At 33.7% G+C, this 69,877-nt stretch overlaps 9 protein-coding genes across 15 annotated transcripts; 6 read left to right on the top strand and 3 right to left on the bottom strand.

Moving 5' to 3' along the window:
- Positions 1-5,760: 5,760 nt before the first annotated feature.
- On the top strand, positions 5,761-7,160 carry LOC130946585 (uncharacterized). Its single transcript, XM_057875378.1, has 2 exons — positions 5,761-6,044; positions 6,883-7,160. The coding sequence occupies exons 1-2, from the start codon at positions 5,818-5,820 to the stop codon at positions 6,971-6,973; spliced, it is 318 nt and encodes a 105-aa protein (XP_057731361.1). The 5' UTR covers positions 5,761-5,817; the 3' UTR covers positions 6,974-7,160.
- A 17,168-nt stretch (positions 7,161-24,328) lies between these two features.
- On the top strand, positions 24,329-29,814 carry LOC130945189 (DEAD-box ATP-dependent RNA helicase 8-like). The gene is made up of 10 exons (XM_057873899.1): positions 24,329-25,067; positions 26,137-26,197; positions 26,788-27,022; positions 27,309-27,547; positions 27,749-28,000; positions 28,090-28,270; positions 28,641-28,729; positions 28,816-28,889; positions 28,972-29,097; positions 29,456-29,814. Exons 1-9 carry the CDS (start codon positions 24,727-24,729, stop codon positions 29,048-29,050), a joined length of 1,551 nt encoding a protein of 516 aa, XP_057729882.1. The 5' UTR covers positions 24,329-24,726; the 3' UTR covers positions 29,051-29,097; positions 29,456-29,814.
- Positions 29,815-32,800: 2,986 nt separating this feature from the next.
- LOC130944857 (remorin-like) lies at positions 32,801-36,251 on the bottom strand. Its single transcript, XM_057873422.1, has 5 exons — positions 35,897-36,251; positions 34,461-34,502; positions 33,940-34,027; positions 33,731-33,812; positions 32,801-33,342 (listed from the first exon to the last, which is right to left on the bottom strand). Exons 1-5 carry the CDS (start codon positions 36,066-36,068, stop codon positions 33,148-33,150), a joined length of 579 nt encoding a protein of 192 aa, XP_057729405.1. The 5' UTR covers positions 36,069-36,251; the 3' UTR covers positions 32,801-33,147.
- A 2,003-nt stretch (positions 36,252-38,254) lies between these two features.
- Positions 38,255-41,211, top strand: LOC130946451 (tRNA-specific adenosine deaminase TAD1). Of its 2 annotated transcripts, none has more exons than XM_057875208.1 (10): positions 38,255-38,425; positions 38,534-38,654; positions 39,104-39,291; positions 39,390-39,470; positions 39,646-39,759; positions 40,005-40,174; positions 40,257-40,333; positions 40,422-40,541; positions 40,609-40,696; positions 40,978-41,211. In XM_057875208.1, the coding sequence occupies exons 1-10, from the start codon at positions 38,275-38,277 to the stop codon at positions 41,092-41,094; spliced, it is 1,227 nt and encodes a 408-aa protein (XP_057731191.1). In that variant the 5' UTR covers positions 38,255-38,274; the 3' UTR covers positions 41,095-41,211. The 2 variants fall into 2 exon arrangements, with proteins under 2 accessions (XP_057731191.1, XP_057731190.1); XM_057875207.1 differs by having other exon boundaries at positions 38,257-38,425; positions 38,525-38,654.
- A 3,736-nt stretch (positions 41,212-44,947) lies between these two features.
- LOC130945998 (uncharacterized) lies at positions 44,948-48,415 on the top strand. Of its 2 annotated transcripts, none has more exons than XM_057874682.1 (5): positions 44,948-45,361; positions 46,135-46,685; positions 46,767-47,024; positions 47,615-47,825; positions 47,909-48,415. In XM_057874682.1, the coding sequence occupies exons 1-5, from the start codon at positions 45,167-45,169 to the stop codon at positions 48,260-48,262; spliced, it is 1,569 nt and encodes a 522-aa protein (XP_057730665.1). In that variant the 5' UTR covers positions 44,948-45,166; the 3' UTR covers positions 48,263-48,415. The 2 variants fall into 2 exon arrangements, with proteins under 2 accessions (XP_057730665.1, XP_057730664.1); XM_057874681.1 differs by having other exon boundaries at positions 46,102-46,685.
- Positions 48,416-48,741: 326 nt separating this feature from the next.
- LOC130943373 (peroxisome biogenesis protein 19-2-like) lies at positions 48,742-53,344 on the bottom strand. Its single transcript, XM_057871217.1, has 5 exons — positions 53,118-53,344; positions 52,982-53,033; positions 52,608-52,893; positions 50,316-50,632; positions 48,742-49,121 (listed from the first exon to the last, which is right to left on the bottom strand). Exons 1-5 carry the CDS (start codon positions 53,164-53,166, stop codon positions 49,076-49,078), a joined length of 750 nt encoding a protein of 249 aa, XP_057727200.1. The 5' UTR covers positions 53,167-53,344; the 3' UTR covers positions 48,742-49,075.
- A 1,816-nt stretch (positions 53,345-55,160) lies between these two features.
- LOC130944706 (uncharacterized) lies at positions 55,161-59,023 on the top strand. Of its 5 annotated transcripts, none has more exons than XM_057873173.1 (12): positions 55,161-55,258; positions 55,700-55,766; positions 55,869-56,070; positions 56,274-56,348; positions 56,436-56,537; positions 56,741-56,781; positions 56,859-56,972; positions 57,054-57,359; positions 57,426-57,545; positions 57,623-57,933; positions 58,195-58,234; positions 58,315-59,023. In XM_057873173.1, the coding sequence occupies exons 2-12, from the start codon at positions 55,722-55,724 to the stop codon at positions 58,840-58,842; spliced, it is 1,884 nt and encodes a 627-aa protein (XP_057729156.1). In that variant the 5' UTR covers positions 55,161-55,258; positions 55,700-55,721; the 3' UTR covers positions 58,843-59,023. The 5 variants fall into 5 exon arrangements, with proteins under 5 accessions (XP_057729156.1, XP_057729157.1, XP_057729158.1 ...); XM_057873174.1 differs by lacking the exon at positions 55,161-55,258 and adding an exon at positions 55,301-55,469; XM_057873175.1 differs by lacking the exon at positions 55,161-55,258 and having other exon boundaries at positions 55,359-55,766; positions 57,441-57,545.
- Positions 59,024-59,737: 714 nt separating this feature from the next.
- LOC130946269 (LIM domain-containing protein PLIM2b-like) lies at positions 59,738-61,155 on the top strand. Its single transcript, XM_057874944.1, has 5 exons — positions 59,738-59,990; positions 60,061-60,160; positions 60,344-60,369; positions 60,464-60,553; positions 60,636-61,155. The coding sequence occupies exons 1-5, from the start codon at positions 59,856-59,858 to the stop codon at positions 60,972-60,974; spliced, it is 690 nt and encodes a 229-aa protein (XP_057730927.1). The 5' UTR covers positions 59,738-59,855; the 3' UTR covers positions 60,975-61,155.
- A 4,850-nt stretch (positions 61,156-66,005) lies between these two features.
- LOC130944387 (uncharacterized) lies at positions 66,006-67,064 on the bottom strand. The gene is made up of 2 exons (XM_057872698.1): positions 66,498-67,064; positions 66,006-66,305 (listed from the first exon to the last, which is right to left on the bottom strand). The coding sequence occupies exons 1-2, from the start codon at positions 67,062-67,064 to the stop codon at positions 66,006-66,008; spliced, it is 867 nt and encodes a 288-aa protein (XP_057728681.1).
- Between the last annotated feature and the right edge of the window lie 2,813 nt (positions 67,065-69,877).

Raw genomic sequence — 69,877 nt, 5'->3', positions numbered from 1 at the left:
GGTAGCGTTTGGTGGAGAGACAGATACTGAAAGACTGAGATTGAGAGACAGAGACTAAGAGACAGAAACTGAAATAAGTTTTAGTATTCTGTTTGGTGCCAAGTGAGAGACAAAAATTGAAACAAGAATAAAACTCTAATTTAATTTGTACAAAGAATAAAATTAGAATTAATTAATTAAAATAAAAGTATTTTAAGTATAAAATGTTATTAAAGTTTTAGTCTCTGTTTTTAAAAATATCAGTCCCCTGTGTCCTTATATTTTGGAGGCACTGAAATACTGAAATTTTGAAGACACAGACAGAAATTTTAGTACTAGTCTCTCATTTTGTATAGAATAATAGGCTTCTATTTTCTGAAACTAGTTCCATATATCTTGTATGGAATAATAGGCTTCTATTTTCTGATGCAGTAATGCTATTTTCTTCGGAAAAGCAAAAAAAAAAAAAAAAAGAAACAAAGGAAAAAACATTAAAAAATAATGAAAATTAACCCAAAAAAAAACAAGAATAACAAATGGGAGGTGGACTTGGTGTTGTAGGCAGAGAGTATAGAAATCGCCGGCACTTCCAACAGTATTGGTGAGAGAGATGTCTGTGTGTGTGATTGTTGGAGGTGGATAGGTTAATGTGAGAGAGAAGATGAAGGTTTTTATAGGTTTTAATTAGGTTTACTTAATCAATTTTAAATTTTTTAAATATTGAATTTAAAAAATTTTAAATTAATAATTAATATAAATTAATGTGATTTTATTTAGTTTTTGGCTGATAACCTCTTGGTTACATATACTTTTCCTAATTAATTATATACACATACATACATGCATGTAGCTTTGTAAGTAAATTAAACCATATAGCTTTTTTGTTTTATGGATATCATGCTTAGCTTCTCCTTTAATTTATTTATGTTCGTATAAGAAAGTATATGAAGACCACTTCTTACTTCTTAAGAATATAATTACAAATGACAACTAAATATAAGGGAGATATATAGAAGGAAATTGAAGTAAAAGATTAAGCTACAAAAAAAAAAAAAGCATATCATCATCAAAATATCAAACTATATATATGCACAAAATTTTATTAACATGAAGATAATTAGGAAAATAATTGAGAGAAATAACAAATAAATAAAACTTACAAAGTCAATCCAATAATGGATGATGAAAGTGGAGCTTGCAGCAAGAACAAATAGGAAGAAGATGGACAAAAAACTTGATCTTGAACCCAATCTTTTCGCTTTGCTAAATGATCCTTGACGATTATAAGTTGCCATGGACATATGGCTATACACTTGTGTGTGTTGATTATTGTTAAGCTCACACATTTATATGTTCTAACTACATACCCCAAGATTTGGATCTTGATGTTGTTTTATTTAATATAATCAAGGTTCAAAGTTTTCTTCCAATATAATAATAAATAGATCATCAGATAGCCAGATAGGTCTGAAAGTTGACACAGAAGGAATATACATCAATTTAATAACATTTTATAAAACTTTAAAGTTGATTTTATACATACAGGACTGTAATATTTTATTTTCTGTATGTATATTATAGTTTTAAAATGCAAACAAGCTAAGACTATAAATTTATATATTTAATTTGTTGATGTATAAATAATGTTCTTAAATTTGATAAATTCTCGTTTGATTATTATTAGGATAATATATAATATGATTCAATTGATAAAATTAATCGCAGATAAGAAGTTTTTGATTAAGTAAGTCAACAAGAGTTACACATTGTACTGTGTAAATAGATCTCTCTTGTGTATATAGTAATAGAGTTTGTCACTTTGTTAGGTAGATAATGGTTTTTATGAACAATGTGAATATAAACTCTAAAATTGATCCAATAAGGGAAAGTACATTACACCCTTAAATTATCTACTTAAATTATATATTATTCACATTGTTTAGTATTTTATTGTACAATAATAATAATAATCAAAACCTTTATATAGCGTTAAGTTCCCAAAAGAAACCAATCGAATTAGTTAATATGTTCCTCACCTCATGAAATAACTTTTACGTTTGAGTTAGGTCATTTAATATTGTAAATTTGTAATATTGTAATATAGTATTAGAGTTTATCTAATTTAATATGGTTGAGTTATTTATTTATAAATTTTTATGCTGTGGATTATTATTTTTAATCGTAAAAGAAGCGTATTACAAGTCTCACATTTTTAACGATAATGTCTTTAGAAAATTTATAAATATAAAATATTTTTTATTTTATGAACTAAGTTTTGAAATTAAGTTAGACCCGATATTCTTAATTTTAATAGTTTGTAGTAGAATGAAGGTGCTAAATAGTAGTGATATACACGAGACCATATATTATCATTGCCAACAATTTGAAAAAAAAAAAAAAAGAAGAAAAGGTTTTCAGGTTGAGATGTTTTATAATCATGGGAAAATGGTGGTGTTTTGGTTTTGTTTACAGAAAGTAAAAAATGACTAATTTAGTGCGGATTTAAATTTCATTTAAATATTTATCGTTAATTAATATATAAGTTTCTATATGCATAATGTGAGGTTTTTTTTTAATGACAAAAAAATGCCTTTTCCTTCAATTTCACTATTATCGTTTGTTAACGTTAGATTTAAAATAATTAAAATAAAGAAACAAAAACTAAAATAACACGTTTATATATATGAACTAAAATATGTTTTACACAAAAGAAGCAGGTATATATGCATGTTTGGTGCTTCGCGGTCACACCTCCACACATATGGACTTTGATTTGGAGGATTACTAATGTATATAATAATATAATTGATTAGGCACTTTAGTTAAGTATAATCAAAGTTAAAGCCACACAAAATTTAATTAGATGTATGTGATCCGGTTTAGTGCAATGAAATAAGGTATCCTACAAACTCATCATTTCTGTTTTTGTGTATTTTTTATATTTCTTCACTAACATTATACTATAATCTAGCCTAAATGCCCAATAATTTAGGTAGGTCTTAGACTAAGAAGTATACTAGTTAAGACGTGTGTTTAAGCTTCCTCGCCCAAGTTGACCATAAAAAAAAAAAAGCTTCCTCACCCAAGTACTTACATATAATCAGTTTCGTAATATTAGAGAGGTAAACAAAAAAAATCGCTCCGGATAAAAATATTTAAAATGTATTTTTTAAAGATATTTTTTAATAATTAAAATTTATTATATATAATCGATTAAATTGTGTTTTTTTTTTTGTCAAAATTAAATTAGACATATTGATTTGGCTCAAAAATCGATAAATCAAACCTTAAATCGATCTTAATTAATATTTTTTTTTATAGAAAATGACTACAATAATCATATTATAGAAAATTATTAAAATATTTTTATTTTATATATATATATATATATATATAAATTTTAAAAATCCTAAATCTTAACTCTATGACGATAGAGAGAAAAGAGAAGGATTAAGATTTAGAGTTCTCAAAATTTATATATAATAATAATAATAATAATAATAATAATAATAATAATAATAATAATAATATTTTAGTTATTTTTTATAATTGGAATATTGTAGTTATTTTTTATAAAAAAATATTACTTTAGTTCAAGGTATAATTTACCGATTTTTTTGCTAAATCGGTTTATCTAATCTAATTTTGATAAAAATAACATAGTTTAATTAATTATATGTATTCAATTTTAATCACTAAGACTGCGTTTGTTTTCAGAGACAGGACACTGAGACAGGAATACGGAGACACAAAATCATATTTGATAGATGAAACATGGACAGAGATATTGTGTTCAGAGACATTGAATTAATGTATTTTGTGTTTATCCCAATAGGAATGACACAGAGACACTAATAAGGGACACAACTTATTTTTTCTTTTTTCTTTTATTATTTTTGTCAATTTTTTATAATTATATTTTTTATTATTATATTTTTCTTCTCAAATTGTTTGAATGAAAAAAATAGAATAAATTGGATTTTCATAATTTGTTTTAGTTTATTACCAAACAGAATACAAGAATACAAAAATTTGTGTCTCTATCATTTGTGTCTTGTTTTCAATATCTTGTCTTGTCATATTCTAAAAACAAATCCAATCTAAAAAACATCTTTAAAAATAGACGTTTTAGACGTCTTTATTTAAATAATTCTCCAAAAAAGTCAAAATTTATCTTATTTAATATTCATTAATTACTACAATAATTAATAAAAATTAAATAAAATAAATTATATAACTAATTTTGGCTAAATTTTTGTTGTTACCAATCATTTCTGTTATCCGTTATTAAAGTAGCTCTCATATTGATAGAATTGAATTCGAATCCTAATAATTTTCAAGCGTACGTGCTATTTGCCAACTTTATTTGGTAAAAAATCATACAGGTGATCTCATAATATCTTATTGATTTTGTTATTTTTTTTTTTAATGAAGAACACAAAATTTGACCATGCATATGCAAGATTATTTTCGCATCTCCCTTTACTTAGGATTTAAGCATGTACTCGATCAACTTGATATTATTTTATTGAGGGTTGATCTTTAAATTCCTAATTAAGCGGCAGGGTATGTAATTAAAACCTAGATTAGGCAACATGAGAATTCTTGATAATGAGCTGTTTTCTTTAGTCTTTACGTAAAGCAATCCTAGCATGTATGACAAATTAAAGAGGAACAGCCTCTGAAATAAATTTTTCATTTGTTTCTTAAGAGTTGAGACGAAAGTGGAAAAAATGCATTCAAGAACATGGGAAACACGTTAATCCTTAGTATTCTGCATACTCATATAGTGATAAACTAATAATATGAATACTATGCATGTATTTTATGATTAAAGTCAAGTGATCATTTTGATATAGAAAGATTTTAATCCGACAGAATAGTTTTTGAATTAAAAAAATCATTTATAAATTTTTTTTATATTGTATTATTAGATATGAAATTTCCCATGATAAATTAAATTATGTGTTAAATACTGTTATGATCATTTACAAAATGTGATTGATATTTTGTATTTTTATAATTAAAATAATATATTTTACAAAATGTGACGTTTTGTGTTTTAATAATTAAAAAAATATTTTTATTACAAAATTGACGTTTTGTTTTTTATAATTAATTTTTTATTATAAAATATCAGTGATATTTTATTCTTTTATAAATTGTGTATAAAATATTAAAATGATCAAATATTTTTGTATTTCACGCTAAAATTATTTATATATAAAAATTTTAGCCCCATAGCCTCTCATAAATCACAAAATTTTGTCAAATTTTACAATTTTATTATAAAGTTTCAATGTGAAGGTATAATTTAGTATTGAATTATTATCACATAATTAAATAATTTGACTCTAGACAGTGTAAATGTTAATTTTTTTTTTTTGTCATGAAATGTTAAATTTAATAAATCATAATAAATATTTTTTTAATTATGTTACGTGTACACTAAAATCAACTACCAAAGTTCATCATCAATATAAAATACATGCTAAAATATAAATACACATTAAAAATAAATTAAATCACACATATATTTATACACAAAATATATTTGTAGTTGATTTTAGTGTACAAATAGTATTTTTTATTTTTTTAGCCGTGATAATATATAAATAAAATATTCCAAAGTAGGTTTTTGACTTATTTGAAGGACATGATTTTTGTGGTTTGGACAGTAAATGAAATAAATCTACTGATAGTAGGCCAGTTGACCGGCCCACTCTTGTAAATTAAACTTTTTTGGGGGACCAAACTGAAATTAACGCATAGTTATTCTTATTCAGTTATTCCATCAACCACCCGCTTTTCCCACCGTACTCTTTTATACTCTCTCTCATGGCTGGTACCAGCGGTGGTGGTTTGAAGCTGTTGGTAGGGTCGGCCATCAGGCAAAGAGTCATGGAAGCCCGGGCCCGGATCTTCGGCCACCAGCTAAACCCAATGGGCCAGAAATCGGCCCACAAGATCCTCCGTCAGAAGCTCTTCGGTGAGAAGGTAGCGCAATGGTACCCTTACGACATAAAAAAGGACGACGCTCTCGTCATGGCTCGTCAAGAGCAGGAGTAAGCACCTTCTCTCTCTCCAATTCACTATCAATCACACTTTGCTCTGTGCGTTATAGCTCAATTTTCATAGTGCCCGCTATGTGTTTGTGATTTTGTCTCTGTGAAAGTTTTCTTTGTATTTTTCGTTTTTGGGGTTTGATGCTGATTTTTCAGCGTGTGAAAATTAATGGGGTGTTCTTATTTTTATTAATGAAATGAATTGTGTTATAAAAGTTAATTTTTTTTATACTCTTTAGTCGAAGTTGCTACTTAACATCCATGTATCTCTATATATCAGTGTCAATATTAGATGGATCAACCATTTTTGTACCTTGTTTTATTCATTTGAGGTTATTTAAGTATGGTGAATGAGCTCTATTAATTTTGGATGTTGAGTGCAATAGTGATGGACAACTATTTCTGCATAATATTTATACTGCCTCAGCTGCTTAACATTCAAAACGAAAATTGATAATGTGAATAAATGAATAAAATTTAATGTCACCATTTGAATGTTTGAGATTTTAATCCCTCAAAGAAAAAATGTTATCTTTTCAATTTTGTCACATTTTTCATATATTTGTGCTATTCCTATTATAGTATATAGCCTGAGCTTCATGACACACTTTAGTTTAATCTAGCGAGGTTTAGGGGCTTCCCCTTTGAAGTTGGCTTTGTTGGTTTGCACCAGGTGCACTGTTGTGATGCAAATTTATGAATGTCTAGTAATTTAATGACTATATCAATGACATTGATTCAAAGATGTACCATAAAGTGGTAGTGCTAGATAAAAAAGAACAAATTAATTTGCACTCACTCTAGCAATTTAATGACTTGGTTATCTTGTTCTTTGTAGGCGCTTATCGAAACTTGAAATGTTGAAGCGGCGCGGCAAAGGACCACCCAAGAAGGGCCAAGGCAGGCGTGCTGCCAAACGCAACAAATAAACTGCACTTTACTTATTAGTGATTACTGTTTCAGTGTTTTGAGTTAAGAGACACCTACTTTTTTGTGTCTAAACTTTAGATTTGATTTCTTAAAATTATAGAACTTATCTTTTTGTACTCAATGTAAATCGTTAGAAAGTGGAAGCCATTAAGCCTAATAATTTGGTTTATTGCATATTTGTTCTTTTTGTGCTAATTAACGATCCACATTTTGATTCAGCTTATCTATCTTGGATGTTGGAACCTGGAATGCAATAGTGCTAAAAGCTACCCTTATGTTGAATCACATAATTTATAAACTAGAATTCGCACTAAATTTATAGTTCAAAGACCAAGTGATATAAACAATTAAACAAACATAAATAAAATAGTTTAAACTCACACAACTCTTTCCAATCCATGATGCATTAAGGCTGGTCCAAATTTGCTTATGACAGAAAGGATAGAGTTGTGTAAAAATTTGATAAATAAAAAGTCTTTTTTACTAATTCTTTTGTGCAGGTATTGCAGGCGGAAATAATTTTGGAGGATATAACAAGTTACACCTTTACTAAGACAATTTGAAAAGGTCTAGTTCCACTAAGAGCTGAACTGTTTGTCTGGTTGGTATTGACTGGCAGAGTCAATACAAAGGAGAGGATGAGTTAGTTTGGGGTTATTAACAAAAAAGATGCTGGATGCGTGTTATGTAACAGAGGTGTTGAATATGGTCACTACTTGTTTTTTTGTTGTGATTTTTCTTGACAAGTTTGGTGTGCTTGATTATCTTTTGTTGGAAAGCAATGGTTGTTTCCGAAGACGTTGAATGAACATTTTATAAGTTGGACTGAGATATCAATTAGCAAAGAAGAGCGCAAGAGATGGATTTATGCGATCATTTAGAACATTTGACTTGAAAGGAAGATCAAAGGGGTCGACGAGATTATCCATCTGTCTTTTATGAACTATACAAAGGGGTTAGGTGTGGATTTTTTTTGTTGTTGATGGCAATGCTGAAAATGACAACGAAATAACTATTAGAGTTCTTCGTGTTGGGTGGTTTTTTCCTTTATTTGTATTATGTTGGTCGTGTATGTTGCCATCTTACTCTCAATTTGTTGTGTTGAAATTTTTTTTTAAAAGTTAACAGACCTCAAATGAGTTCAATGTAAAATAAATAAATAAATAAATAAATAAACTTAAATTAGTTCCTATCAATTCTTTTTGTAGGAGGACAAAACAGTTTGTAGTGGAGGACAAAACCAAGGCATAAACAAAACTTATTATCATTTGGAGTTGTTTGTGTTTAGCAAAAATCTAAAAATAGAAAATACAAAAATATTAATATATACAAAACTTCATGCGAATGTATTTATAGAAATGGACAAAATTTATTTTAAGATAACTATATTTTGTTTGCTTTTGTGTTTGTTTTTTAAGATATATTTGTGTTTTAGCATCTTATATTTCTATCATAATACAAATTAAATAATAAAAAATATCACACACAAATTACACAAAGACCTCCTCCAAGTTTAAACATGGCTAATTTTTTTGGATATAACACCTACTTGTATGTAACGCAGCATTATGAACGTTAGGAGTATTTTACACTGTTGTGATGGCGGTTAATTAACGGAGAAGAAATCAGATGCTCTGATTTCGTTGAAGAGAGAGAGGAGTATAAATCGGACTGTCCGATTTATGCTGGCAAATATTTTTTTGTTAAGAAATCGGACCCACTAATTTTATGCATGCAAAATTTTTTTGGCCCAACGTATCTCTAATTGGACTGTCTGATAGGTGCTCCAAAAATTTGAAACGGTCAAAAAGGCGGTCGGACAGTCTAATTTCAACGTTTATATATAACAATGGTCTCACCGAGCTCTCCACTTCATCTTCTTCTTCTCACAATTTTCAAATCGTCTGAAGCTCCTCTCTCCTCCTTCTCTTCTTCTTATGTGTTTCCAAAAAATTAACACCAAAGTTTAGGGTATGCAATGTGAATCATCATGGATGATAAAGTTATGTTAAAAGTATATTATCATGGACAAATTTTATTACAAACATATGAAGGAGTGAAATTTGTGTGTGAAAATCTATTAGATATTATTCCATTCACATCATCATTTGAAGAAATAAAATGTGTGATTTGTGAGAAGATGAATTCTCAAATATCTAGGAGAGTATCGTGTATTTTGTACAGATATCCCATATCTGTATTTGTAGAATGTCTCTATAATTACCTGGATGTGAGAAACCTGGCATAGGAGCCATAAATCCAAGTAGTTGGCTAAACAGACCTTGATCCCCTGATTCTTGCTACGGGACACTCCAATACTGTTGATGTAATGGGACTGGTGATGTAAAATAATCCGCAGAATGCGTGTCAGGAATATATGGTGTGAAATGCTCAAGCTCTTACTGTGCTTGTGTGTGTGACGGTGGCTGTGGCGGTGGCGGTGGTTAATCTTGTTAATTCTTATGATTATGCACAAAATTGCCCTCCCGATTCTCTTGCAATATGAGATTTGACAAATGTAAGTGGTCGCCATATGTACCTCGGTACCAATGCAGCAATGCATGTAAATTTTCAAAGGATGATGTGAGGGTATCAGGTGCTCAATAAGATCATGATTATACTGATTCGTCCAATGCATCACCCAAAACGAGTGAGTTTCAGACCAATCTTGATTCTTGGGTCCTCTCAGAATCCCGTTGTGTGCTCCACCTAGATCCCGCTCTTGATGAGTAACACCATGAGTTAAACCAAATTGTCTCCTCAGTATATCGGATGAATGTCACTCAACGCATTTAAAAGATATAAGCAGTACCATGGCACTCCATATAACTGATCGCTGACGGATGTCAAAAGGAATCACGTTCGGATCAATGCGCCCAATCGCATAAGCCTCCCAAACAAACTGTACACATTGCAAGTAAAGGAGGATTACACACTAAATAATAATACGGCTAAATAAAAACAGATACTTGTTTATTAATACATACATGTCCTTCTTGCAGATCTTCCAATGCTCTTCTAAAGTGAGTAAGACTATGAAATCTGTAAGGCCGATTAGCACGCTCCCAATTACGCCACCTGACATCAGACAATTCGTTAATTAACTTTTATCAATCTAATTTAAAATACAACGTGCTACACTTTATCAAAGCATATAGTAATTAAATTTACCTATTTGCAACTGGAAAGAGTCGAGAATTGCTAGGAATCGATGTAAGAAATGGTAGACGGATCCAAGCCCAAGTAAGCAAAAGTGTCAGTGGATCGTCAATCTCCGTGCAGTCGACAAGAGTTGCACTACAAAACGCTCTATACAGGTGTATCAGGCATGTCGATCCCCAACTAAATTGTATGATCCCAGCAAACTTAAGGAGCAACGGTTGAAACTTTCAGTGCACTGTTGCCCCCAAACTTATCTCCAACTATAATGGTCCCAAATTATTACATTATGTGGCACTTTACGTAACTCTGAATGTGAATATCATCAGCTAACACTACACAATCTTTTAGTCCTCGAAACCACATCAACTTTTTGAAGCTTCCTCTACAGTCTGTCTTCCTAGGTGCAACACCAAACTGATCTAAGCATTCAGCCTCTAAGGCCTCATAACTACTGAATATCGGTTCTATAACTGGCAGACTATTCGTCGGAAGATCAAGAATTATCGCCACGTCCTCTAATGTCACAACACATTCACCAACTGAAAAATGAAATGTGTGAGTCTCATGACACCATCTCTCGGTCAGAACATTAACCAATGCAGACTGATATTGGACAACTCCAATATGAAAAACGTGATAAAAGCCAATTTTCTGTAAATACCCTTCCACAATTTGATTGTACGTATCTGGCGGCATTAAGTGGTCATATTGCAACATCTATAAACCTTACAAAATGTAGCCATAGATCATATTAAACAAATATAATCATATTTAATTAACAAATTAAATTTAATAGAATCAAATTTTTATTATCACATAACCAATAAAACATAATCATGTTAACATCTATATTATTAACTACTCAAAATATACTAAATCTATTTTACAAAAAATTCATATTCACATTTTTTACATTCTAATAATTATCAATAAATCTTAATCGAATCTTAAATATAAATCTAGTTATTTTTAGATACATTAAAACTACATATTCTAATGTCTAAAATAAAATTATTTTATAATAATAATTCTTATTCCTTATTTTCTATTTATATAGTACAACAACAACAATAATAATAATAATACATTAATTAAGTCACTTTCAACAATTATTATATTAAAACAATTTTAACATTTACACTTCCAACATAACAAACAAACATTCTCAAGTAACTATTCTATTATATTTTAACAACACACAATAATAAATCATTAATCTTTTATTAAATATCTATATTATACTCATAATAAAAATAATTAATTAAATAATTTTATTCTACAATAAATTTATTAATAACAATAAATAATAATAATTTTTATTATCATACATAGGTCTTAATAAAAATTATTACTGCAATGAATTTATTCATAACAATTTATAATAATTAATTTATTATCACACCTATAATTTTAATAAAAATTATTATTACAATAAATTTATTAATAAAAATTGATAATAATTATTTTATTATCATACCTAAATCCTAAAAAAATTATTACTACAATTTGTTAATAACAATTAATACTAATTAATTTATTTATTATCACACCTATAATCTTAATAAAAATTATTACTATATTAATAACAATTTTCCAAGGTCAACTCACAAGGGAGATTAAGAGTTGACTGGGATATAGAACCCTTGTGTGTTGTGTGCAAGAGGGAATATAAAAATTATTAGTTACCTCAGATCTATATCAACTTTGCTACTATGATTAAAACTCAATTTTCCAAGGTCATTAAGGTTTTTCGACGTGATAATGCTATGGAATATTGTGATTCCAAACTCTTAACCTTTCTTGCAGAACATGGTACTTTGTCTGAGTTTTCTTGTCCTGGTACTTCTCAACAAAATAGTAGAGCTGAAGACAAACACCGTCACATTCCTGACTCCGTCCGTGCAATGCTTCTTTCTTCTTCGTGTCCTGAGCGTACTTGGGGTAAAGCTGTTCTTATTGCTGTTCATGTTATCAATAGACTCTCTTCTTTTGTTCTTGGTAATGTTACTCCAGTTGAGCGTCTTTATCATACCTCCCCAGATTATAGTTCTCTTCGAGTTTTCGGTTGTGTATGTTTTGTTCTTCTTCAGCCTCATGAACATAGTAAACTTGAACCTCAGGCTCGTATGTGTTGTTTCCTTGGTTATGGCACTGAACACAAGGGTTATCGTTGTTGGGATATCTCTCTAAACGTATTCGTATATCTCGTCATGTTGTCTTCTGGGAGCATCACATGTTTTCTCGATTCTCATCTGAAGTTAGAATTTTTGCTAGTAAAGAATTTTATAAAAATATAGTCGCATTGTAAGTATAGATTCTAAACCAACAGAAAATTCCTTCGTACAAACATTTGGTTGTCACAAGTAACAAACCCCTAAATAAATTGATAACCAAATTATTCAAACCTCGGGTCGTCTTCTCAAGGAATTGCAGGGAGGTATGATTTATTATTGGTTATGGAAAAACAGTGTCTGGGTTTGAAAAAGGTTTTAAGCAAGAAAAATAGATTGCACGAATTAATAAATTAATAACTAATAAAACTCTTGACAAGGTATGAAAACTGGAAGTCCTATCCCAGTTATCCTTATCAATTGTGATGAGAATTGGATTTTTCTCCCACTAAGTTAACCTCTAACTATGAAGGTAAGTCAAGTGGATGGAATAAGTTTGGTTCCTCAGGTCCTAGTCTTTCCTCGGAAAAGGCTAGAGTTATTGGAACTCGAGTTAATTCTTGAAGAATTCCAATTTTCAGTCAACAATGAGTTTGACAACTCAAGAGTTATCAATTAATCAACCAAGGCCAAAAGAGAAGAAAATCTACTCGAATGAAAATAATTTGGATAAAGCCAAAGCATCCATAACATATAAGTCTGAAATACCTCAATTTATATTAAATAAAGAAAATCCTAACATGAATGGCTCATAAGCCAAATAGGCAACATAAGTAATACAAGCATTAAAGTATCTGAAAATAAAAGAGAAATATAAAGTAAAAGGAATATTGAACCTGATGAAGAGTTGAAATCCTAAATCCTTTAAGAGGAATCATAATCCTAAATCCTAAGAGAGATGAGAGAACCTCTCTCTCTAATCTGTGTTTTCTGGGCCAAGAACTAGGTCAAAAACAGCCTAGAAGTCACTCCCAGCGCTTTCTAGTCCGTACAGGTCACGGCAAAGTGACGCGGAGGCGTCGTCCACGCATTTGCGTGGATTGAAGTTTGTAGATGCGACGCGGATGCGTCATCCACGCGTTCGCGTCGCTTAACTTCGAGGAAGCTATAGCAAATTATATATCTTTGCGAAGCCCCGAATGTTAGCTTTCCAACGCAACTAAAACCGCATCATTTGGACCTCTATAGCTCAAGTTATGACGGTTTGAGTGCGAAGAGGTCAGGCTGGACAGCTTAGCAGTTTCTTCAACTTCTTGTATTCCTTCCACTTTTGCATGCTTCCTTTCCATCCTCTGAGTCATTCATGCCCTGTAATCCCTGAAATCACTTAACACACATATCAAGGCATCGAATGATAACAAGAGAGGATTTAAATAAAAGAAAATCAAAGACAAAGAAGCATATTTTCAATCATAGCACAAAATCAGGAAGGTGAATGTAAAACCATGCAAATCATATGAATAAGTGGGCAAAGGCTTGATAAAAACCACTCAATTGAGCACAAGATAAACCATAAAATAGTGGTTTATCAACTTCCCCACACTTAAACATTAGCATGTCCTCATGCTAAGCTCAAGAGAAGCTATAAAGGAGTGAAGACAGAATGGTAAGATGTATGAAATGCAACCTATCTATATGAATGCAACTACATGCAAAGATGTTTCTTCCTACTTGGTTAAAAGTAAATAAGTTCTCCAAGACAAAAATAATTCAAATTCCACTAATTCAAATTATACAGTGAAAACAAGTAAACTTGTAAGAAGATAGCTCATGAAAGAAGGGAACATAGAATCAAGCATTGACACTCACTGCTAGTGTATGTCTCACTCTAGTCTCTCTAGTGTATAGGGTAATCACTCTATTCTTCTCTAATCATACTTTCTAAACTTTGTTCTTCATCTAACCAATCAACAAATATTTAATGTACCAATGCAAACATCATGAGGTCTTTTCAAGGTTGTAATGGGGCTAAGGTAAAGGTGAGGATATATGTATAAGGCTAAGTGAGCTAACAAAGTGAATCCTTGATTAGTCTAAGATCTCACCTAACATACACATTTTATATAATTTAAAATGCTTTACCTAGCTACCCAATTTTTTTCCACTTTTGTATTACACGCTCATGTATCAAACTTGTTTTTGAGTTTTTGTCCTATGTGCATTGATTCTTTTTATTTTGCATTTGGGGTAATATATTTTTTTTGTATCCCCTTATTTAATTACTTAATAAATTTATTTTATTTTATTTTATTTTTATTTTTTTATTTTCTTATCAATGCACATGGTAATTTAATTATTTTGATTTCACATGAGCATGCTTCCCAAATTTTCAAATAACTTATTCAATTCAATTCCCTATTTTTTTTATCATCCCATGTTCCCATAAAATTCCCCACACTTAAATTATACACAATATCTATCTTAAGCTAACCAAGAATTCAACTTGGGATTTTTATTTTGTTTTTCTGCTTAAGGCTAGTAATGTGGTTATAAAACAAGAGGGGAGTAAAAAGCTCAAGGTGGCTAACAAGGGTGACATAAAAGGGTAGGCTTTATTTGGGATAAGTGAGTTAATAATCAAATATGGCCTCAATCATATGCAAGCATGTACATACACTAAATAATGGACATATAGAATGGAACAAAGGAACGATTGCAATCATAGAGAAGAAAACACACAAGAATAAAAAATTTATGGTTAAATAATGTAACCATGTAAATAAGCTCAAATCTCACAGGTTGTGTGTTCTTTGGCTCAAAAACCATGTTCTAAATACAACTTCAAACAAATTTAACACATAGAAAATTTTAATTTTTAATTTGAATTAGTGAAATATTATAAAATAAAGTCTTGAAAAGAAATTTATTACTTCAACCAAGTGGTGGTAAAATATGCACAAAATCTAACTATAATGCAATCAAACATGCAAATGCAAGAACTAACTACAGAGAAGTTTAAACATTGGTATTGAGTCAGAAAATAACTAACCCATGGAGATCGGTATCGACCTCCCCACACTTAAAGATTGCATCGTCCTCGGTGCATGCTAAGATGTATAAGTGGACGGGCTGCTCCAACTGATGCCTTTCGCTATAGATTGTGCAGATTGACTTGTTTGTCTCCCCATTTAGAAGCTTTCCTTTTCCCTTCCTCGGTGGCCATCCTGAAAGAAGAGGAAAAGAAGGAAAGTAACCCAGAAGTAAAGATAAGAACATAAATGAAATATGGGTGTTAATGCCAAATAATAAAGGTCTCAATTACATGGTAGCTACAACATGCAAGGGAGAAAATAGTGGAAGCAAATGGCATATTAAGAGTGTAAAAATTGCAACAATGGGAAAGAGAGTGGGTAAAGAGAGATAATATAAATTCATGTCAATGCAAAAGTAATACAGGTATAAAAGATAGGCATTGATTTAATTAATATTACCTAACAAGAATAAAACAAGTCACTAAGCACCAAGATAATACCAGAAAAGATACAATAGTTGAATAAGAAAATTTAACACCAATGGAAAAGAAAAAGAAAGTAAGAAAGGAGGAAAAAAGAAGAAAAGATAGAAGAAATTATGATTAGAAAAGAAAAGATAAGATAATTGGCGCTGGTCTGGATAAGCTGTGCGTCGCATATGACGCGGACGCGTGGTGCACGCGATCGCGTGGTGTGTGTTAAGTTCAGGTGACGCGGACGTGTGGGTCACGCGATCGCGTGACCTGATATGTGCTTTTGGCGCGAGTGCAGCCTCGAGCACGCACAACTCTCTGTTTTATATGCATATTGCCAAAATTTAGGGTGACGCGGTCGTGTGGGAAACGCGATCGCGTGGATGGCCTAATTTTGAAAATGGCGCGGACGCGTGGGGCACGCGTACGCGTGGTAGGGCTTGTGCTTCTAGCACGAGTCCAGCCCAATTATAGCTCAACTTTCGGCCATATACCCTTTTTACGTCGATTTGGAGGAACGCGTTTGTGTGGGTGACTCGAACGCGTGGGAGGCATTTTTTCCACATGACACGGACGCGTCAGTGACGCGGTCGTGTCGGTCAAATTGTGCCAAAGGCACGCCTCCAGCCATGCTCTCGCGTGACTCTCTGTTCACTTTTCTTTTCTTCCAAACGCACATATGACGCGGACGCGTCAGCGACGCTTACGCGTCGCGTGCGTTTTTTTTAATGCAAGATGCAAAATATAGTATGCAGATGCAGATGCAAATGTTATGAACAATTTCAGGTTCAATAAGAGAAAATATAACTAAAAAAAAAACTGAATTGAAAAAGGAACGATCATACCATGGTGGGTTGTCTCCCACCCAACACTTTTAGTTAAAGTTCTTAAGTTGGACATTTGGTGAGCTCCCTATTATGGCGGCTTGTACTTGTATTGATCCAGGAATCCCCACCAATGTTTGTACGTCCAATATCCTCCGGGATCCCAAACCTTGCTTGTGCACCCGTCTTCAAGTTGATTATCATGATTCCATCCGGGTGGCTCAGCTTTAGAATTCTCAATGAAGTGTCCAAACAACTTCCTAGACCCATTCAATTGAGCTCTACACCAACCCTTGCGTTTAAACTCAAAGCTTCCAACCATAATGAACCTTGCAGGATAATTCTTACCACTGACTATCTTCCTCTTACTCTGAATGCCACAAAAAGCTCTAAGTTGACCATCCGTCTCCAGTAGCCCATATTCAAGTGGAATTGGAAAGCTAAGGGATATGAATTTGACCCACTTGAATGTTGTGAAGGATGATGGCAACTTAGGGGGAGGGGTTTCTAATGAACTTGCAAGCTCTACTCCTTTGTGTTCTTCTTTGACAACTACCACCTCTTTGCAAGCTTCTTCAATATCAACCTCTTCCTCTTTGTAGATTTCTTCCAATTCAATTTCTTCTTCATTGTTCACCAAGGGCATGGGAGGTTGTGCTTTTTCTTCTATAAACTCCATATCAAGTCCAATGGAAGATGATTCAAATGTAGATAAGAATTCATCAATGATTGAATCCATCTCTTGATCATCCCTTTCAAAGTCTTCAACCATGAGATGTCTTGGAGGTTGTACACTCTCCTCAACATCAATTTTAAACGTCTTTGAAGAAGGCTTTATGACTTGAATTTGCAATGGAGGCTCAACATCTCCTAAGTCTTCGACCACTTCTTATTCTTCAATGATTTCGGCTTCCTTCACTTGTTCCAGTACAAAGTCACGCTCCTTATTGTCCACTGAAGTTTCTAGTGTCTCCTTCATGCTACGTTCTTCATTAGATTCTCCACATGAGGCCATGGGGGTTCCTTGAGCGTCTGAACGTTTGGAAGGTAATTGATTTATTGCCTGCTCCAGTTGATGAAGGGTTGCATGAAATTGATCTACTGTTTCCTTGAGGCGAGCCTGTGAGTCTTGGGTCGATGGATATGGACATGGTGCATATGGAGGTGGTGGTCCTTGGGAGTAATTGGGGTAAAATTGGAGTGGTTCTATATATGGTTCATATGGCTCATAAGGTGGTTGGTATGGTGGATATGGGTTAGAGTCATATGAGGGTGTTTGGTGGTAAGGGGCTTATGAGTATGGTGGTCCAAAGTTATGTTGAGGAGGGGGTTCATAGGCGTATGGTGGTGGCTGTTGATAATCGAAAGATTGCTCACCATAGCCATTGCCTTGATATGCATCACAAAATAGTTGTTAATAGTCCATTGGAGGTGGTTGTTGCCATGAGGGTTGATCAAATCCTTGTGGCCCCTCCCATCTTTGATTGTTCCATCCTTGATGCAAGTTGTCATTACAATCTCCTCTTCCTGCAACATAATTGTAACCAGACTCATAGCCAAAGGGGTGAGAGTTCATAGTAGTGAGAGAAAATAAAAACAAAAACTAACAAAAAAATATTTTGAAACAGATTTTATTTTTTTTTTGAAAAAAATAAGATAAGAAATTTTTGAAAAAAATAAGATAAGATATATTTTTTTTAAAATATTTACAATAACCAATAATAAGGCACACGTTTGCAATTCCCTGGCAACGGCGCCATTTTGACGTTAGGATTTTTGCTAGTAAAAAATTTTATAAAAATATAGTCGCGTTGTAAGTATAGATTCTAAACCAACAGAAAATCCCTTCGTACAAACATTTGGTTGTCACAAGTAACAAACCCCTAAATAAATTGATAACCGAAGTATTCAAACTTCGGGTCGTCTTCTCAAGGAATTGCAGGGAGGTATGATTTTTTATTGGTTATGGAAAAACAGTGTTTGAGTTTGAAAAAGGTTTTAAGCAAGAGAAATAGATTGCAAAAATTAATAAATTAATAACTAATAAAACTCTTGGCAAGGTATGAAAACTGGAAGTCCTATCCCAGTTATCCTTATCAATTGTGATGAGAATTGGATTTTTCTCCCACTAAGTTAACCTCTAACTATGAAGGTAAGTCAAGTGGATGGAATAAGTTTGGTTCCTTAGGTCCTAGTCTTTCCTCGGAAAAAGGATAGAGTTATTGGAACTCGAGTTAATTCTTGAAGAATTCCAATTTTCAGTCAACAATGAGTTTGACAACTCAAGAGTTACCAATTAATCAACCAAGGCCAAAAGAGAAGAAAATATACTCGAATGAAAATAATTTGGATAAAGTCAAAGCATCCATAACATATACGTCTGAAATATCTCAATTTATATTAAATAAAGAAAATCTTAACATGAATGGCTCATAAGCCAAATAGGCAACATAAGTAATACAAGCATTAAAGTATTTGAAAATAAAAGAGAAATATAAAGTAAAAGAAATATTGAACCTGATGAAGAGTTGAAATCCTAAATCCTTTAAGAGGAATCCTAATCCTAAATCCTAAGAGAGAGGAGAGAACCCCTCTCTCTAAAAACTACATCTAAAATTATGAAAAGTGTGTTATGAGTGTATGATCTGATTCTGCTCCACTCCCAGCCTCTAATCTGTGTTTTCTGGGCCGAGAACTAGGTCAAAAACAGCCCAGAAGTCACTTCCAGTGCTTTCTGGTCCGTACAGGTCGCGGCAAAGTGACGCGGAGGCGTCGTCCACGCGTTTGCGTGGATTGAAGTTCGCAGATACGACGCAGACGCGTTATCCACGCATTCGCGTCGCTTAACTTCGGGGCAGCTATAGCAAATTATATATCATTGCGAAGCCCCGGATGTTATCTTTCTAATGCAATTGAAACTGCATCATTTGGACCTCTGTAGCTCAAGTTATGACCGTTTGAGTGCAAAGAGGTCAGGCTGGACAGCTTAGCAGTTTCTTCAACTTCTTGTATTCCTTCCACTTTTACATGCTTCCTTTCCATCCTCTGAGCCATTCATGCCCTGTAATCCCTGAAATCACTTAACACACATATCAAGGCATCGAATGATAACAAGAGAGGATTTAAATAAAAGAAAATAAAAGGCAAAGAAGCATGTTTTCAATCATAGCACAAAATCAGGAAGGAGAATGTAAAACCATGCAAATCATATGAATAAGTGGGCAAAGGCTTGATAAAAACCACTCAATTGAGCACAAGATAAACCATAAAATAGTGGTTTATCATCATCCTTTGAGTCCATTCTTACTACTCAGTCACCTTTGTTTACTAACCACAATGTTGATTTTTTCTAGTGATGATTCTACAGATTCTACCTCGAGTGACCCTCCACAGCCTCCTGTTCTTCCGCCTTCTCCATCTCCCGATGATTCTAGACCGGACGATGATCCTGCTCCTATCGTCATGCCTCCTCCTCCCGCTCGTTCTTCTAGAGTAAGGAATCCACCTCCTCATCTTCTTGATTATCATTGCTTTTCTACTATTCTTCATCAACATGAACCTAAGTCATTCAAAGAAGCCTCCACAAAGCCAAATTGGCAATAAGCAATGCATGAAGAAATACAGGCACTTGAAAAAGCAAACACTTGGGATTTGGTTGATCCTCCTTCTGATCAGGAAGTTGTGAGCAATAGATGGGTATACAAGATCAAGACTCACTCTGATGGCTCTATTGACCGTTATAAGACCCGCTTGGTTGCTCAAGGTTGTACGCAAGAACATGGTATTGATTATGAAGAGACTTTTGCTTCTGTCGCTCGTCTTACGTCTGTTAGAGCTCTTCTTGCCATTGCCGCGGTTAAAAAATGGTTTCTCAATCAGATGGATGTGAAGAATGCATTTCTTAATGGGGATTTGAAAAAGAAAGTCTATATGAAACCACCTCCGAGATATCCTTGTCCTTCTAGTAAGGTTTGTCTCCTTCACAAGGCACTTTATGGACTTAAGCAAGCTCCTTGTGAATGGCTTGACAAGTTCAGCACTACCATATGCAGTCTTGGTTTTACTTCTAGCCCTCATGAGAATGCCCTCTTCATTCGTAAAAGCGAACATGGAGTTATTCTTCTACTTTTGTATGTTGATGACATGATCATTACTAAAGATGATGTTGATGGTATCTCTGATCTCAAGGCCCCACATCACCGTACCTTTGAGATTTAAGATATTGGTTCTCTCAGCTATTTTCTCGGTCTCGAGGTCATCTCCATCGATGATGGCATCTATCTCTCTCAGGCTAAGTATGCTTCAGATCTTCTTGCTTGTGCTGGGATTACAGATAGTCGCACTGAGTCTACTCCTCTTGAGCCTAATGTTCGATTTACCCCTATGGATGGCACTGTTTTGGATAATCCGACTCTCTATCGACAGTTAGTTGGAGGTCTCGTCTACTTTACTGTCACCCCACCAGACATCGCCTATCCGGTTCATGTACTTAGCTAGTTCTTGTCAGCTTCCCGTACTACTCACTATGCGGCAGTTCTTCGCTACATCAAAGGCTCTCTATTTCATGGCCTTTATTTTTCTGCCCATTCCTCTTTGTCTCTTCAGGCTTACTCCGATGCTGATTGGGCTGGTGATCCCACTGATCGTCGTTCTACTACTGGTTACTGTTTGTTTCTTGGCGACGCTCTCATTTCTTGGCGTGCTAAGAAGCAAATGTTCACTGCTTGCTCAAGCACAGAAGCTGAATACCGTGGCCTCGCTGACACCACTGCTGAGGTTATCTCGGTTCGTTGGTTCCTCGAAGATATGAGTGCTCCTCAATCGTCTCCTACTGATGTTTCTTGTGATAACCGCAGTGCTATTCAGATTGCACATAATGATGTATTTCATGAACGCACCAAACACAGTGAAATTGATTGTCTCTTTGTTTCGCAACGTATCCTTATTGATGTTGTTCGTCTCATTGCTGTTGGAACACTGGATCAGACTGCTGATATCTTCACGAAAGCTCATCACCCGACTCATTTTCGGACTTTGTTATCCAAACTCAAGCTGGTATCCTTAGCTCCCACTTGAGTTTTGGGGGGGGGGGATGTTAGAGAATCATTAGAATCAATTTAGATCAATTAGTATCGTTTATATTTATATAGCATATCTGTATATTAATTGTAGGATTCTATGTCTTTATTACTTTGATTTATTTAGCACCTATAAATACCCATTGTATATTGTGCTTTTGATTAGACTGAAATATACACAAAACACTTTCTTTAGTTTGATCTCTTGTTTCTAACAAAGATAATCAGTAATGTGGAATACCAGACGATTGATGTCTTTTATTCTCCTTCTCCTTAACATTGTTAAAGGCTGATGGTCCATTTTTTTTTGGCTCAAAAGTTTGATCTCATTAACAAGGAAAAAAGACAGATAGGTCCCTGACTTTTCAAACTTTTGACAAATACATTCCTGACAAAATTTAAATACAAAAAAGTCCCTGACTTTAACAAACGGAGGACAATTTAGTCCTTCCGTCTATTTGTCTCTCATACACCTAACGAAACTGGCTGACATGGCTGAAACGGTGTACAGGTGTCCGTTACGGTGCCACGTTGGAAGGGGAAAAAAGTTCGAAGGACAAATAAGTTCTTGACGTCATTTTACAAATAAAGTTTGAAGGACAAATAGGTCCTTGAGAATTTTTTTTTTCATTATACTTCTATTATGCTTCTATTATGAGAATTTAGTTTATAAAATTAGGCTAATTTTTTTTTTTTTGTATGAAAAAAATATTGGTGTTTTTGTTGAAAATGGGAGAATGTGGTGTAATTATAGATGGGTGAATTTTTTTTGTGGGAAGTCAACATGTGGGGGGCGTGGTGCAACACGTGGGGGGCGTGGTGAACACGTGGCATCATTCTGACCAGCACGTGGGGGGCGTGTTGAACACGTGGCAGCATCTTAGCTAACACGTAGGGGCGTGTTGAATAATTTCCACAATACTGTAATACACTTCAAATGACAATATTAAACCAAAACACCAATTTTCTTTTCATATTAAAAATAATTTCTGATAAAATTATACTTGTATTTTGAAATCTAGTTAACTTGTTTTATTCTACAATTTAAATTATTTGTATTAAAATTGTAGAAATTGGGCTTGTTATGTTTCTACTCTTTTTCTTAAATTGCATTAGTTTAGTTTTAGTGCATTTGTGTATTATATTAGAATTTGTTAAATTGCATTAGTTCAGTTTTCATCATACCAGTGGCATTAGTTAGCATTAGTTCATTTATGCATCAAGTTAGCATTAGTTCATTTGTGCATCATTCATGTATTAAGTTAGCATTAGTGCATTTGTGTATTATATTAGAACTAGTATTTTTATGCATAACAACATTACGAGAATATTTTTTTTAAATTATAGTTCACTTTGTTCTAACAGTATAAATTATGCATGACACAAAAGATTTATAAAATCAAACTACTTTTACAAAAAAGTCGTAAGTTGACAAAAGTTTTTGACTAAGAAGACCAAGATATCTGCAGATAAAAAATTAAATAATAAGATTTTTAGTTATTATTTTTATATGAAAAAGTCTAATTTTTTATTAGTAATTAATTTTAACATTCGTTATCTAAAATTTAAAATAATTTAATGTGTATAATTTTACATTTAAAATATTTTAATTGTAAAAAAATATCGAATGACATATTTTGATTTGTCAAATTACTAATATAAAATATAATTATATATAGAGTAAAAATAATAGAGAGAAATATAAAAATGGAAAGAGGTAGATGAGAGAATTTAGGAAATGAGTTTATTAATTTTGAAAAAAAAATTCTCAAGGACCTATTTGTCCTTCGAACTTTATTTGTAAAATGACGTCAATGACTTATTTGTCCTTCGAACTTTTTTCTCCTTCCAACGTGGCACCGTAACGGACACCTGGACACCGTTTCAGCCACGTCAGCCAGTTCCGTTAGGTGTGTGAGAGGCAAATAGACGGAAGGACTAAATTGTCCTCCATTTGTTAAAGTGAGGTACTTTTTTGTATTTAAATTTTGTCAGAGATGTATTTGTCAAAAGTTTGAAAAGTTAAGGACCAATTTGTCTTTTTCCTCATTAACAATGGAGAGTGAAATCAGTGGAAGTTGAGGGTGGGGTTGAAAACTTGGGGTGAGTGAGGGAAAGATAGAACGAAAGTGAAATGGATGAGAAAACTTGGGGGTGCATTCATATTTAATTCGTGGCTAGAAGTGCACAAATCAGACAATCTGATTTGTGTACATGCGGTGCTTCTAATCAGACTGTCTGATTATTCTACTTCAAATCAGACTGTCCGATTTATTGATCACAACCATCATATATATCTGTGTAATTTCTTACACTTCTATAATCCAATTAGTTATACACTATGTTTATTTCAATATCAAAATTTAAAAAATATTCAAACATAGTGGTAGACTCAATAATAACTTAAATTATTTTGTACTTTCATATATATTTTTATATCGGTGACATATTAGTAGTGAATTTTTTATATCCATATAATATAATCCTAAAAACAATGTGAAGAACAAAAGTGTCTTACTAAAAACTTAAAAGACTAATATCCTAAATTATTCTTAAAAATTTGTAATTATCAACTTTAGTATTGAGAATACGATGTCGTACGCCCTAGAAGAAGAACCATTTTAGGCTTAGCCTCTATTTTCCTTCCCATTCACTCTTCCGTTCACCCAAACAACAACAAAAACGAAAACATCAAAATCCAAAGCGGCAACACACAGAGAGGGGGAGAGAGAAAAAAAAAAAAACAGAAGAAGCCACTCTCTCATTTTCCTTTTATTCTATTTCTTCCTTTTCAAAAACCCTCCTCAATTAGATAGATCTTTGTATAAATTTCCATCCGCAGAAAACATTTCACCCCAAAACCCTACCCATTTTTTTCTACTCATTGTAGCAACCCTGTATCATACCCTCAGAAATTCTCTCTCTTTTCTTAGGGTTTTTACATTTTAGCATTTTTCACTCATAATTTTCATAGGAATTTTTGTACATTGTATCGCTTCTATTAGATTAGAATTTAGAGCAGATTGTTAGGTTTACCCTTTTTGTTTTACTTTTTCAATTTTCGGAATTGGGATGAACAACAACAACAATTACTACAACAGAGCGAGGTACCCACCACCTGGGATCGGTGGCGGTGGTCTTGGACGAGGAGGAGGAGGAGGAGGCCCTGGTTTCAATCAAAACTCACCGTTTCAGCCAAGGCCTAATTACCAGCAACACCAGCAACAGCATCAACAACTACAACAGCAGCATCAGCAATATGTTCAGAGGCAGATGGTGCAGCAACAACAACAACAGCAGCAGCAGCAGCAACAACAACAGCAATGGCTGAGAAGGGCGCAGATGGGTGCTGCTGACTCCAACGTCGTGGATGAGGTTGAGAAGACCGTGCAGTCTGAAGCCATTGACCCGAGGTTAGTTTTTCTTTTATTATATTTTTTTTTTGTGTGTTTTCTTTGTAGATGTCTATTATGTTAGTTAGGTTTGGCTTGAGATGTTTTCAGTTGGTGTGGCAACAAATTGGTTCATGTAAATGTTCTTTGAAGGTGTTTTGAAGCAGTGAATAGGTTAATTGTAACATGCGCTTGTGTTTGTGTGAGAAGGAGATTTTGTATGGATTGATTGTCTCTTATGGTCGATTTGGGTAGGAAGATTTTTAAATTAATTGCTTGGTGATTGTTTATGGTATGATATCAATGAAATGTCCATAGTCCATATCTTGGTAGTGTGAAGATCAGAAATCATTTGAACCTAAAATAAGCTAAACCTAGATATGCAAGTAGGTATGCGCAAGAGAGTGGGCCGTTGTATTGGATAGATTTGTATATAATGCTTGGCATCTGCTTATGGTATCTCCGTATCTGCGAAACCATCTTTAGTTTATTTATTTTTTTTAAATTTGATTCCCACTTTATGTTGACGGCATATCTAGGAAGGCAATTTTTACAAGGTTGTATTTTTATTCATTTTTCCCTTTGTTTCTTATCACCATGGTTCTGATGATTTCATGTATAAATCACTTCATTTGCTGATCCTATTATGCCTTTAAAACTTGTTTAGGCTCTCAAATGCATAGTTAGTGTTGTAAAAATCTAGGTTAATATGCCCTTGAAAATGTGCTGTTGTATCAAGTGATGTTTGTGATATGCTTAGAAATTTTCACCAAGTAAGTTTCAATTATTTACCATTGAATAAACCTGTTTAAGGACTTGTTTGGTTTTGGTTTGGTTTGCATTTTTATTTGCTGTGTTCTTTTTCTTTGTTTCAAGCTTTTGTGAAGTAAAAACTAAAGAGTGAAAATAGAATTTTATTGTTTTCACTATTTTATCATTTTCTTTCCCAAAATCCTGAAAGCAAAAAACACTTGAAAAGAGAATGCAAATGAAACAGACCCTTTTTTTTCCATGTGTTTGGTGTTTTGTCTGAACGAAAGAATGTGTTATCTAATATTATTGTCAATTGCTTTTGGTCTCCCATTATTAGTTCTCAAGATTGGAAGGCAAGGCTAAAGGTTCCACCACCTGATACGCGTTATAAGACAGAGGTATGATTATGAATACCTTTACCTTATTCTTTGAGTAGTTAACTATTCATTTTGTTTTAGTAACATATTTTGCTTAGTATCCTTTGCCAGAACTTGTTTTATTTGTAATTTCTTCCCTTTTACTGTAGCTTTGCAACTATGGAGTTGTTATGTGATCCATTAATGAAATGCTTCTTGAAGTTTTGGTCATAGAATTTAACTAGCTTCTTTTTTTATTTACCAATGTCATTTTTAATATCCTAATTCCTGCCCTCCATTAGGCATTCAGTTCACTGTTTTCACTATACAAACTGCTTTAACTAATTTACTTAAATTGCTGAGAAATTGAGATAAACTGATAATTGAGATAAACTGATCTTAATTAACCAGTGCAATCATTGGCATTACAAAATTTAAGAGCTAGATTTCCTGTTGCGGTGTGATTTAGTTTTTTCATATTTACACGTTTCCAATATCCACTTGAAAGGCATAATTAATGATACCATTTATGGGTAAGCCACTTAAGGTGCTGTGGTTATGAGATTTGCAGTTAACTTCTATGTTATATGTTCCAGTGTTGGTATTGAATCTGCTTTAATTTTGTTTCCCAGGATGTGACAGCAACTAAAGGAAATGAATTTGAGGATTATTTTTTGAAGCGAGAGCTGCTCATGGGAATATATGAGAAGGGTTTTGAAAGGCCTTCTCCTATCCAAGAAGAAAGCATTCCAATTGCTCTTACTGGTAGTGACATTCTTGCAAGGGCTAAAAATGGGACAGGCAAAACAGCTGCATTTTGCATTCCTGCATTGGAAAAAATTGACCAGGATAACAATGTTATTCAAGGTTTGACTTCTTCCTCTTACCTTTATCTTTCTATTAGATTCCCATGAGTTCGATTGAGAGGACTATCATATTTATTGTAGTTCAAGGCCAGTTTGAATGAACTTCTCGGGGAACAAGCTTGCTTCAATGGGCATAAATTTTTACTATAATATTTTTTTCCCATGTTTTTAGGATTTTGTCCTAGTGTAGATTATATATGTGTTGATGTTGGCTTTGTTTCCATGATTCAAACTGACGGGAACTAATCATGTTTTGATGGTTTTCTTTCTAATTTTTAATCATACAGTTGTTATATTGGTTCCAACAAGGGAGTTAGCTTTGCAAACATCTCAAGTATGCAAAGAACTTGGAAAGCACTTGAAAATTCAAGTGATGGTTACAACTGGTGGTACTAGCCTGAAAGATGATATCATGCGCTTATATCAACCAGTTCATTTACTAGTTGGGACTCCTGGAAGGATATTGGATCTTGCTAAGAAGGGTGTTTGCGTTCTGAAAGATTGCGCAATGCTTGTTATGGATGAGGTAAATACTTTTTTGCCTCAACTTCTACTCATTTATAAAAGTGGTTGACATGCATAAACTATTTGGAAAGTTGCAATCCTTTTAAATGAGAACAAACAAATTTTCATTTCTATTCTCTTCATATGTTCATTCTGTGACATCTTTAGTAGTAAGAGTTGGTTCCCAATCCCTGCGTTTACATTGCTTTTTGTTTGGTTTCAGGCTGATAAGCTTTTGTCCCCAGAATTCCAGCCTTCTATACAGCAGCTGATTCATTTTCTTCCTTCACACCGACAAATTCTGATGTTTTCAGCAACATTTCCTGTTACTGTAAAGGATTTCAAAGATAGGTATCTTCAAAAGCCATATGTCATTAACCTTATGGATGAGCTAACTTTGAAGGGTATCACACAGTATTATGCATTTGTCGAAGAGAGACAGAAGGTTCACTGCCTGAATACACTATTTTCTAAGGTTTGATTTTTTGCTTTGTCAAGATACTGTGGATGTTCTTATTTGCTGGATGTGAATATGATGTTGAATGATGATGGCTTCTATTCCAGTTGCAAATAAACCAGTCAATCATCTTTTGCAATTCGGTGAATCGTGTTGAACTCCTTGCAAAAAAAATCACCGAGCTTGGATATTCGTGTTTCTATATTCACGCAAAGATGTTGCAAGATCATCGTAATAGAGTGTTTCATGACTTCCGCAATGGCGCCTGCCGTAATCTTGTTTGTACTGGTATGTCTCTGCACTCTAGCATCCCCTATAACATAGTCAGTGTCCTTTTCAGCTGATTGTGAATGATGCCTATTTGATCTAGTATGGCATTTCATAATATGTAATTGCCTTCGTGTTCTGTTTGTTATTTTCCAATACTACTTAATTTGTTTTATTTGAAGAATCAGCTCAATAATGATAGCTTAATCTATTTTTGTTTAGTGTATTTTATTGATTACTGATGATATATTAAGTGATGTTGTATGTTAATTGTTTGAGATCTTTACTTTGATATATTTGCTTAATTGAATCCGTTGATGGTTTATACTATATATTTATATTTACGCAGATGCATGATCTTAATCATTTAAATATTTCAAAAATTTTGCAGATCTTTTTACTAGGGGAATAGACATTCAAGCAGTCAATGTTGTTATTAATTTTGATTTTCCCAAGAATTCAGAAACTTATCTCCACAGGGTATACTGATTTTTCCTCATTCCCTTCCTAATTTATTTGCCTTGACACTGATTTCTTGTTCTAACGGATCTTATACGAATATACAGGTCGGTCGCTCAGGGAGGTTTGGGCATCTTGGTTTAGCAGTTAACTTGATCACTTATGAGGATCGCTTTAATTTGTATGTAATTTACAGTCTGTTAAGTTAATGCATTTCAACTGTATATGCTATAGATTTATTATGCATTCTGTCTTTTGTGCAGATATAGGATTGAACAAGAACTTGGAACTGAAATAAAGCAAATTCCACCACACATTGACCAGGCAATTTATTGCCGATGACTGGTGACGACAACTCGGCTCGTTTTTACAACTGGAGAATAGCAAAGGTAAGTGATATGAATTATATGGTATATTTTTGTTCAGCTTACTTAGTGTACACTACGGAAACAATATGAACTGCCACTAGGGAACAAGTACATGCCTAGTTTCAAGAACATGTAACTAGTCATAAGCTATTTCCTTAGACAAGTGGGATCTCAAATGCTTGAATAGGGTTGACTCTTATAGTGGGATATCTAACCAAAAGTGCTATTTCCTTAAAAACTTATAGTTTTATGACACACGTCATGCTTAAAGTAATAAATAATAATCATTCATTACTCTTAATACTTCTTTCACTAGGATTCAACTTGTGTTGTTGCAGTTGCTTTTGTTGTTGATCATTGTGGAATTTTCCTTTTACAGGTTGAAGTGACTGTCACCCAAGTAGGTACATATTCTCTGGTATGACAGGATGCTGTATGAAAATTGGGGTTTTTTGGACCCTTAGTTTGAATGCTTTTTCATTATTAGGACCTTCAGAAAGTTTAATATTAGCCTTTTTAACTGGCAGATATTTTGCTGGGTCCAGTTTGGGTTTCCCTTAATTTCATTTTCAGATGTGTTTGTTGCTAACATTAGTACTGTAGTTTCTTTTTGTGTTTTTTATTTTCGGTGGATGCTGGTTTAGGGGGTGTACCTTATACCTTGTTATGAATAAAGGGATCCCTATGGTATTCTACTTTGTGGTTGCCATTACGGATTCTTTTGGAGTTTGTTATTCATATTATGTTTAGATGTTACATGGATCATTGGCATTCTAAGATGGTCAATTTGTTAGATTTCACATTCCCTAGCCCCAATTTTTTACACCTCTCCGTGGGTCTCTCTCTCTCTCTCTCTCTCTCTCTCTCTCTCTCTCTGAGATTAATGATATTTGCACAAGATTAATGCCGTACATTTTTTGAAATTTGATGTGTAATTCATATTAACTAAGTATATTTTGTGGAATAAAAATTTGTTAGGTGTATACTTATGTCATGTTTGTATCGGTACTAAGCCATTTAGTCCATTTTTCAAGTCAGTCGATGACTGGCATTTTTTTGGTCTAATAACTTGTAATGTTGGGGATCTTATAGTAGTATTAACCATTAAGGTTGTGATGATTGTACATTTAAAAAGTTGGTTTATAACCCTAACTCTTAAGGCAGAAAAATAAAGTTTGTTAAAGTGAGAATTAACTCAAAATCTAAAGATGATAAAGTGGATATTATGATGGTTTATAAGTAAAGTGTTAAAAGATATTCTCTCAATCTAGTAACCTCTAGCGAGATAAATACTACCAATTTTGCTTTTCTTAAATTTTAATACCACAATCTGATTACTGGGACTGCTTTTATGTAAAGCTTGCTCTATAAAATCACTTCTCTAATCAAACTGGAACATTGCATTTTGTGCACCGAAGTAACATGTAACCATGTATAGTGAGGGAAATACATATTTGTTTTCCATATATCTCTCTTATTTTGTAAGAAACTAAGAATACATACTGGAGGCTTGGACTCCCCAATTCAAGAGGTCACTAAACTCCCTTTTACAGATTGCTTGGTGGACTCTCTCCTCTCTTTCTGGTTATTAAATGATCCCAAACATACATGAAACGAAGATGTCCATATCATTGCTTTGATTTTCATGCTCTAAAGAATGCCTTTAGATTATATTATTTAAATTCTAAATATATTGATGGAATTATGAATAAAATTAAAATATATGTATATGAGAGTAAGTTTTATTATGTGATAAAGTAAAATTTGGCTTAAACATACCCATACATAAACGCTCTTAATCCGTTGAAGTACTTTCTTGGATTAGAAATAGCAAAATTCAAGGAGGGCATTTGTTTGTCTCATGGGAATTATGCTCTTTCCCTTCTCGAGGACACTGGTTTCTCAGACTTTAAATCTGCCTTTTACCTTTGGATCCGAATGTCAAGCTTAATGATAAGGATTTTACTATTTATTAAAATAAAAATGTGTATGTATACAAAAGTTATACAAATATTATTTGTTATAGAAAGAACTTGTGAACTTAACTAAGAGGAGGCGAGAAGTAGGTAGGGGTGTTCATGGATCGGATCTAATTTGCATATTCGCGGTGTTTATTTAAATTTGAGTCGAAAATTATGGATATAGATCCAATCTGCAATGCTATCGGATCGGATCCGATTCGATCCGCACACTAATAGGATCTGATTGTAGATTTTATGTATTTATCTCTGCGGATCCGCAAAATAAATAAATAAATAAGTAAATATTCTTTTTATGGTTTATTTTAATTAATAATGATCATATATGTTGTATTATTTTATTTTTATTATTTAAGAAAAGTATGTTTAATATTATTTTAAGAGTAAATATGTTTAAAAGAATAGAAAAAAGAATTTTATTAATTTTTTTAATAAAAATAAGCTTTTAAAAATATTTAAAAAAATATTTTTATGTTTTGCGTATATATCCGATCCACAAATGTGCGGATCGAATTGGATCTAAGCTTAAAAATTGCAGATATTGGATCTGATCCGATGATTTTAGTACGGACCGGATCGAGATTTTAACCATATCCGATTTGATCCAATCTGCATTAACCCCTAAAGTAGGGGTGGCAACATACACTCTACCCACAGGTACACAATATGACCAAATCCCGGTCAGGTCGGGTACCTCCGTACCTGTCTATGGATTGAGACATCTCACTATATATTAGCTACTAAGATAAGATTATTAACTAATAATTAAATATCTTTTTTTACATAAAAATCAGTTCTATTTTAAATTATCATCAAGTTATATAATAATATTACATCTTTTTAATAACCCGCGGGTAGGATCGAATATTCGCAAAGTAGGATTAGGGTTAGATTGAAACCCTACCCTACCCTACCCATTGCGACCCCTAGAGAGAAGGGTCCGAAATCTAAAGTGAATGAGGTGCATGCAGTAGAAAGGTAAACTGCAATGGATATAATATCTATGACTTTTTTTTTCCCCTCTTATCTTTGTTTCTATATATTTGTGCTTAAAGCCCTTCACCATGTATGCTAGACATATATTCATCACTTTTTGAATCTCTTGAGGCTTCAAGTTTCTCCTTGTGGTGTTTCTTTCTAGTGGTAGAAATAACCACAGCAAGAACTGTCCAAAAAGTTCACTTTTTCGTACTACATTTGTTTTTGATTGTTTAATGATCTTTACTACTATTTGTTATTGTTGTGTGCTTGGTGTTGGAGAGAGAGAGGGAGAGGAATATGGGAAGGGCACCATGTTGTGACAAGATGGGGTTGAAGAAAGGTCCATGGACACCTGAAGAGGATGAGATTCTTGTCAATTATATCAACAAAAATGGTGGCCACGGAAGTAGGCGTGATCTTCCAAAGTTGGCAGCTTTTTCTTGTAACATTCCTTGCTATAAAACATGCACGCACAATCACTTTTTCTCACATATAGCAACAACAACGTTGTTAGTTTGATAACTTTACTTTTAAAGCTATATATGTTTACATTATTTTTTAATCATATTTCAAATAAGTGAATCACCCCCTGCTTTTACTGTCTAAAATTGAAGCAGCATGATTCATTGCATGAGAGATGAGACTAATAAAGCTGAATATATAAAAGGGTTTGTAATGTAATGTTATAAGTGCTTTTTACCCTTTACATTTCAACTATTCTCTGTTTCTCTCTGGGTTTACACAAAGCATGATCTAATCAAACATAATACACAATTCTCTGTTTATCATTAATTTTGCAAAATAAGTATACACCATTAACATTTTCGGACAATGACCACACTTTAATGATGAAGAGAGAGAGAAACTCGATTACTCAATTATTAGTGTGTGAGAGTGTTGTGAACAAAAGAATAAATAAACAAACAGCATACCACACTTTAATCTAATAAAAATTAAAAAAGCAAGCTAAGTAATATTTATAATAAACATTTTTTTTAGGTATTAATTTCATACACACATATTAAACATAACCTTTTAAACACAAACAATACAAAAATTTGACAATTATCGCTATGAAATTCAGACCCCACCAAAAAAGAACTTTGACATTTCAAAAGCATCCGAGGAGCTTCTTTGGAGTGGTCCCAGTTGCACGATATTTAGCGGCGGTTTCTTCAGCCTTGAGAAATTCCTCACCACGCTTTGCTTCAACCATTGCTCTCTTCTCCTCAGCTTGCTTGTGAATCAATGCTATCTTGTTCTTCATTTGTTCGCCATATTCTGCTTTCTTTTTCTCCAACTGTTCCTGCTCTCTCACACATAAAAACGAGTTACTCAAAAGGGTGTCTTAATAATTATTAATATCATGTAATGACAATAATTATAGTGTTTTGTTTTTTTTACATGTGACACTAAAAATTTCTAATGAGTTGCACGTTTAAGTTTTATGATTCTAGTATATTTAAACTCGTCGGTGAATTCTCAAGTTTTGATGATTCTGCATCTAACCTTATCCACAATAGGTGATATAATTTGTTCTTGGCCTTGAAAGAAAAGACAAAAAAAATCTAACAAAAGAACATTATGGTTATCCATACTTTAACTCTAGATTGCAATGTTGTTTAACCCATAAGAAAAGGTTTGTTTTCTTTGTGTGTTAGGGCGACATGGAAGTGTGATGTCAATGTCATTACCTCAATTTTTCTCAGCTTAGCTTCAAGAGCTGCTTTCTTGCTATTTTCCCAAGCACCAACAGCAGATAACTGCTTCTGAGCTCTGTGGACCAAATCAATAATAAAACCTTAACAATACTATCACATATTGGCTACAGATCACAAAATCATTAGCAATTTTATCTGCATGGCACTTATTTAGTATAGTATTTTAGGTTTTGAAGCCTTACTTATTCTCTGCTTTAGATTTTTCACTTTCTTCCCATGCCTTCACATAAGACAACTTTTTCTCCTTTTCCACTTCTGCAAGAGCAATATCTGTTGAACATAGCATACACGTACACAAATCACTTCTCTTGGAAGATACATCAAAACGGAGAAAGAAAAACACAAAAAAATATGTTTATAGTTGGAGACAGGTACAAAACAGTTTGTCCTAGAACACAAGTTTCCAATATTTTCTGTCCCTCTATCTCTGTATGGATATATATATTCGCAATGACTAGAAACTATTTGGCATTGAGAACCTGGAGAGGGTCGCTCTCAAGTTGATGCATTCAAGTGGTTATGAAAAAAATCGCAATTAAAGATCAAATATTAGTAAGTTTATTTTGGTCGAAACCTCAATACCTCCTTCCGAAGGCACTCCTGTTCGAGCATCGAAAATCTAATAAGTAGCATGACTCTTTCAATAATAATAAAATATTAACTAGTTAAGAACAATGTGAAGTTGAATTAAGCCAACACTAACCTCTATCAAGGGATGTTTTCTTTTTAACTGGCTCCACTGCTTCTGTTGATCGAAAGACAAAAAATAACGATGTCAAGGTTTTCTAACTACATCAAATGGAGAAGTATTTATATATATTATTAGATTAAATCCAACCAATTAGAAGAGCTCATGCACTTGATCAATTACTTGACTCTAAATATAAGTAAGTAATATAGAATTAGGAACTACAGCAGCATCTCTAGAAGGCTAGAAGTGTTTGATAAAAGTGTTTATTGAAGTTGGGTTCATGGAAGTTTAGTAATTAATTGTCAATTAGAACTTAGCCTTGAGTGATCATAGCCAAGGCAACAATACATATACCAAATAGAAGATGCAGATAAAAATTCTTAAATTAACAAGAAATCATTGTTTCCATATTAACAATAGAAAATAAAAATATAGAATCCACTTAGGCATGTTAAGAATGCATGCTTTATCCAGTTATTGGATTCTAATTGGGTTGCGTGTTATATATGCAATAATTAAGAGGCACAACTACCTCTTTTGAATAATTAAAAAGAGGGGAAAAAATCAATAGGACATACCAATTTACCATTGAAAAGTATTCATTACAATTAAACTTCCCTATAGCAAACCCATAATTTTATACCAAAAAAAAAGAAAAAGAAAAAGAAAAAGAAAAAGAATTCAATTATTTGCCAGTGCGGACAAACAACTTTCTCAGCAAATGGGAAACAAAATTATTATTTTATGATAACAAGGAGGACCTCAGTGGTTTCTCTTTTGTTGGCACTGGAGAGATGTTAATGATTGATGCATAGAGCAAGAAATGATGTTACAAGCCTGACTGAAAAAAAAAGGCAAAGTAGAGAGTATAATAGTAATTAAAATTCATATATGTTATGGGGTCTAGTTCAATACACAGCTTAATTGACACCTAAAATACTACACTTAGCTAGATAGATAAATCTTTATACTTCCTTAATAGTCATTGAGAATATTTAAAAATTACAGCCACTTATTTGATTTAAAATTTTAAGGATTGTATAAAAACGAAAAAGAATTGAGTAGTTATGAATGTTCCTAATGTGCTGCAAGAGGAAGAAAGTAGTTCAATCCAGCAGAGAAGAGTGAGTCGGATCCAATATCATTCTGAAACCATATGAACCAATATCAGAAAAAAATCCAATCTATTCAAGCTGCAATTTTGATGAAAAACCAGAAATCTTTGATAAATCAGAGAAGGAAAACAGAAATTAAAGGAAAAGCAAGGACAAGTATCATAGTTTGAATGCCCAAACTAAGTTTCAATCTTTCTCAACGCACTAAATTAATATGATATGCGTATAACATAGCAAGCGACCTATAAGAGTAATAAAAAGTTGAAATTTTGAAGCCAACCCATAATTCGGTGGAACAAAAAGTTTGAGAATTGGAAGAAACAGAAAACTCACTCTCATTCTCAACAACAACTAGAGCCTTGGTCCCTTCTGCAGCGGCTGCCGGAGGCGGAGCCAGCGGTTTCTTCTCGGCAGCATCTTGGAGCTGCGGCGGTGCCTCGGCCAGAGGAGGGTCAGTTACCAGCGGAGCAGGAGGTGTCTCCACCTTGGTTGGTTGTTCTGCCATAGCTTCGAGAGAAAGTTTAAAAGAGAAGAAAGAAAACAAGGTTTGTAGCTAAGGTTCTGTTAGACAATGTCTCTGCCTCTTCAACTCTGTTCCAAGCTATAAGGTCGTGTTGGTTTCAATTTAAAGTAGACACATAACAAGATACATCTAGATATATGTGAACAATTAAAAAATAAATAAAGAATAAAAGTGCATATATCAATTCTTATGAACATTAGGGTAAAAAATTATACACTTATTTCGGTTACTTGGTAGTTTATTGTTTTTTTTTTTGTATTTAAATATTTTCTGATTGGAAAAATACATGGGTATAGATTTTGTTAGTTTCATTGAGATTTTTTAATTCGAAAATGGAAATATTCTGGAAGTAGTTTTCAAAGGAAAAAGATTGCATAGTAACGTGGAATCTTTGGGAGCAGAACGTGTTGTAGGCGTGGAGGAAAACTGGAGCCGTTGATTAAGATCGACGGTGACGGTGGAGTGCCGACAGGTATTACAGGTAATAGTAGCGGGAATGTGCCACGTGTGAGTATTGAGATGAGGATGGAAATATGTGACAGCAAAAGCATATGAATGATGCATGGAGGCTTATTATTATTTCTGACACACTAAAACGACGGCGCTTTGCGTTTTGTTGTTGTTTGTATGCTACATATGGGACCATGATTGTAGGGGTGGACAAAAAGTCAACAAGTGACTAGCTAGTAGTCATATCATTGCTTTGGTTCTTCATAATCTTAATCTTTCTACGAAGAAAAGAAATAAAGGTGTAATTATAGGACGGTGGCGTTTGTGTATGTGCATTTCGTGTAGGCACTTTCCACTCTCTCCGCCGTGTGTTCTACAAATGTTGCATCATGTGATTCACTTGTCTTTGATTATTTCAGGAACCTATACTACTTCTCACTTGAATAACAGTATTCTACACTTTTCTCATCCTTCTTACTTCACATGACTTGAATTAGAGTTCATAAAAATCTAAAGGAAAAATGTCCATGTTTAAACTTGGTTTATACGCATCCATAATGAGAAAGGAAAATGGCCAATTGTGATTTATGATGAGTAGCTTTTTTATCCAGGCTAAAGGTGGATGATTCTCATACACTTGTAACTTTTATTGGCACCAAACTATATAGTGGTATTAGAAGAAAAAAGAAATATTAATGTGCCAACTGTATACACCTCATTCATTTGGAAAAGGTATTAGGGTATTACCAACTATCTTTTAGACTGGAGCAACCATGTTAAGTTCTTTTTTTTTTTTTTTGGTTTCCCACGGTATCCCTCAGCCCGGCAGGCTAAAGACTAATCCGCCGCGGTACTGAGCTCCATTTAAGGGTTTGCCGCTGGCCAATGGGTTGCTGCATGCACAAGGCGGGATTCGAACTCCCGACACTTGCTTAAGCGGACTAGTGAGCTAACCACTAGACCAACCCAACTTGGTTCCATGTTAAGTCCTTTAATCTCTACTAAAGTGCCATTTCTTATTTGTTACTTCATTATTTTTGTTGCTGGGCCTTCCTGGCATTATTCCCCTACAGCAAGTTGCTTCAGTTTTTCACATAATTAATGTTTTGATCTTTCAAAAAAAAAATAGTGGGGTTGGGGGCACAGCAAAACCACGTTGGAAATTTTTTGATTGTGAGATGCTTAGTTGTGTTTAGTACTTTAGTTAGTATATATAAAATTTTTCCTTAAAATCATTTAGTTATCTATTAAGATTTAAGAAACGATACACTCTCTTAATGGTATGTCTAAAATTTTTATTAAATGTAATTATGGAAATGGTTTCATTCACTCTTTTTAATTCATGAGATTAAAATAATAAAGTGGATGGTGGTAATTAGTATTTATTCTTATACATATTGAGAATGTGTAGAGATAAAAAAACAGAGTAAATTTCATGTTGTATATGTTTTTTTTTTACTTATTTTATATGTTATGTATGTTTTATAATTTTTTTTAACTTATTTTTGGACACGATGGTTTGGATAATTTTAACAACAACGTTTTTGGACAAGGTTTTTAACAGACCTATAAAAAGGGTTTGGAAAAAAAGGCCTCATTTCCAAAGTATAGAGGTATTTTGAATTTGGGCCCAGTTGGGCCTAGTCTAAAGCCCAGTCTGTGTCATCTCTATCAGAGTGAGTGTGCAGAATCAATGGCTTCCTCAAGCTCGTCGGTTTCAACTTCGACTTCAACAATCATGTCTACGTCTTCTTCACACGAAAAAAGTTTTGGTGAAAGGGTATCCGAAAAGGTTCTTAGTTTGTATAATTCTCTTCCCAAAAAGGGAAAACCTCAAGGCCGTGAAGTCACCGTTTTAGCCGCTTTTCTTCTCTCTTCTCCTACCAATGGTTTCTTCTTCCTCTTTCTTTTGTTTCTTCTCTTTGGAACATTTATACCTAGAATTCAAATTTCAGCTGAAAGAGTTCACTTATTGTTCATTGTTTAAGTATTTACAGATTTGGAAGTTGTTGCATTGGGGACAGGAACAAAGTGTATTGGACGCTCTCGTTTACGTTCCTGTGGTGATGTTGTTCATGATTCCCATGCTGAAGTTATAGCTCGAAGAGCTTTGATGAGGTTTCTTTTCTTTTACTATGATTTTCATGAGCTTTCTGCATTTTGTGTCATTACTATGCTATAAACTAGTTCAATTCTGATATATTAACAGTCTAATCCAATCAAATTCTTGTTTTTGGATGAGTATTCAAGAAATGAGTGTGAAAAGTATTTACTTTCATTGATTTGGCAACACGTTATCTTATCTCGGTTTAAAACATCTTCATGCTGCTACTGTATAGAAATTAAATTCTTGTTTTAGTTTGAACATGTTCTGTGTCCTCCAAATGCATCAATTTGAATGTAGAAATTGTTCTCTATGCTTTTGCATGTGTAGTTTTGAAAAATCTTAGATTGTGTAGGTGATATATCAAATGATTTCTAAGATGTATTGTGGAATAGTAAGTTTTCAATTTTGTATGTGTTGTTATGTGAGGAGATATTATTTCATTCATTTCTATTCACACCAGGTTCTTCTATACACAGATTCAGCATCTTACTGAAAGTTGTAGTAAGCATATGCCTAGCAATGAATGCAAATGGTTCAAAGTCAATGATGGCAACTTACAGTTTGAGCTGGATTCTGAGTGCATTAGTGAAAGAAAATATAACATGAAGAGGGGTTGGAAATTACATATGTACATATCACAGTTACCATGTAAACTTAGTTCTCACTTTATCTTGTCTATATCTAATCATCAAAATCCTTCCCTTATTTGTTACCACTTACCATGTTGGGTTGGTTGTGTTTTATAGGTGGAGCTTCTTCATTGAGTTCGGTTGACTCGCCTTTGGAGATTGTGCCCTCAGGCGAAAGTGATTCATCTTCACCTCTAGGTAAATAAATATATCCATGTTAACATCTCTTTAGCAAGTTTTCTGTGAATATAATTCTTATAAAATATGATGGATATTGTGTTCACCTTAATGCGATTTCTTGAATGATAAAGAACTAGAATATTTAAACGTGCGATATTTGTGTCTAAAGAACTGCTTTTGCATTCAATTCCAGATAGTGGGTTAAAACAAAAGGGGACAGTCCAAAGGAAGCCGGGTCGTGGTGATACTACTCTATCAGTTAGTTGCTCCGACAAGATAGCTCGTTGGAACACTGTCGGTGTTCAAGGTTAGACATGCTTAAACCAGGACTATTTGCCTATTTGTGAATCTTTCTTGGAACACAAATATGAGGATTTAGGTATAGTAGCCGCTAGTGCAACATAAAAAGTCATGTTTACAAACATGAAACAAAGCTATATGCTGATCAGAAAAATGTTCATTTGAATAATTTGGCTAATGTTGATAGAACACTGATTGATTACCTTATTCCTTTGCAAAATTCAAGTGTGGTAATATTGTTTCCTTTTCCAGGAGCTTTGCTTTCCTATTTTTTTCAACCTGTTTATGTGTCTTCAATTACGGTTGGTCTACCACTTAACAGTCCAGAGAATTTCAACATTGAAGATAACTTGAAAAGAACTTTGTTAGATCGAATATTATCTTTGTCAAATAAGCTAATAGCCCCATTTCGAGTGAACCAGGTAAGTGTCAAATATTATAGGGTGGTAAAATCGAAAGTTGAGTTGTACATTGCTGATTGTAACGTGCTTTCCAATTTACTAGCCGCTATTTCATGCTGCCCCACTACCACCAAAGGAATTTCAACAATCCGATAGCGCTGCAGAGACTTTAACATGCGGGTACTTGCATCAAATTTCAGCAAAGTTCTTTTGTTCGTGTAATTTTGTGGCTCGATATTTGCATCTATCTGAACAGTTAAATTTGCAGATATTCTATATGCTGGAATAAGTATGGCTTGCATGAAGTCATCCTTGGAACTACTGGAAGAAAGCAAGGCACCTCCGCAAAAGGAGCACTCTACCCTTCAACTGAGTCATTGTTATGCAAGTAAGCCGACATGTGCCATTTTAGATAGTTTGCTTGTCAAGTGCTGACTATGATTTGACATTTACAGAAAGAGAATGTTGGAGGCTTTCTTGTTATTGAGCCAGAAACGCTTTGGAAATTCTCCAGCCAATGAGGTTACTTATCGCAATCTCAAGGTATTCTTCATGTTCTTCACGTCTTAACCCTATGGTAGTGTTTGGTTTCTGTCTTGAGACTAAAGGGACAAAGACAATAAACATGTTTCCTATATCCTTTCTTTTCATAAATTAGCCTATAAATTACTTTAGGCTGTTTCCTTTCTTTAAACGTATTTTTGTCCTCTCAACACCTCTGTATCTTGTGTCTCAAGACAATAAGTAACCCAATGACACTATTGGGGAAGATTGTTCATGACATGCCATATCTTAACATGATTCAATCATATATTACTTTGCAGGAAGGAGCTGAAGAATATTGCTCAGCCTCAAAAATTTTCAAAGGGAAACCAGCTTTTAGCAATTGGTTCTTGAAACCCTCGGATTGTGAGGCATTTTCCATCTTTCCAAACAAGTGATTTGATTCCCCCCCATGTAAAGTCTATAATTGGTTGCCTTCTTTTGGTAGGAAAATATGCCATGAGTTGCAAGCTTGATAATGCAGCTTTGTTATTTTTGGTAATATAATATGAGAATTCTTTTTCTTTGACTTCATTCTTCATATCGTAACACCCATGTGCCTAAAGGCACTGAGAATTCAAATAATTGACTGTTCATTCTAAATTAAGATTCTTTTAACCAATTAGTCTCTTGATCCTTTGACTCACCTTAACGAAAACTCCCACTGGCAAAGACTATAATACAATATTGAAACTTAGACTTAAGAATTTTTCTCAATTTTAAATCTTGATAAATACGCTACTAATAACAAAGAAATCATAACTGAGTACTTCTATGGATATTTCTTATTTCTCTCAAGCTCCTGTCTCCTCTAATCTTTTTTACTATGCACTCTTACTAATTACATCGACCACTTACCACAACTCTTACGTTTTTCTTCCTTCCTCATTTTAGTTGCTCAAACTTGTCACTCACACTTTTGTAAGTCCTTAATTCTCTCATTTGTTATATTATTTTGTTTATTTTTTGGATCCCTACTCTCATATAAGTTGATTGTGTAATCAATGATCTATTGGTACGATACATAGATTGATGAAAGAAAAATTTAATAATTTATTTTTTTGAATATATATGATTATATTACATATATTATTAATACTTATTAATTTGTTAGCTGTTTATAAAATTTAGTAAATGAGGCTCATTTCTTTTTGAAAAAGGTAATAGTGTAGCAATGATAAGTCACGGGAAAATAATAATAACAATAGGGGTAATCATTATTGTAGAAGTGGTTAAATATGTAGTAATTAAATTGGAGTGACAATATATTTATAAATCAATTTTTTTTTTCGTTTTTTATTGTATCTCCTAATCAGATAGGTCAATGACTAATTTTTCACGGATTTAAATTCTGGAAAAGTATAAGTAAACAATGAGTTTAATAAACAATGCAGTTATGCATACTGTCTTCTTTACTTGTGATTTTTGTGATTTCTGTATGGGTGTAGTGTTTTTTTATTTTATTGGACCAATTTTAAAGTTTATTATTCACATTGTTTACGAAAGTTATTGTCTACCTAACAAAACTGTTAAACTCCATTTAAAAATTTATTGTTGGTCAATGAATTACTATGTATCAAAGTGGAGCATAAAAACCATTTAACCACTCTTCATTCAATAATCCACTCCCCTAGTCTAATAATACTATTCACAAAGCAATTAGTGTTGTACAATATAGCAATTAAGAACAATAGAAATATAAAAGGAGAAAAAGTGTAGGTGAGACTAAGAGATATAAAGTTACATGATGTTCATTCCAAATATTAATTTCATATCAATTAATAATTATAGGAAAAGCAGCTAGTTGCGTTAAAGATATGAACTATATCTTCCATTTGTTTTATCTTCCTTACAAAAAATTCTGTTATTCTTTGTGTATGAAAGTCTAATAAAGTACTCTCATTTGACACCTTTAAATTATACTATTGATAAGGTGAACTTTTATATCATGCCCCACAGTCCCACACATTCTTACATGAGAATAATGTTTTATCTTGACACTATATGTCTAATAAAATGAATTCCAAAACATTACATAAAAAAACGAGATCATATTTCTCAACATTTTTCTTATTTTAAATCCTTTTGATGAACTGAAAAAAACGCAATGAAGTCAAAATAGAGGAACAATTGAGAAACTAATAAGAAGAGCTGAATTAGTGGATCTTAACCTAACAATTAGGTATTATTATAATATATGTACAATGTGATTAATTTAATTTTTGCCCTAACAAAGTTGGTCCAAAATCGAAGTAATTGACTTGTTAGCAAGCAACTATACTGGAATTGCTTATATATCTATGTATCTAATTTGGTCCCTGGCCTCCCTTCGTGTATACTCAACATCATAGGTAGTGGTAGCAGCCATCCTTTACTTTTCACACCACCCTACCTAGTCTTTTGTCTTTAATAACTTTGCCTTCTTGAGAATAGGCAACAAATTAAACAATGTCAACAATCCAAGTTTAATTTGTTTTATCAAAATATCTTCACATAATTTTAGAATGTGTTTATATAGTTAGGTTAAAATTCCAAGATTCTAATGTCTGAAATTGCAAGTAAACTTTTGTTCAGATTTAGATACTACTTGTTATTGTGTCCAACACCTACATTATTTGTGGGCAACAATAATGTTCACATACATGTATAATTGAATCGTTTTTTGTTTACAGATAGATAATATTATAAGTTTATAACTCATCACGTAAAATAATAAAATCTGAGACAAAATAAGAGTTTTTTTTCCCTTACATTACACACATTCAGTCACGTTCTCATATACACTAAAAGGAGTTCTATATTCTAGTCTTGAATTTTTTTTTTTGGTCATGCCTATAAATCTTTCATCTATATTCTATACCAAACTTTAGCAATATTGAGTTTGAATTTTGCAAATAGAAAATATTTGTATTAAAAATGATAACCATAATTTTTTTAGTCAAATTATTAGTTGAATAGTAGTGATAAAATATAAAAAGATGTACTAAAAATGATAGCAGAGATGTATATCTACAAAATATATTTTAAATCAGAAATGCCAATGGCGAATAGTAGTGATAAAATATAAAAAAAGATGACTATAGAGGAGTCTTCCGGAATCGTCTATGTGATGTAAGTATGTAACATTTAACGTTTGATTTCCGGCATAGAATTGAGGAGCAAGTTACGCCATGATAGTAAGCACCTGTTACAATTTATAATTTTTTATAATATTATGTGTTTACACAATGAGATTTTTTTTTATATGAAAAGTTTGGAAAAGTTTCCATCATCATCTTGTTTATTTGTTTATTTATTTTGCCGCTTTGATATAAATGTTATTTCCATTTTCCCATTTCAACTTAATAATGGTTTTCAATTAGGCAGTTCTTTTTGTTGTCTCTTATTTACTATATTTTGCTTTCCCAATTTTGTTAGGTAGACAATGACTTTTATAAACAATGTAAATAATAGATTTTAAAATTGATCTAATAAAATAAAAGAATACTCTACTCTCAAATTATCTCCTAAATCTTAACATTAGGATAACTATTCGCACACCTAGTGAATTGAATATTCAGCTATTGTTAACTATGCATAAGTAAATCGAATCAAAAGAAATGAATAACTATCCAATTAAGAATAATAAATATAATCATCTGCATACCTCTTGAATTGAACATCCGAAACATATTCATTATTCAACATGCCCCATATGTGTTTCAACACGCTTCCTTTCTACGTGTTAGTTGGGATGTTGTCACGTGTTCAACACGTGGCCCACATGTTGCAACACGCCCCTCCACTTGTTGCAACTTGCTTCTATGTGTTGACTTTTCACCTACAAAATTCATAAATCTGTAATTACACTCAATAATTTTATTTTTAATAAAAATACCAATATTTTTTCATTAAAAAAATTAATAAAAAATAAACATAAAAAAAATTGTGAAGGAAAACAAAAATGAAAAAGAGAAAGGGAATAAAAAGAAGGAGAAGAGGACGAATAAAAAGTAAAAAAAAAAAAAAAAAAAAAAAGGAAAAGGCGTATCTCATAACCGTGCATGTATAAGGACATAAGGTATAAACTTTCTCTTCTAGATGCCTTGTAGAATTGTTTAATTTTCTTTAATTTAGTCAGACTTCCAATTTCATAATGACAGCTCTAATGCTCTCTATACTAGTGTTTGACTCTTATAGAAGAATTTGAGGGGACCATATATATGATATAATTGCATATGTTCATTCAATTCTCCATATATCCCATATAGTTTCTTCCTCGCTCCTTTATTCAATTCTCTATATTTTCACAATCCTTAGTGCTGAAAAGAAAGAACATAAACTCATATATATACAAATAATATATTAACTCCGCATGCAACACCTATGTATATATGTATTGATTCTTAGCTTGGAGTTTGCAGGTACAAATTCAAATTCAATTTAAGAACTAATAATAATCATCAATCAGAATATATAGTATATAGAGGGATGAACAAGGACAATGAGACATACCTTAAACTCTTCTGGGGTGGTGGTAGCTCTTATTATCATCGTCATCAGCATCATCATCACTATCACCATAAGGCAAAGAACAAGAATACTATTATAGCAGTTGCAAGCACGTTGATTGTGCTCTTTTGCGTTGCTGTCGCCACTTTATTTGCTTCTGTAGCTTGGAATCAGGTCAGTTATGCACATTAAATCTGTGCCATTTTGTTTGTACTTTGGTTTTAATTTGCCCTCTCCCCTTTTGTTTCATTTTTTTCTTCTTGAAAACAGCCAAAAATGTATATGGTGAATCATCTACATATATATTATTTCATGCAAATATAATCTATATATGTTGCATTTGCATGATCTCATTCTTAGTATAAGTTTATTTTTCGGTTGTTATTGGACAAAATTTAGAAAATAAAATAAAATTAAGAGAATCACTTTGAGATAGTATTTAATATAAGTAAATATTTCTATGAAGGCATTTTAACATAAGATAGTATTACAAACTGTTAGATAGTTTAGTAATATATTCAATTAAACACGTCAAACGATGTGACAGATTAAAATTTCATCTTTATAGAAATATCCATTTTAATTGTATTGCTATGAATATCTTCATAACATAATCCTTTAATTTTAGGGAAAATAATTAATAAGGTGAATAAATTTCAAACTCAATTATTTTCTTCCTCAATATATAGAGAAATATAGAGGAATATTATTTTTGTTGCTGAGAATTATTATGGTTTCTTTTTTTTTCTTCCCCTAGTACCTTGATGAATTGTTGCTCTACCATGAAAATATAAAATCATGAATATTCCTTGCTTATTAGCATTATTTGTAGTATATCTAGCTAGATTATCTTTGGGGAAGCTTTTAATAATGTGATAAAAATAATCTAATATTGAAATTGTTATATTGTGAAGTCCATCTTTGAAGTTTTTTTCATTCCAAGCCAGAACTATTCAACAGTCCACACAATTCCAATGGTATCCCAAAAACAAGAATTTCCACTTAGATGCAGCAATTTGAATTTGGAGAAGAATGAGACACAAACGTGTCCCAGAGACAACTACCCTACATCACATAACCCGACAAAGAACAACAATCAGAACCGTCCATTAATGTGTCCGTCATACTTCACATGGATCCATGAAGATCTAAAGGCATGGAGAGAGACAGGGATCACAAGGGAAATGCTTGAAGGGGCAAAAAGGACATCTCACTTTAGGGTAGTGATCCTCAGCGGAAAGGTGTACGTGGAGAAGTATAGGAAGTCAATACAAACAAGAGATATGTTTACTCTGTGGGGCATCGTACAATTACTAAGGTGGTACCCTGGTATGGTTCCTGATTTGGAGCTCTTGTTTGATTGTGATGATAGGCCTGTGATCCATAAGGACAGGTTTCAAGGCCCAAATGCTGTTTCCCCACCACCCCCTCTCTTTAGATATTGCTCAGATCAATGGAGCTTCGACATTGTCTTCCCTGATTGGTCCTTTTGGGGATGGTAAATTTAAATTATTCTCCTATGTATTTACAATGTTATAATGTGTTAGGCACATTGATAGAACTTGTACACTTTTAACAGGGCTGAAATAAATATAAAGCCATGGAGAGATACCTTGAGTGAAATCAAACAAGGGAACAAGAAGACGAAATGGAAGGATAGAGTACCATATGCTTATTGGAAGGGGAATCCTGATGTGGCTCCAACTAGGAAAAATCTTTTGAAATGTAATGTTACAGACAAAAATGACTGGAACACTCGTCTATACAGACAGGACTGGGACCAAGAATCTAATCAAGGATACAAAACATCCAACTTAGGAGACCAATGCACCCATAGGTAGCTATCTTCCTTTGCATTTGCATATATATATGTTTTACAATATGAAAGACCGGTAAAGTACTAAATTGATCCTACGGACGTAATTCTAGTTTGGTCTTTTAAGATTTAAAGTCTTTTATTTGAATTAAAAAAAGTTTAATTTAGCTTAAATGTAATCCACCATAAAGTCAAAGTTAAATAATTAATGGAATGTTTTATATAACAGCAGTACAAGAACAATATCGATAATTTAGAGAACAAGTATAAACTCTAGAAGTACAAAATTAACTATAGATGTATTAATACATTTATTTATCATTCTTCTTACAATTTAAATCAAATATTTCTATAGAATTAAAGAGAATGATATTGATGCATCCACAATTGATTTTGTGTCTCTGGAGCTTGTACTTGTTCTCCAGATTATCGACCTTATTATTAGCCTCACGATATGACTACATTGAAGTTAAATGAATTTTTTTTATATTCAAATAGAGCACTTTAAATTTTAAGGACCAAAACATAATTTAGGCCAAACGTAAATAACCAATTTAATAGTTTAACTTTAACCTATGAATGACACATTTTGATGTATTAATTTTGCACAGGTATAAGATATACATAGAAGGGTGGGCTTGGTCAGTAAGTGAGAAATACATTTTGGCATGTGATTCCATGACTTTATATGTTAAGCCCAAGTTCTATGATTTCTTTATAAGAGGCATGGAGCCATTACAACACTATTGGCCCATCAGAGACAATAGCAAGTGCACTTCTCTTAAGTTTGCCGTCGAATGGGGCAATAACAACACTCATAAGGTCACCAATCTATTTCTCAATATTTCATTTTCTAATTCTTCTTTGTTTATTACTTTATATCCCTCAATTTAATTAATTAGCAGGCACAAGCAATAGGTGAGGCAGCTAGCAAATTCATACATGAAGATTTAAGCATGGAGTATGTGTATGATTACATGTTTCATCTGCTTAATGAATATGCAAAACTTCAAAAGTTCAAGCCAACTATACCTCAAGGGGCAGTGGAGTATTGCCCTGAAACAATGGCATGTTCTGAACAAGGTATTGGGAGGAAATTCATGGAGGATTCAATGGTGAAATCTCCTAGTGATTCATATCCATGCACTATTCCTCCACCATATGATCCTTCAACACTTCAAGGCATTCTTGACAGAAAAGATAGTTTAACAAAGCAGGTTGAATTTTGGGAAGATGAATATTGGCGTAACAAACACTAAGAATACGTTTAATAACCCTCAAATAATTTTTTTGTTTAAACATAGTATTTGTAGACATCTTTTGTATGTTATAATTTAAAGACTCTTTATATTTTTATTCCATTTACATTGGCTGTTACGAATCATATTTGCTTAAATGACATTATTAAATAAAATGGCACTATAAATTACACAAATGCAACCTTTTATATTGAAATCATCTTCCATTGATTATTTTGATATTTACATAATTTAAATAAAAAAAATTGAAAAATTCATCCATTGATTGTTTTGATATTCGAAATGTTTCTGTAGCTGCCGCTGAGAAGTACCGAATTACTGTATTTTTAAACTAATAAAATTCACAAGCATTAGATATGAACATACAAGTCCAATGGTGCTTCCCCAGAGGTATATATAATTTATTTTACACCACCAATATTTATTGACTTGTGAGATTAAAAAACATGAAATCGTAAAAATTGGAAGACAAAAAAAAATACTAGTTTATGCCTCAGGCCATTGGAAAATTATTATTAATTCACGAGGCAAAAAACATTAATCAAACATCCAGCAACTAAATAGGAAATGATTATAAAAAAATCAGAAAGAAAATTTTGGTGGGGGCAACTAGCAATAACTAGTACCATGATTGCTGTCACAAAACGTTACAAAATCCCTGATATAATATACAAACTTAGCTTAACTATGAGTAGACAAAGGGGGAAAATAGTAATGCATAAAAGCCTTCTTATTCTAACAAGTTAAAAAACAAATGTTCCTAAGAATCTGAAAAACCAGCAGCTGCCAAAGTATAAGGAGGAAGAAATTGCTTCACATTATAGAACAATTTGTCTGAGAGTCCATCATTTCTGGAGGTCTGCAGAAGGAGAAAATGTTTATATTAGAGTTGATACACATAAATACATATGTAACATGACGAAAACAAATGCTACGTTTAAGTAGCCTTCATACCCAGAAAATGAAAACAAAGCCTTCATACCCAGAAAATGAAACAAATGCTACCAAGTAATTTTAAGTTTTAAAATCGTGTCCTGAAAGTATAAAGGCAGTTGCTCTATTTCATCTGTCTGAATTCCTCAAATTTCCATTTAAATTCTCAGATTCTCAACATCGTTCCCAATTGGTAGTGATAAGGCAACGGTCAGTGGCAAATGGAAACACCAGTGAACACTCGTGGTGGGTTGAGGCAGAGCATGGGGTAGTGCTTGTCAATCATACCAACAGGTTGGTGCATATAGCAACTATTGCTGATAGAGTTTTTCTTATTAGGAATGTTGGAGCAGGATTGTAGGAAGCCACTAGTACAGGTTGGTGGTGACCAATGGCAACAAGAATGGTTTACATTTAGATTTTCAAATTTGCAGATATTACAACAAGTCATCTTTTCAGTGGTTTAGAAACAAGAAATGCATTAAACACCATACCAAGCACCTTAAAGAAAAATGATTCTATTTTTAAGTTATACTATCTGCAAACTAAGATAAAAATCATAAATAGCCAATTTTGGCCATTTATTGAGCAAGCCGTGGAATTAGCCACTGATACAATTATCAAATTAGGCTGGCTACATTACACCCTCGGGTGTGGACATTACCCGGATCTTAAGTTAACGTGGGATGCGTATAGACCAAGCTGCCCTTTATTCGGCATTGAAAAAAAACTGACCAAATGTTCAACATCATCATAGAAACAAAGACCATGCTTTGATGCACGAAGATAAGCCCATGGTATAAATCTTAGCATAATGTTAAAATTTTTATAGTTTTTATTAGATCTACATCATTGGATTATCTTGGTGCATCATGCACAAAGTTTAACTTTGGTGAATTGAAGGCATTCCCTAGAAACAGCTACTCTAAATAGTCAACTTCTACCCACTAGTAAATTTCCGTGACAGATCATTCATTTATTTCAGAATATATGGAGCTGACAATTTGATTTAGAAGTAAGAAAATTGAGGCTGCAGTTACAACTGTACAGTACAACATAAACACGAAAACAGCCATAGCAATCAGTTCAAAGATAAGATAAGATGGGATAGAACACTTACATCTGGCCAAGACTGGCTAGATCAAAATCAGGAGCAAGCTCTTGGACAATATCATTTGGTGGTTGTCCACATTCTTGCATCTTATGCATGAGGTCAACAATCTTGGTGAAGTTTTCAGAATCATTTTCATAGACTTCATTCAGATTCTGTATCAGTTCATACTGATGTGAATAACGATCATAGTCTTCTTTGCTTAAGCTGGATTTATGCTCTTCCAACCACTTTGGATATCTTTCTCCTATTTCCTTCATTGGTTCATGAAGAATCTCCTTGGACAGAAGTTGCCGCATCATGGTCTCCACAATAGATTCCATGTCCTAAACAAATTAATGACATTATCAGCTTGACTTCCAGAAATCATGCCAAGATACAGTGTTCTCATGATGAGGAATTACGGAAGAGAACAAAAAGTGGGGGTAACAGAAGAGCCAACAAGGAAAAAATGATGAAACATATCAGTGTGTAGTATGTACACAATAATATGTTCCCCCTCCTCATTCCCATATTTGAAAGAACAGAATCGAAGATATAGTACAAGTAGCTAAGTTTGTGAAACACATTTCCAGGCTGGGCTGCATGTCTCAGCTAAAATCTTTTGCTAGTTGCTTTTCCATGTCAAACTCAAACAAAATCACTTCTGCATGGAAGTAACCTCCTAAATGTGGGGTTCGAACTTCTCTTTTCAGAAAGTACGTTGCAGTTCCTAGAGTCCAAATTCCTGTTTGCGTCTATTATCCAAGTCCAATAAATTTTCAACTTGAGTTCATAATTAAAAAAAATTTGGACACATTTAAGCAAGGAAAGATGCTGATCCCTATTGCCAAACAAGCAAACTATATAGGCGATTAATTGTAACATAAGATAAGAACCCTCGTATTAATTGCTTTGATTTACAATAAAAAATAAAGCACTTAAAGAACTGATTTACAACAGAAATTACTTCTCTTCAGAATGCCATGGCAAGTATAAAGCAAAACATACAAATAAAGGACTACAGTCCCATAAAATAAACTTCATACAGTTTTACAAACCGGGAATATCAAACAAAAAATATTAACATACAAAAGTAAAAAGTCATCTATCAATCTTAAGCTTAAATTTGTGACTATTTTGACAGCCTTCATTATTTAATAGCTGAAAATTGCAAATGTTCTATAAAATTTCAGTAATCAATACCTTTATTTTTGAATTCTTAAGCAAGATTATGAGTGAGATTTGCAGACGCAGTTAGTGCAATCTCTTTAAGTTAAGAAGCAGGAAATCCGTAAGAGTTCATTACATAATGTATTCTATACAAACAAAAACAGTACACTACCATTAAAAGATAAATAGGTTTTTTTTCCCTCACAGTATAAGCACTATTTTAGTTCATTCAAATGCTATTTGGAAAGAAATATGGACAACTACATTTCATTAAAACAAATACTCTGGCATAATAGCTAAGCTTTAGGAATTTTAATATGAAAACTGGATGCCAGAATATATGGTGAACTTGATTTCATATCCCATCCAAAATCAGACAAAACCAAATGCAAGAAGTGGAGAGCACTACCAACATGATTTCTATACCACGAGAATGCGGACTTCTCATTACATGAAAATAAGCAGCCCAATTTTCAATTTTAATATTAGAAAAAGAATCATAAAGGGAGAAAAAGCCATATAAACATGAGTCATCAACCTCCTTGTCAATAATCTCTTGACCATTCCATAACTAAGTACACATTTCAGTCAAATCAAGATAAGAAATCTGAATATAATTGATCATCCAATGACAGCAACAGGAAAATTATAACATGCTTGTAAAAAGTTAAGCAAACACCAAATACCATTTTAGTGGAATGATAAAGCAAAATATAACTTTCCGCAAGACCCAACATTCACTATTCACTCCACTTCATAGCTTAATCATGTATTATCATGTATAAAATCAAGCATTTCGTTACAGAATAACTCAATTTGTGCCAAGGACGTGAAATCCTTTTACTAATTCATGGTTTCATACATGTCTAGAAAATTATGGTAAAATTATATGCCCCAATGATAAGCTTAATGCTTACAGAAGACACTATAAAAAAGAAGCAAAACACAAGGTGCCTGTAAAATCCATGACTCTCTTACTCATTTCACAACTTCATGAACTCAACCATTTTACTCAAACTGTAAACCACAGCACAAGAAACAAAGATTTGACTTCAAACTAGCATAAACGATTTTCAATTGCACCATTTCCCAACAACACAAAGCTTTCAACTTTAAAGGAAATGAATGGAAGGATGTAAACTTAGTTACCTGAGAGCCAGCAAGGTCCTCAAACTGCTTGACCCAATCCTCCATCAAGGCATCCTTACCGAAATCATCTGCCGACGACGGAGCCATGAATTCGAGACCCTTGACAGCCTCCTTGGTCTGCTCCCTCAGCTTGTCGAGTGCCTCGCTGACGTGGGCATCTTTGGGAGCCTTCTGTTTCCCCTTTTTCTTGTTTTTCAAATCAGGTAACCCACCACCCATCCCCAATCCTTGAACCCTAGAAGGAAGAGAAGGTGCCTCCTTTTTCACCACAGTTGCTTCCCCGCTCCTAATAGATTATAACAAAGTAGAAAAATTCAGACAACAAAATTGAAAAGATTGAAAGGGAAAGTGATTATATTGAAGAAAATAGGGACCTCTGAGCGGAGGAATTATTAAGGTTGAAGGTTTGGAAATCATCCAAAGCACCTGAAATGATTGAATGCAAAAAAATAAAATTAAAAGAATTAAATAACAAGAGTGATGAACATAGAGAGAGGGAGAGGTCGTTACTGTCGAGGAGCTGGTCAAGGTCATCGGTGGAAGGGTTTCGGTCAGCCATGGTTGTCGCCGGAGAGAGGAGGAGGAGGAGCAGGAGGAAGAAGAAGAAGAGGAGTGTGTGGCAGTGGAAATGGATATTACGGATTGGAATGGAGTAAAATATCTCCGGCGGTGGTAAATGGCACGCTTCTCTATTGTGATTTCCGGAACTCAACCAAGTCTAATGACACACGAAAAAGGATAATTTCGTAAATTGATTTAATCTTAATTTTATTTTTAAACTATTTTATTTTCCCTGCCTTGTAAGGGGAGATTCAATTTAATTTAAATTATAAATATTATTATAAATTATATATATAATTATTAAAGCAGGTAATATTTTATGATTTTGTAATATTTATTTTCACAAATTTTTTTATCATTACTATTTATGAGTTCATTTATTTTAACTACAGTCCCAGGTGAAGAAGAGCCACATAGAGATGCCAATATAATATATAATACTATATTAACTAAAGGGTTGATTCATGCTAAATAAATTAAAAAAAAGGATAAAAATTCATTGCGCATTTTAACTTCTAAAGAATTTACTGGAATTTTGAAGTTACATTAAAATGCTGGATTTTTTTTTTTTTTTGTCTATTTAAGAGGCAGTTGAAAGCTATAGAAATTAGAAACTAAATAGGAAACACTAAAAAGAGTCCACGAGTGCATATCAATTATGCATTTACACTACTTCTACCCCCTTTGTAATAAATATTATTTGTCTAATTTTTATTAAGAATTGATTTAATTAAACTAACAAAATAAAAAAATTAAAAAGTAATATAATAATTAAAATTTAATAAAATTAAAGTGTCAACTAAAAATTCTTTGATACTAATTTGGACTATTACTATAAAAAATAGGACCATTTAATAATTTGTGAGAGGCTGCCTAATATAGTTGGTACATAACTTGTGCCTTGAAATCCTCCTTTTCTTTTAATGTTCAAATATAGTTTTCACCCTCTCTGGCAATGCATGCTTGCATACATACACTTAGCTAGGTACACATACATAACATACATACAGAATTTCTAGTTCTTTCAATTATACAAACACAAATACAAATTATTTAAGTTCAAATCTTCCCACAAACAATACTCGAAGGAGGTCTACAACTACTACGGTTTATGTTTTTATTTTTCTTTCTCATAAACTGTTATAAATGGCAACGGTTTTTGCTTTATCATTTTCTCTTTATAAATCACTTCAATTCGTAGCGATTTATACTTTATATGATATTGTACGTAAACCGTAATGACTTAAGGTGGATTACATACAAAAAATTAAAATCCTACAACTAATCACAATTTATATAAATATGAAAGAGAATTTTAATATAACTAAATTTTAAATATTATATTTGTGTAATTTAAAATTCTATTTTATTTAATTATGTCATTTATCCTACGTTTATGTATGATTTAATTCAGCAGCATATTTTTCCTTTATTTGATTTTTTATGACTTATTTTGTGTTCAATCCTACGTTAACATGTATTTTAAAGTACAAATTTTAATATGTTATCCGTTTGAATCATGACTTAGTTATTTGACTTATTTCATCATCACGTTATTAGAAATATTTGAGAATAAAAAAACATAGATAAAATTTAAAAATATAGAATAAAATATATTATTAAATTATTAAATTAAAAAATTTAATTAATTAATAATTATAAATAATAATTAAAAATAATAAAATTTAACAATTTTTCAATATTTTTTATTAAATAATTTAATAAAATATATTTAATTATTTAAAAAATTTACGACGTCATATTTACGTAAAGACAGCTTTCTTAAAATATTTATTATTTAATAATATCAATTAGATATATATATAAAATTTACGTGTATAAATATTAAATAAGCAATTATTAAAATTGTTTAATTTTGGATAGGACAAAACTGGCAGATTGATAATACTGACAAAAATGCACAAAACTAGCTGGGTGGGTCCGCTCATATGTCATGCATAATAATATAATATCATCGTTATCATGACACATCACTTCCTCAATCTTTTGTTTCAATCTTTTTGTGTCCCCTTCTCAGAATTATATCTGCAGTTTTATACTTATATCTCATTCCTTCCAAGTGGAAGAAGGTAACAATAACTTTTTTTTCGTTATGCTTGTATCATATATGTTTACCATTATTCACTTATTGCATGTAAATGATTGCTTTCTTGATGCCTTAATTCCTTATCATCATTCAATACTGTTAGCACCGATGGTTCTTGTTTAATTAGTCTATGCTGTTTAATTTTATCTCTTGTAGAAAAGAATTAAAAGTGCTGTGTTCTTGTGAAATTGAAGGTAAATTTCAATTATATATATGTTGATTTGATATTATATATAGTTGAAGGTAACATTAGCTAGGTCGGATTGGCGGTAGATTAGGAAAAGTCGCAGTATTCTATCATGACTCATGAACCATGTTTTAATAAAACCACTAAACAGTGTATGCTGCATTAAAACGTTCCTTTTCTTAATAACTCAGGGAGCTACTTCTTCATGATTGACTAACTTGTTTTATGTTTGTTCAGATTTCATTGTAGAAGAAATTAAATGGAACCTGATGAAGATGAGATTCATAATTGTTTGATCAAGCTGGTTAGCTAAATACTCCTCACATTTGGTTTTGTTTCTAGTTGTGTTGTGTTTTAAAGCACCAAGGAGATATTCAATTAACCATGTTGTTATTAAATTGCACAGAGAAGTAGTCCTGAAAGACGGAGGAATAAGGTTTACATTGGTTGTGGAGCAGGGTTCGGAGGTGACAGGCCTTTGGCTGCTCTTAAGTTGCTTCAAAGAGTCAAGGAACTAAACTATCTGGTTCTCGAATGCCTGGCGGAGCGCACTCTTGCCGATCGCTATCAAATCATGATGTCTGGTGGCGACGGTTATGACTCTCAGAGTAGGTGTTTCCCGTTAGTGTAATGTTCATCTTTGTTGACCTTGTAAGGTAAAAACTCAAGTGCAGCTAACTTCATGTGAAGTTGATAGCTGAGAGCTGTTAAATTATTTAACAGGGCTCTCATCTATCAACTTCACATGAAGTTAATTGTTCCTGAGTTTCCACCATCTTGTAAAGTATCAATCAAATTCTGACCTTGGCAGTTTCGGACTGGATGCATACACTGTTGCCTCTGGCTTTGGAAAGAGGAACTTGCATAATTACCAATATGGGTGCTAGTAAGAATATCTAAATTCTGTGTTTAAATGGATCACGTTATAATTGTTGATAGATTATATGGTTTTCTTGATTGTATTTATCTATAGTGGATCCTCAGGGCGCACAACACAAGGTATTAGAACTAGCTAGAGACATGGGGCTTAATGTTTCTGTGGCTGTAGCTCATGAAGTGCCTACTTCAATTTTAGGTATTTGAATTTCGCTGTCAAATTTTGTTTCACACTTTTACTTGTGAAAAGTCTACTTTTGGATAAAGGTGTGTGGTGTGATAGTTCTTGTAATTTAATTTTTTTTATCTTATTACTAGTATTTTTAAGCCAAAGAAACCAAGTTGCATTGTGAGTTTTGCTTATTATTATTCTCTGCATTCTACAAATTACAATATTTTCAGGTTCTGGATTGTCACATGTGAAGTCCTATACCATGGAGGGTGTAAGATTCTGTTTCCTTGTATTGTGTTGTAATGAAGGCATGCATTCACTTAGCAATTATTTGTTTTCCATATGAAGGGTATCAGCACATACATGGGTGCTGCTCCTATTGTTGCCTGTCTTGAGAAATACCAACCCAACGTAGTAATCACTTCAAGAGTTGCAGATGCTGCTTTATTCTTAGCACCTATGGTATATATATATCCTTTTTCTTACGCTATTCATCTATATATACCTCCTTCTGAATGATGAAGCTGGTATTTATATTGGTAGGTTTATGAGCTAGGTTGGAACTGGGATGAATGGGAGCATCTTGCTCAAGGATCCATGGCAGGGCATCTTCTAGAGTGTGGTTGTCAACTCACAGGGGGATATTTCATGCATCCAGGAGACAAGTACCGAGATATGTCCTTCGAGCAGCTACTGGATTTATCACTTCCTTATGCAGAAATCTCTTATGATGGGCAAGTATGTGTGGCCAAAGCTGAAGGAAGTGGTGGAGTTCTGAATTTCAGTACATGTGCCCAACAATTACTGTACGAGGTTGGAGACCCCAGTGCTTATGTGACCCCAGATGTAGTAAGTGAGAGGTTTTCATTTTGATCTCACCAAGCATAGATAGAAAGATATTAACAAAAGGAACAGGTCATTGATTTTCAGGATGTATCCTTCGTTCCATTATCGAGCTGCAGAGTTGTGTGTCACGGGGCAAAACCATCTACTACTAATTCAGCTCCTGATAAACTTTTGCAGTTGGTTCCAAAGGTGAATTTCTTGTTATTATGATTGTTGTTCTTGATGGATGATACAATGCAATGCTCACCCCTCCCTCAACTTGACAGGAATGTGGATGGAAAGGATGGGGAGAGATATCATATGGTGGATATGAATGCGTTAAACGCGGTAAAGCAGCAGAATATGTGGTTAAATCATGGATGGAAGAAACATTCCCCGGAGGCGGACTTAATGAGTGTATACATTCTTGTATCATTGGATTTGATAGCCTCAAGGCTTGCAGCCTAGACAATAATACTAGTCAAGATATTAGGTTACACATGGATGGACTTTTCCAGCACAAGGACCACGCTCTCCGCTTTACCACGCAATTTACGGCATTGTATACAAATGGACCGGCTGGCGGTGGTGGTGTCAGGTGGTGGAATCCATCGAGGAGTACTAGGAGGCCAGCAAGTTTTGTAATTTGTAGCCATCAATTAACCATCATTAGTGTTTTTAATGGTGTGAGATTACATCTAATAGTATAGGATTGCTTACTTTCTTTTTGCTGGTTAAGTGCTGGCTAAATTTTAATAAAACTGCTGGCTCTATAGACTTTCTCGACTCGGGATATTCTACGAATTACACTACTTACTGTTGTTCGTTGTTGATATATTTTTTATTTCTTTCAATGCAGTACTGGATATAAGAAAGAGATTCTTCTAGAAAAGCAGCTGGTACTTTCTTTCTTTCAAGTTTGGAGTCATCCACTCATCCATTACCATTTTTAATAATAAAGTGCTTTCTGTTACTTCAGGTTAGGCGTGAAGATGTTTTCTGGCGAATCGCACTGAAGCAGAACACAACTAGTAGTCTGTCCAATAAATTGGTTCATCTTGAATGCAGCTTCACAGCTCTCTCACAAGCTGATACTCAACAACTTGCTTGCTCCCCGGCGCCGTCGGGTCGAAACATTCCACTCTATGAGGTAGCACACAGCAGAGCCGGAGACAAAGGAAATGACATCAACTTCTCTATCATCCCACATTTTGGTCCTGATATTCACAAGTTGAAGCAAATTGTTACACCTGAGTGGATAAAGTTAGTGGTCGCACCGCTCATAGACTCCTCTTCAAATCCTGATCTTGATGCAAGAAAAAATAGAGACAAATGGGTCCATGAAAATGTTAAGGTTGAGATATATCATGTTAAGGGAATCCAAGCATTGAATGTTGTTGTTAGGAACATTCTAGATGGTGGTGTCAATTGTTCCAGAAGAGTTGATAGGCATGGAAAGACAATTTCCGATCTTATACTTTGCCAACAAGTTGTGTTGCCACCATGATATTACCTTATCTTTTTAAAGAATAAAATAATGCAAAATTTGCTACTAATTAATGTCGCTATGTTTCTTGTGTAATGGTGATTATTAGAACTACTTTATCTGATGTAGAAAAGAAACAATTAACAAAAGAAGTAGTTACAACATTGGTTCTATTGAGGTTTGTGGCAAATGTTTTGAACAATTACACTTTTGTATGGTATATAATGCATGGCGAGCTTTTTTTTTATGTTGAAATAATCAAATTAATTTGGATTTGTCTCCTCTAAAATTTATAGGCCAAAGTCCAAAACTTAAAGTTGGAGACGATAAATCAAAAGAAATAACATATTACATTCTCTTCTTAATTTATTCTAAATATGATTTTTTTTAAAATGATTAATTTAAACGTTGTCTTTCTGACAATTCTAACATCTAAAATATGTCTTGGATTCAATCCATGACTAACTTAATTATGCAACCATGAACCAATACATTCAACTAATAGGAATTTTTTTAAATAAATGATAAATAGTAATTTTTCGAATAAGCATCACCAATACATGTAACAAAATACCAATAGAAATAAAAAAGAAAATTGATGAGAAAAACACTGAGCAAAGTGTGGTGGTTCACAACTTTTTATGTTCCATGTTGATTACTAAATATTAATCAATTTTTATTTTGGGTAACATTTCTATAATTTTAGACAAGAATTGAAATGGTCAAAGGCACCAGCCTGTTTTCACTCCAAACAAGTAGATTATATCCACAAATTAAAGCACTAATTTTTGCAAGTTTTCCTCAATATTTTTGGTGTCCAATCACCCTCTCCACCAATTACTAATCCACTAATAGTTTGATATAAGTTTCTTTTTCTTAGACATATCCAAGACTTTGTTCAATACCCTAGCTCTTTTAATAATTTGTCTGAGGTGTGTGTGCACCTTTGTTGGAAATTCTTACATTTTGTTTCCTCAGACAACAAGTTTGCTGGATTAGAGAAATTCAAGAAAGTTCCCATTTGAAGAAAAACAATGTCATTCACAGGAACTCTTGATAAATGCACTGCTTGTGAAAAGACTGTTTATGTGGTTGATTTGTTAACTCTTGAAGGCATACCTTACCATAAAAATTGCTTCAAATGCAGTCACTGCAAGGGAACTCTCACGGTATATATCCCTTAAAATTTAATCATATTTGTCTCCTTAACGGATACCAACATTTTGATGTTGTTTTCAGATGAGCACATACTCCTCAATGGATGGAGTCCTCTATTGCAGGCCACATTTTGAACAGCTCTTCAAGGAATCTGGCAACTTCAGCAAGAACTTCCAGAATGGTTAGATGATCAAACTCCAATTTATTTATTTTTTCTTAAATAATTAAAATGTCATCAATGCAATAAGTTAAAAGTCTCTTTGTTTTCTGTTTATTCACCCTCAAAAATTAATTCACATGTCACATTATGTTAATTCATTTGGCTAACTGGCTGTGTTGGTTTCATGAATTTGAAATGTGGCAGCAAAGTCTTCTGAGAAAAATGACCTGGTGTGTTACATTATCCTACCAATTTTTTATTATTATTTGACTTGATTGTTCAATTATTCTTGTTTCTAAGATGGAAATATAATGGTAATTTCAGAACAGGACCCCAAGTAGACTCTCTTCCATGTTCAGTGGAACCTTGGACAAATGTTCGGTTTGCTCAAAAACAGTGTATCCACTGGAGAAGGTTTGTGATGAAAATTTGCACATAATAACTAATCTATATATATATAAAAAAAGGGCTTGAATTGACAAAAAGAATGAAATAGGTGACACTGGAGGGAGAATGCTTTCACAAGAGTTGCTTTAGGTGTGCTCATGCAGGGTGCCCACTGACACATTCTTCCTATGCTGCCTTAGATGGTGTCCTCTATTGTAGGCACCACTTTGCACAACTCTTCATGGAGAAAGGGAACTACAGCCATGTCCTCCAAGCTGCTGCTCACAAGAGGACTAACTCCTCTGATCCTTCCGAGATCACCGACGAGACGGTGCAGCAGCCGGAGCCTGAGGCGGAGCCTGAAGCTGACAAGGAAGAGAAGAAAGCGGAGGATGAAACAGAGGAGGAGAAGAAAGAAAAAGAGGAAGAAGAAGAGGCTTCCTCTTGAATGAAAATATAGGGAACATGATTTCATTTTTCTCCCTTTCTTTCCAAAGCAAGAAGGGTCTTTTCTTTGCTCCAATCCCGTTGTCATCACACATCTGATCACTCATTATTTTTGAGTTTACTTGTTGTAAGAGGTTTGGTTTATGTATTCAAATTATCCAAAGTTTCAAACAACACATTAATTGAGCAAATACAATATATCTATATATATATATATATTCTTTTCTCTATTTCTCTGACATGGGCGCCCAGAGGAGCCGACTAGAGCGCGTTCAAAGGGCTTCTTAGGTCAATTACATCGAACCTCGGCAGAGATGAAGATGGCAGGCTTTCCCCGAGCAAAGCAGGCAAAAGGGGGGGGCGGTTCCCAAGGGGTGGCTAGTTCGAGTAAGAGAGTTGGGAAAGTCTTTGTTTAGTAGGTTATCTTTGAAGGGGGGCAGATATCGATTCAACCTCAGGAGGTTCAGCCTGCACCATATCCTTATTATCCCTTCCTTCTTCGCTGATCATTTCAGAGCCATTATCCACTTCTTCCTCCTAAATTTCAACAACTTGGAGACTTGGGATCTCAGCAGGAAATGGCTTAAAGCCGGCCGATAGGCGAAAGAGAATCAACTAGTTTAGTTCTGATCTGAGTAGGCTTAGAATAGGGAATACTAGAACCCTGGGAACGAATTTTGTGTTTTGTCAAGTAGGACTTGTTTGGACGAATTTTTAAGAAAATATTTTTTTTTGAGGTATTTTTTTGAAAGATCGTATGAAAAAATAAAAGTAATTTTATATTTGAATATCTTATACAAAAATATCTTTTTATTTATCAATTATGTTTGGGTATAAAATTATAAAAGTACTTTTTTTATTTATTACATGAAAATATCTTTTTTTTTAAAAAAATATCTTTTAAGAAAAGATGTAAATTGCAGCTTCTCAAAAAAGATATTTTTTATTTTTTAAATACTTTTATTTTTAATACTAGAAATTTGTCAAACATATTAAAAAATAAAAAATATATTATTAAAAAATATCTTTTTTATCAAAATAATAATGCTCAAACAAACACATAATCATGTTAATCATATCTTTCCTATAACGATCACATGTGCCATTGGAAGCCCATAGGAATATAGAATTAGTTAACCACCATAAATATATAAATTTAGGTTTTTTTACTTAAATAAATTATATGGGAGTCAAAATTACCTGATTCCCCTTAAACGAATTCTGCAACGTGATTACCCTCTTGGTATTATTATATAAATCGTCCTAGGGTGCATAGGGTTATATAAAATGTGAATCATCTCAGCCTAGGACGATTAATGCATGAACTTGTAGGACAAATTAAGCGTAAATCGTGCCAGGGTCTCTAGGATTAGAAGGAGACTATAAATCGTCCCAGGGTGGTAGGTTTCACGTGTTCATGGGCTAAACCTCATTGGGCTGCCACGATTTATGCCCTATTGAGACCCTCTTCAGCCTGGCGCGATTTATGTGCTAGTTCATAACATTAACTGGGCTGGGACGATTTATGCCCAAGTTAGTAACCCTAAGAAGGTAGGAACGATTCATCTTTGTAGTGCAGGGTGAAGTTGCTGCGGCGTAAAGGTGAGAGGAGGTTTGGGAGCCACCATTTTGACCGGAGAGGAAGTTTGGGGGAAGAAGTGTTTCGGGTGTGGGGACCAGCCCACAGTGGAGGTTCAACTGGTAGTGGGCAGAGGCGGCTGAGTGGCGCAGGTGGTGGTGGCAGTGGGCCGCCATTGGCCGGCTGGTGGAGGAAGTAATCCGTCCGACGGTGATAATGGTCGGGAACCAAGGAGATATGTACCGCCTGAACGGCATAGCGCATGTTGCCGGATTTATTGATCAAGAGGTAAGGTTTTTAATTTTCTAATGTTGTTGAGTCGATGCCATGGGTATGTTAAGTACATTAACATGTTGGATGTTATAGTATGTTGGATGATATTGTATTGGCTGAATATGCATGTTAGAATATTTGTTGATTAAGACGTTGTCCGATACCATGTTTAGTGATGTAGTTAGTTTTTGGTTTAGTATAAGACGTTAGAAATCAGGGTTCTTAATAGATTATGGAATTCGCTCATGATAGATCGATGCTTCTGATGGCAGAATGCCCAAAAATTTGTTGTTGTGACTATTGTTAGCATAACCGAACCAGACCGGACCGGCCGGTTCGAGGGGAAAACCGGGCAACCAGATCTTGAGCCGGTCCGATCAGATGATCTGACCGGATGAGGCAACGAACTGGTGGGATGCGGTCAAAATCGGAGTTAACTGGTTTAAACCGATCTCACTAGGTTAGACCGGTTCGACCGAACCGCTTGAGTTCCAAATTTTTTTAAAAATGTTGAAGTTGGGTTATTAGTGAAAATATGTATTTTAAATTTTAATTTTAAAATTTTTTATATATTTTATTTTTTATTTACATAAGACTGGGTCAATCGGTTCAACCGATGACCTACCGGTTGAATTAGGGGTGCACATGGGCCGGGTGAAGCCGGGTTTGATGGGACCCAGACCCGACCCGAAATATACACCGGATCTATTTATTAGACCCGAACCCGACCCTAGACCCGATGAAACCAATACATTTTCGGGCCACAATTATACCGGGTGAAAATCGGGTGAAAACCGGGCCGGTAACATTACATTACGTTGATACCTTCTTGTAAGCTAGCATGTAAAAATATCCAAATTTCCAAGACTCCAACCATTATTTAACATGGTAAAATTCACTTAAAAAAATATAACAAGAATCAACCCTTCTTTAAAATTAAAGCATAACCACAATCAATACTAAAACAAAACCACAATCAATACTAATATTGTCTAATAATATCAAATATTTAAATCAATACAAATAACACAATATTATGCATTAGCCTAAAGTCTTATTCATTCTAAACATAAAACATTAACTTATAGTCTTATAATGACTAATAACACAAAATATTAAGGTTTACAATACTTAAATTCCACATAAAAATAGTCATGATCCATCACTACTAATAACACAAAATATTAATTATGTATGATGACCGGGCCACCGGGCCGACTTCGGGTGACCCGAGCTATGGCCCGGACCCGACCCGAAATAATGACCGGGTCTATTTTTGAGACCCTAACCCGGCCCTAAACCCGATGAAATCACACCAAATTAGTCCTTAAAGTGTTCGGGCCCGGGCCGGGCCTTCGGGCCGGGCCGGGTCTGTGCACCCCTAGGTTGAATCATTAACCCGGTGACTTGATAGGTTCGATCACCGATTCGGTTCTGAATTCTATGGTTCTTACATTATATCGGTAATGTCGATATGAACATGAAATATTATTGTGAACATATCCATTTTGATGGCATCTGTGACTTGGATATTTGTCTTGGCATAAGTTATTTTCTATGTGTGTCTGTATAAGGACCTGAAATAACGATGTGCTTATGTTTGCGTATTTTCAGCCAACCCGATGCGTTAGGAGCGTGCATCGGCAACAGAAGATGATACTACATGATTGTATACTCCCGTACTTAGATCGTGCTAACCTATTACATGTTGCTCGGTTGAATGGTTATTGGTTCAAGCTTGATGAGCCGCTGATCAGTGCTTTTGTGGAGCGATGGCGTCCTGAGATGCATACGTTCCATATGCTATTTGGGGAGTGTACCATAACACTACAAGATGTGGCATACCAGTTTGGCCTTCCTATTGACGGTCATCCAGTGAGTGGGTGCCTCAGCGACTTCGAGCAGTTGATGGACAGTGGCAAGCCTGCATGGGTGTGGTTTGGAGAGTTATTTGGTGAACTCCCACCGGATGACTGCATCGATGACTTCACAGTTTCTTTTTCTTGGTTCTAGAACAAGTTTAGAGTGTTGGCCGCTGATGCGTCAGAGGAGACGGTACAGATCTATGCACGGGGTTACATTGATGTTGTTGTCCACCGCGCTGTTCACGGATAAGTCTGGTGCCAGGGTACACTTACAATGGCTCCCCTATGTTGCTGACCTTGATGGACTCGGCAAGTACAGCTAGGGTTCGGCCACTTTGTCTTGGTTGTACAGGTGTCTCTGCAGGGTTGCAAATCGGAATGTAAAGAACCTCGCTGGACCGCTGTCACTACTACAGTCTTGGATTTTTTGGCGTTTTCCGGCATTCAGGCCTAGAGGGTTTGATGCTATTCTCTGGCCGCTTGCTGCGAGGTATACCATTTTGATGCATAATCATTGTTATGAACATGTTTGTATCATATTTTATAAGCTCACTTCTGGTCGCTTTGTAATGGAGCAGGTGGGGTCGGTTTCTTCCGTCGTCAGATGAGAAGGGACCCCGTGTGATTGCTACCCGACACAGATTAGATAGGATGACTGGCGATGATGTAAGTTTGAAAGTCTATAATGCTATTTTCTGCATTTTTGTTTTCATATACTCGGTTGGTAATGTTGACTGATTTCCATGTTGCAGTTCATTTGGATGCCATACAGCAGTCTTGAGGTGATCCAAGTAGTCCATCCTGACATACTCCGGCCTGACCACACGCTTTTATGGAAGTCGACCACTACGTTGATATACTTTGCGTCAATAGAGTGGCATCAAGTTGATAGGGTTTTATCCCAGCTCGGGGGAGTTCAGCACATCCCAGAGCCAGCCATCAACATTGACTTCTTGTTATCAAAGGATGGCAGAGGACCCACTAGGTGGTTTCCTGAGGTATTCGCCACATGGCATCAGTATTGGGATGAGAAACATCAGAGCGTGCTTTCATTTCAGTTGGTTCCAGACCTCCATCCGTCTGCTGAATATTTCAAGTTTCCATTTTGAGCAATAGCCATTAGAAGAGTGCCGCCATACTTCCTATACAAATGGGTCCCGTTGATGGATATCAGTGGCTTGCAATACTTAAATGCCTCAATGCATGGAGGAAACGTCCAAAATAGTCAATGAAAGAAAACCGTTGACGCATCTACGGTATTACCTATCCTCACTGGCAAAGTGCGCAAAAGCGCAATAGTACCCGGCATATACAACTAAACCCCGATGATCCACCGTGGTATGTGGTTGTAAGACTCCTCCCAATCTCCATATATCTGAGTAATTTCCTTCTGCTTGCCCATCCAAACCTTCCTGTAGCTCGGCTTGAACCCAAACTTCGAAGACACCGCATTCTGTAACACCTTAACCGAGACCGATGCATCAGCCATCACAACGATATAATCGAGGCACATATGACATGGTAATCGAGCTGCCTGTGATCCGTCGATATCTCGGTTGCTAGACACGTGTGTGGTCCATTGTACTTTCTGACTTTCCAGTAGCCTTTCCTCTGCCTCATAGTGACATGGATCAGCCAGTTACAACCATTCCCGAACTGGACACACTTCCCATGATACTTCAACTGGTCGGACCCAAACACTTTATACTCTACACCACGCCGAATATTATAACTCTTAATTGTCAGTACAGCTTCCTCTTTTGTTTCAAACCGTTGCCCGACCTCAAACTCGTCGGTGTTAAATCACGCTAGGCCTTTCTCCGTGAATCACATGGTGATGCTGGTCTACATTAGCGGCCTGGTTCATTGCTTCAAGGTCCAATGTGGTGAAGTGTCGAGGGTACTGTTGTGTACCACTGCTACCATGGGTTTGAGCTCCCCCGGCAACTGCGGTGTCCTCTTCGCCGTCGCTCTCGTCACCGATAATTGGTGGCTCCGAATCTAATCCATCATCACCTATAGCCTCCGCAAACGGATCTCTCTCTCTTACCTCCATGAATGCGGGTGCACCATCCACTACAGGTGCATATCCGATCGCAGCTGCAAGCTGGCCGAAGCTACGCCCATCACCTAAGTCATCACCCGGGACAGGTAAATCAGCAGCAAAAGACGGGGTTAAAACAAGTGGAGTCGCCGGTTGCCCTATTGGAATGGCGGTGGAAGTCCCTTCTATGACGCCAGTGGGCATATTTGGAGCAGATCCCCTGCTGCTGCCCTCTACGTCAACCATTCTGGCAAACAACTCCAGCGCACCTAAGTCGGAAAATCTTGCTTGACTGTGAAATATAACTCGCATGTCGTCATCACCCAACATCGCGTACTTCCCAAACTTAATATAACCTTGCTTCAATGATATCGGAATACGAAAAAATAATTGCTTCACGTGTTTTTACCACAATTACCAGCCTTCTCTAATATACTACTGTGCAAATCCATCAACGTCGTTGACGGAGTTATAAACACACTTATCTGCTTTTTGCTAGAAAAAGTTACACCCTCACTTGTGTTTTCATCAATTCTTTTCCGGTGATGCACTAACAAGAAAATACTCTCCGCCATCTCTCACACCCTTAACAAATGTCCCGTGTGTTTCATCTGTTTAAAACTCCTTCATTTATAGAGTTTCTGCCTGTGTAAATCGTTCTTACCTCCTTAGGGTTACTAACTTGGGCATAAATCGTCCCAGCCCAGTTAGTGTTACGAACCAGCACATAAATCGCGCCAAGCTGAAGAGGGTCTCAATAGGGCATAAATCGTGGCAGCCCAATGAGGTTTAGCCCATGAACACATGAAACCTACTATCATGGGATGATTTATAGTCTCCTTATAATCCTAGAGACCTTGGCATGATTTACGCTTAATTTGTCTTACAAGTTCATGCATTAATCGTCCTAGGCTGAGATGATTCACGTTTTATATAACCCTATGCACCCTAAGACGATTTATATAATAATACTAAAAGGGTAATCACATTGTAAAATTTATTTCAGGGGAATCAGGTAATAGAAATTTAATTGATAGTTGATTTTTTTTAACACCTAGTACGATTGTTATATATCTTATACAAATTTGATTTTGCTAATCTCAAACTATATCACTTGTTTAAGTAATAGATGATTCATATACTCATTTAGTTTCATATTATTCAAACCCACATAAAATTACCATAGTTATTAAATATGTACAAAGATCTTTTCTCAAAATAATACTGTTACACTTTATTTTTTGTGACTTCGACAAAGTGTCGAATCAAACTTGTATTAATATTTTAGTTTGGAGAGCATATTCGACTCACTTAAAAAAAAGTGGATTCAATCCAAAAATTACTTAATGTTTATACCAAAATGAATAAAATGTATGAAATGCGAATAAATGAAAATGTGAAAAAGTAAATAAAATTCAAAAAAAACGATAGTCAAAATTAAAATAAAGAAAAATGCTCTATAAAAAAAAGAATCAAGATAAAATAATCGTAAAGATAAAAATAACAAAATAACAAATAAAAATTGTAAATAAAACAGTTAATAATTTGAAGTTTAAAATAAATAAAAAATTAAAGTACTTGAAAAGACAACAAAAGCAATCAAATAAATTAGAAATAAAAGGAAAAATAAAAGAAAAAAATAAAAATAAACAACAGAAAATTGATTCCAGACACTTACTTGTATTGGAATTTTATGATTTTTTTTACGTCAGTATGACTTAGATTTTTGCATAATTTTAGTGTGATTGTGAAGTATTCTGATTGAAGTCGTTGAATTGTTTTGAACTTCTCTTATTTATAGATCATAAGAAGTGAACTGTAAAATGTTTCTTCCTTGACACGATCTAGCTTTTTCTTTTTTCTCGGGATCTTTATGACTCACGACCTTGTCTTGACTATGAAGAATCTTGACTGCCAAGTCTGATATTCCACGTCTTCTCTTACCTAGGTTTCTAAGTCCCATGTTTTCTATACCACTTCTGGATAAAGTCACGTGCAATTAACACATTTCGACTTTAGAGACTTCTGACTCGACCCATCTTATAATTGGCATTCCACTTCTTTATGCTCAAGTTTTTATGATAAGTCGAAACTTTCAATGTAGATTAATCCTTGTGTCATATTATTTCGACCTGCACAATACTTCAACTTTCTCACGGATCGATCGATGTTTTTGGCTTCACCATGGTCGAATTGTCTGACGTATCAACTTTTATACCAATAAATACTCATCTATTTATCTATCTATTTATAATTATAATATATAAAAAAGAGATACTACCACAAAGTTTTACATTATCATTATATTGATGGCTGATTTTTAGTTGGTCTATCAGCGACAACCAAATCGTTAACATATCATGTGATTGATCGTTGAAATAAAAAATTTTGTTTAACAAGTCATTTTTATTGACAGCTTGATAAATTTTAGCACGAATTGAACCAATGCCAATGTTAATGGTTAAATTTTAAAAATAAATTTGTAAACAAGTTATTCACGATAAAACTGTCATTAATAAATATATTGAAAACTTGATTTTTTTGTATTTAAAAAAATCTTAATTTATCCTCTTATTAATATGCACTTTTAAGATATAAGTTAGATAAACTCTTAAATTTAAATAACTTTACTGAAATTAAAGTGTCAAATTGTTTATAACTAAATTATTAAATTTTAAATTTAATTTTTTAAATATGTTACTTACATTTGTGTCAATACTCGATAACAAATTTAATTTGATTTTTATTTTTTAAAAATTCAAATTATTTTTTCAACAATGAAACCATCAGTAATAATTAAATTATTTTTGTTCAAATTTCATGCTTGATTAATTTATCAATAGTTAGGTCAGTCGTAAAATTGAGGATTTTTTTAAATAAATTAAATAAATATTTTATTTATCGAAATAAATATTTTTTTAATTCTTTTACAAAAATACGTCTTATTTCAGTGTAAAAGAAATAATACTTCACATATTTTGTTTACATTATAAACAAAATAAGACTGAAAATATGGTGGCCGTATGATGTTTACATATGTTGTGTAATAAACTTATTTTATTTACAGTGTAAATCAAATACGTAGAGTATTATTTCGTTTATACGGTAAACGAAATAAGACCAAACGTGCTTATATATAGGAG

The sequence above is a fragment of the Arachis stenosperma genome, chromosome 8 (assembly GCF_014773155.1).
Source record: "Arachis stenosperma cultivar V10309 chromosome 8, arast.V10309.gnm1.PFL2, whole genome shotgun sequence".
In the NCBI taxonomy this organism is placed as follows: Eukaryota; Viridiplantae; Streptophyta; class Magnoliopsida; order Fabales; family Fabaceae; genus Arachis; species Arachis stenosperma.
Note: the sequence above shows the minus strand (reverse complement) of the source record. Positions and strands in the feature narration are given on the sequence as shown.

Coding starts and splice junctions, on each gene's coding strand:
- LOC130946585 (XM_057875378.1), top strand. CDS start 5,818: ATGGCTGGTACCAGCGGTGGTGGTTTGAAGCTGTTGGTAGGGTCGGCC. Junction 6,045..6,882: donor ATGGCTCGTCAAGAGCAGGA/GTAAGCACCTTC, acceptor TGTTCTTTGTAG/GCGCTTATCGAAACTTGAAA.
- LOC130945189 (XM_057873899.1), top strand. CDS start 24,727: ATGAACAACAACAACAATTACTACAACAGAGCGAGGTACCCACCACCT. Junction 27,023..27,308: donor GGATAACAATGTTATTCAAG/GTTTGACTTCTT, acceptor TTAATCATACAG/TTGTTATATTGGTTCCAACA. Junction 28,890..28,971: donor TATGAGGATCGCTTTAATTT/GTATGTAATTTA, acceptor TCTTTTGTGCAG/ATATAGGATTGAACAAGAAC.
- LOC130944857 (XM_057873422.1), bottom strand. CDS start 36,068: ATGGCAGAACAACCAACCAAGGTGGAGACACCTCCTGCTCCGCTGGTA. Junction 34,503..35,896: donor AGTTGTTGTTGAGAATGAGA/GTGAGTTTTCTG, acceptor TTCGATCAACAG/AAGCAGTGGAGCCAGTTAAA. Junction 34,028..34,460: donor GAAAACATCCCTTGATAGAG/GTTAGTGTTGGC, acceptor TATGTTCAACAG/ATATTGCTCTTGCAGAAGTG.
- LOC130946451 (XM_057875207.1), top strand. CDS start 38,275: ATGTCTACGTCTTCTTCACACGAAAAAAGTTTTGGTGAAAGGGTATCC. Junction 39,292..39,389: donor GTACATATCACAGTTACCAT/GTAAACTTAGTT, acceptor TGTGTTTTATAG/GTGGAGCTTCTTCATTGAGT. Junction 39,760..40,004: donor GAACACTGTCGGTGTTCAAG/GTTAGACATGCT, acceptor TTCCTTTTCCAG/GAGCTTTGCTTTCCTATTTT.
- LOC130945998 (XM_057874681.1), top strand. CDS start 45,167: ATGAACAAGGACAATGAGACATACCTTAAACTCTTCTGGGGTGGTGGT. Junction 46,686..46,766: donor GATTGGTCCTTTTGGGGATG/GTAAATTTAAAT, acceptor CACTTTTAACAG/GGCTGAAATAAATATAAAGC. Junction 47,025..47,614: donor GGAGACCAATGCACCCATAG/GTAGCTATCTTC, acceptor AATTTTGCACAG/GTATAAGATATACATAGAAG.
- LOC130943373 (XM_057871217.1), bottom strand. CDS start 53,166: ATGGCTGACCGAAACCCTTCCACCGATGACCTTGACCAGCTCCTCGAC. Junction 53,034..53,117: donor CCTTGACCAGCTCCTCGACA/GTAACGACCTCT, acceptor CAATCATTTCAG/GTGCTTTGGATGATTTCCAA. Junction 49,122..50,315: donor CTAGCCAGTCTTGGCCAGAT/GTAAGTGTTCTA, acceptor CTCCTTCTGCAG/ACCTCCAGAAATGATGGACT.
- LOC130944706 (XM_057873173.1), top strand. CDS start 55,722: ATGGAACCTGATGAAGATGAGATTCATAATTGTTTGATCAAGCTG. Junction 55,767..55,868: donor ATAATTGTTTGATCAAGCTG/GTTAGCTAAATA, acceptor TAAATTGCACAG/AGAAGTAGTCCTGAAAGACG. Junction 56,538..56,740: donor AGTGCCTACTTCAATTTTAG/GTATTTGAATTT, acceptor CAATATTTTCAG/GTTCTGGATTGTCACATGTG.
- LOC130946269 (XM_057874944.1), top strand. CDS start 59,856: ATGTCATTCACAGGAACTCTTGATAAATGCACTGCTTGTGAAAAGACT. Junction 59,991..60,060: donor ACTGCAAGGGAACTCTCACG/GTATATATCCCT, acceptor TGTTGTTTTCAG/ATGAGCACATACTCCTCAAT. Junction 60,161..60,343: donor CAGCAAGAACTTCCAGAATG/GTTAGATGATCA, acceptor GAAATGTGGCAG/CAAAGTCTTCTGAGAAAAAT.
- LOC130944387 (XM_057872698.1), bottom strand. CDS start 67,064: ATGTTGGGTGATGACGACATGCGAGTTATATTTCACAGTCAAGCAAGA. Junction 66,306..66,497: donor TTCACGGAGAAAGGCCTAGC/GTGATTTAACAC, acceptor TGTCACTATGAG/GCAGAGGAAAGGCTACTGGA.